The sequence below is a fragment of the Streptopelia decaocto genome (genome assembly GCF_964273445.1).
Source record: "Streptopelia decaocto genome assembly, chromosome: 7".
Lineage (NCBI taxonomy): Eukaryota > Metazoa > Chordata > Aves > Columbiformes > Columbidae > Streptopelia > Streptopelia decaocto.
This window is the reverse complement of record NC_138661.1, coordinates 2014901-2086989: the sequence shown is the minus strand read 5'-3', so window position 1 is coordinate 2086989 and position 72089 is coordinate 2014901.

Sequence of the window (72089 nt, the reverse complement as noted above, 5' to 3'; positions counted from 1 at the left end):
AAATTCATAAGCTCATAAAAGAGTGAAATCAGATTTGTCTGACATGACTTAGCTTTCATGAAACACTGTTGACTGGAATTAATTATATCCCTATCTTTTAATCCTTATTGATTTCCATATCAGCCTCCTCATTATTTTGCCTGGGAACAAGGGCAGATTAATCAGCCTGTAAGTTACTTGTTTCATCACAACTGCTTTTTCTGAATGTTAAGACCACATTCAGGTTTTTCCAGTCTTCTGGAACTTCTTATTGCTCCTTGTCCCATGTAGGGCTGAACCCCTCAGGCACCACTGGCAATTCCCTCATCGCTTTCTTTTCCTTTCCTTTGTGTTGCAATAGGGCTGTGCCATCCGTAATAAGGGGATTGTGTGAGTGGGTGGGGGAATCTTACTCAGATGACTTAATAAATAGTCATTATTGATAATAATACATTATTAGTTGTTAATTTTAGGGCTTTGTCTCTCTGCATTTGTAGGGTTCCAACACTGGCAACTTTCTGCCTTGTCTAAGTAGGTCATTCCATTTCTAATTCCTACTATGTAATTAGAGGAGGAACATAAAAATAGATATAAATTTAGTAAAGGTGACATTTTACTTTTATTCTTTGGAATTCGTGCTTTGATAAATTTGCAACTTGTAATGTTTACATGTCATTGAATACAATGGCAGTGACCTACTATTGTAGTTGAAAGTTCATTAGTTCTGGTAGATTAGACAGTATTAATTAACTAAGATTAAACATTCTTTTAAGCCATCATAAACTGCCATCTCACTGTGGCAGCTTATTAAAGAACATTTTCTGGTTGTTTGTTAAACCAGACTGAAGTGACAATGTAATTATATTTATTCCATCAAACAGAAAGGTCAGTTGACAAGGCTGATGTTTTCTCGTTAATTACAAGTGGATGATTTCATTGATTAAAAATATGAGCTTGTTAAACTTGCGCATAAAGCTAAGAGATACATAGGAACCCAGGGGAGGCAGGAAAGGGGATGGGATGAAGATGATTTGAAATGTTATTTCCACTCCCCCCTGTTCACAGGCCTGGCATAAGCAGAAAATCATTCAAGCACGGATAATTCACCTACCTGTGAGGTCCCTGCTTTTGGGGGTCCAGCTTTGTGTTAGAGCGCGGGCTGATCTCCCATAGCCCACCCCAAGCACTGATGCGTCATTTCCATAGGGACAAGTGTGTCAAAGCAAAAGGCAGGACCATTAAAAGTCTCGGCTGTGCCTGGGGGCGCAGGGCTCTGCACAGATGTGCTGTGGGAGTGGGGTCAGAGTGACAAATGGGGGCTGTATCAGTCATAGAATCTTATAATCATTTAGGTTAGAAAAGACCTTTAAGATCATTGAGTCCAACCATTAACTCAACACTGTCACCAACCCATGTCCCTGAGAACCTCATCATCTGTCCAACCCCTCCAGGGATGGTGACTCCACCACTGCCCTGGGCAGCCTGTTCCAGTGCCCAACAGCCCTTTCCACAGAGAAATTTTTCCTAATATCCATTACTTAAACTTGTTTTAGGCCACATTCATTAGGATCAGGATTTCTGCTGAGCTAGACTGCTGTGGTCATTGAGAGCACAGATCAAGGGTCTAAGGTGAGGGCACAAAGGTTTATTTTCCTCTCCTCTCCTCTCCTCTCCTCTCCTCTCCTCTCCTCTCCTCTCCTCTCCTCTCCTCTCCTCTCCTCTCCTCTCCTCTCCTCTCCTCTCCTCTCCTCTCCTCTCCTCTCCTCTCCTCTCCTCTAAAGCTTGCTGAAAATAGACTTGCAGAAAACAACATCACGGATCCTTGTTTGACCTGGAGAAGATCCATGTGATGTGCCCCTGGCTCTCTAGCCATCCGTATGGAGACACCAGGCTGGAAGGGACAGAGGGTTACTTTGGCAGATGGCAAGAAGGACTTTCATCCCTTTTGTTCCCTCTCCTGCACACAGTATTTTGCAGGATAAAATTTTGCTAATTGAGGGGCAAGACAGGCAGGATAAACAAACACGAGCAATGAGAAGTGAGTGGAGGTGTTCCAAGAATTCTTGGCAACCAGAGAAATAAAGATGTTCCCTCTCCCTTCCTAAACCCCAGACCCTCTCAGGTTAGAGATGCTGCTTAGAGCAAGCAACAGTGACTCTTACAAATTCACTCTGAAAACTTGAAAGGCACCATGTGGTGACAATGTCAAAATGAGCCGTGCCTTGTGCAGGGCAAGCCAACTGTGAAAACATGAGCCACGTTCCAGGCGGAGAAGGCATGGGGCCACAGGAATGATAGGAAGGGTGCCAAGGCCTCAGGAAACAAAAGCTCCTGTTAGCAACAAGCTCCAACACTGCATAAGGAAGAAACATCACAGACACCTTAATATCTTCAAGCCTTGGCGGCCAGCATCCCTCTTAGAAAGGCCATTTCTCCTCAGATTTTGAGGTTGTGAGACATCACACTCAAAACTAGAAGACTGTCCTGCCAAAGGCTGCTCTTTGACTTGTCTTGGGTGCTTGCTGAATTAGACATTTCCTTGTAAGAGATCAAGTAAAAAAAAGCATCCCAATGACTTCTAGCATTGATCAGCTTTCAAAGGAGAGGGCATTTAAAGAGGCAGTTTTTTACAGGAAGAAAGAAAATCAGTGCGGGAATGGATGGAGGGGTATTGGGTATTGACTCTCAGGGATTTCTGCCTTCAGTGTGACACTGCCTGCCTCAGCCGTTTGTCATAGTGAGGCTCCAACCTTTCTCCCTTGTTTTAAAGGTTCCTATTTTGTTAACTACCACCTAAGATCAGCCTGGGGATACAAGTGACACAACCCTGATTGCATGATTGTACTGTGCAATCCCTGGGCTGCCTATTTCTCTCTCCCCCTATGGTACCCTTCCTGCTACAGAGAGGTTTCCTAATCTCTCACTGCCCTCCCAGTTAGACAGTTCCCCTTTATCTCATCTCAAATTAATTTCCTGCAAAAGCCACTGAGATGAGTGGTGAATTGCAATAATATCCCCATCACAAATAATAAAAGGGGGTACGGGGCTTACAAAGGATGTTCACGTCAAGCTCACACTGCCTACAGGACACATTTTGCTGTTATTGTAGAGGTTTATGGTTAACTCTAAAGGGAGTTACACAATTAAATGATCCACCACTTATCCAAAATTCACTCCTGGAAGCATCTCACACTCATTCATCTGGCTGGTGACATTAAGGAATGGGATCAACATAGCGGGAACTTTCTCTATAGCAGCTTGTGAACTGTTCCTGGCAGAATCAAGACAACCCAGCATAAGGACCCGTATGGAAGGATCAGTGTACGGCCACAGCACATAGGCTGGATGAAGATCTCAGTTCTTTCCTCAGCAGGGTAAGGATATGAGCTGAAACCCAACCCAAGTCAGGAGAAGGTGATTTAATAATAAAAAAAAATAGTAAGTGATAAATGATAAATAATAAATGCATGATAACTATTGCCACTGGAGGGCTACTTGGGGACTCATGGCATTAGCAGATCATCTGCATTCATTTCCTCATGTGGGATTTTTTTTTAGTTCCCCTTTGGTGTCGTCATTGAATCACACTAAGAAAAAAGAAGCAGAGAGGTGAGAGAGCAAAGAAAGACCTGCCTGCTCCTGGTAACATCTCAAGGACTGAGGAACTGATGCTCTTGCAGCTTTGCATAAAGGGCTTGAGTTTCTGACTGCTGCTCTGGCATCTTCCCCAAACCTTCTCTTGAAATAGGTAACTAAAAACATGGAAGAGCTTGTTCTTTTTCTCTGGGAGACCTGGTAAGAATATGTGAGGCAAGGTAAGGAGAAAACACACAGCAGAACACAGAGGTATTTCTAAATCATGTTGCAATGGGATGAGATCTTTCAGGAGAGGTTCCCAGAGGCCACTATGCAGCTTATGTGGCATTTTACTTCACGCGACCCGCTTGCGGCTGTTGTGTTAGTCCCGCTTGCTGACACCGAGGGTTGGCTCATAGAATGCATGAACACCTTAAAAAATACCTTGATGTGGAAAAGTGGAGGCTTAAACTCTTTTTGAGAAATGCTTGTTGCCTCTGAAGTTCCAGGCAGACTTTTCTGTGTCACTGTCATAAAATAAAGAGGCAAGGGAGAAATTCTATTATACATTAAACGCCCCAGTGAAAGCAATATTTATTGACCTGTGTTTTAGGACACTAAAATGCATGAAAAAGAGAAGATTTACGGAGTTTGCTATGCTGGCCTTTCCTTACAGACGCTCATTAAACATCTCTCCCTCCCAGGGCGTGATCTCCCGCCATGTCTCAAACCTTTCATTCCTCCTTCTTTTCTAAATCCCAGAATATATGTCTCTAATGCACTACAAACCCTCAAATCCTCTGGGTCTCAGGGCTTTTCTTCCCACACATTTGTGGACTTTCATTGAAGAGCTGCAGTTCAGCTCAAGGAGACCTGGTTCTACAGCACCAGACCTCCCACTTCCCTTTAGTCACTGGTCCAGTGCCGTTGCCCAGGACTTCTGCACAGGTGACAATCCACAGCTCTCTGTCACTTCATCTTTTGGCAAGTTTGTGCCTCAAAAACCCAGCTCTAGCCCTATGGGGCTGTCACTGTTTTATTGCCCAACATTTCTGCTATGTATGAAATTCAGAGAAGATGTTGCAAGCTACCGCTGGCCTCGAGATTTGAAATTAAAATAAAACCCAACGAGGTCAGAAGACAGGCTGCAATGTAAATGTGATTCTCATCTTGCTGTTCCTCCCATAGTTTTAGATATATTTGACCGAGCCTTAGGGCACAAAGATAGAACAGACAACCTCCCCAAATCATCCCAGCCAGTCCTCTTTTTCTCTGTTATTCCTCTAACACATACCTAATTCCTGTAGCATTCACATATTGGGGCTTGATTAGCATTTCTACGTACCTAATATAGAGATTTGCATCTGCTCGTACAGACACATAAGGGAACTGTCTTTTCTTATGTGATGTTTCCATGTATTTTCAGCCTGGATGACAGAATTTCTTTATTTTTCTTTTTTTTTTTTTCAACTAAATGTTTAATAAAGGATTACATTTGATTAGTCCATGACACCTTCTGAACAAGATCTCCCCCCACTCCCTTTGTTCCATCTGATGCCGTCACTTTGATTTACATAGCAAATGAAAAAGTAATAAATCCCAGCTGCTGTTAGTCTGAGATTTGACATTTGAGCAGAATGACAATTATATTACTGGAAATTCTGCTCTCCCCCACCTCCCTGTTTCAACTTCGAGACATTCCCAAGGTATCTCCTACTTTTGTGTGGTCATGTAATATTTTCAAATATGTATAAAGATCAAGGTTTGTCTTTTAGTCTTTGCTCAACTAATTAGTCTGGCATTATCAAACTATACTCCCCAGGTGTTTGCAAAAACACTGAGGTAATGCAAGTGACTGATGGGGTGACATGACAAAGGCATATGCTGGATTTCACCTGCCAGCATGAGAATAAACAGTTTTGAAATACAAGAGGTGCCCTGGCAAAGACGTGTGGAGTGGGAAGGCAAAAACACCTTCAGAAATGAGTGCAGAGGCTTGTGAACTTAGTCCATTTAGTCACACAAGCCTTGTAATATTTATCACAGAATCCCAGAATGTGAGGGGTTGGAAGGGCCCTGGAAAGCTCATCCAGTGCAATCCCCCCATGGAGCAGGAACACCCAGATGAGGTTACACAGGAAGGTGTCCAGGCGGGTTGGAATGTCTGCACAGAAGGAGACTCCACAACCCCCCTGGGCAGCCTGGGCCAGGCTCTGCCACCCTCACCACAAACAAGTTTCTTCTCATATTTAAGTGGAACCTTTTGTGTTCCAGTTTGCACCAATTGCCCCTTGTCCTATCGCTGGTTGTCACCCAGAAGAGCCTGGCTCCATCCTCCTGATGCTCCCCCTTTCCATATTGATCCCCAGGAATGAGTCCCCCCTCGGTCTCCTCTTGTCCAGCTCCAGAGCCCCAGCTCCCTCAGCCTTTCCTCACACGGGAGATGCTCCACTCCCTTCAGCATCTTGGTGGCCGCGCTGGACTCTCTCCAGCAGTTCCCTGTCCTGCTGGAACTGTGCCTGTTTTTCTTCAAGTCCCAGGTCTTGGCATCAAATGAGCATAGAAGAATTTCAGAGCCATTGGGGATTTTTTTTCCCCTATTTTTCTCTTCCCCTTTCTATTTTTTAAGTATTTTTGAGTATTTTCTGCTGCTAGATGCAGTGTGCTGCTGGCTTGTGCATTAAGTGCAGCAGGATCAGGACAGACGTGCCGGTCAGAGAAGCTGGTAGCCAGATGGACAAAGTGCATTAAATGCAATAAAGAGCACAAGAAGCTTTTCTGTCAAGCAGGAGAGATGGCAAAACCAGCTTTGATGTGCACCAGCCAACGCTGCCCATGGGCAAAGCCACCGAGACAGCACAGAAGTGACAAGTTAACAGGTTCGTTCCTCACCAGGCTTGAGCAGCTGTCAATAAATTTAATACCAAAGAAGAAACATAAATACTCCAGGTCCTGTTTCTTTGTTTTTTGTGTGTGTTTTGGTTTTGGTTTTTATTTCCTCCAGTTTTTTCTTCACATCCTCAACAGAGGTTGTCATACTTCCCAGTACTAGCAACTGATTTGTATTCAGTCAGAAAGTTTGGCAGATATATTAATTTGGAAGTTTCTTGCAAAGATGACCCAGTATTTACTCTGGTATGACTGAAAAGGCTCCAAATGGAACTATAATCCATAAAATAGGTCTTGACTGGCGTTATTATAAATTCAAATTATGCCCTGAAATGCCAGGCTACAAATGAAGACTTAAAGGGAGGCGAAACGTAAGGCTGGTGTTAGTATGCAGTGCACTGGGTTTTGTTTGTCACACAGTAATCACAGGGATTTTCATGAAATAACCAAAGAAAGCGGTTTCTAAAGGGAACGTATTTGCAATGGAGATACCCTGACCCATGCAGAGCAGAGCAATGACCCGCTGCCCACAGAGAATAAGTCACGCTAATGAATCCTTCTATTAAATACCTTCCTGCCTCTCATATTTACATAGTGCTGGGATATATATCACACATGTAATGAACTCCAGCAGACAGCCCCATTGGACGGGAGGGGGTTTGCATCCCCTAATGAAGCTGTGCGAGTCTGTAGACCAGAGAGATCTGGAGGACTGATCAGAGACACAATCAATACACCAAAGCAAGTCCTTGCTCCCAGACACCTCCCTTGGTGACCCTCACATGGGACTGTGGGCAGGAATTGGCCAAGAAAGCAGATCTGGGTCAAACTTTCCCTCTCACTGATGACTCTCTGCTTTTTGCAATTTACTTCCTACACTGAGCATGATGGATGGGAGGACTGGTGCTCAGAGAAGTACCTATGAATGCTGGTAACAGTTGTGTGGCATGTTCAAGTCAGGACGATCTGGTAAATCAAACATCTTGCCTAAATAATATAGATCACTAAGAGTCTTTAAATGGGATCCAGGCAATTGAGTTCCCCCCTAAAACTCTGGGCATAGTTCAATACTAAGAAGGTCACAGACAGGAGAGCTGTGTAAAGTCATAGCAAGCTGAGGACTGTAAAATTCAATGGATGCAGGAATCGAAACAGAAGAACTGGAGAAAATGCAGAGCCCAGAAAGGCCAAAAAGACAGGACGGTGTCTCATCCGAGAAACAGTGACCAGTCTGCAAGTCCCCAAGCTCAGAGATCAGTTTCTCTACCACGGCTGATGCATGGAGTACCTACCACAGCAGACCCTGGGCTGGATCCGTTCTAGCGAGGCTCATCCAAGCATCATCTGCTGTGGAGATGGGCTGAGCACATCGCCCGGGGCTGCCGGAATCCAGCCAGGCAGAGGTGGCTGCTCCCCAACTTCGGGTTGCTGCGCATCGCCTGTTCGTACTAAACCTCCCCCAGCTAGCGCGGCGTCTTTCTCTCCACTGTTCCGCATGCATAACTAAAAAGGCAGTCAGATTATATTTCAGCTGGGAAAGAAACAGAATCTCTGGGTGCGTGTTTGCTGGCGCTCAAATCCCCCACATCCAGCGTGCCGGCACCGAACCGCCGTTAACTCATGGCATTTGGTTTCAGAGTAATTGGCAATGAATGTGACTACTAGCAAAAAGCAGGCAGTTGTTTTACAAGCAAGTGCACTTGTGTATATTTAGTCAGCTGCCCTGTGATCATGTGGGCAAATGCACATGTAAATAAGCTGAAAAAATATCATTTGAAAATTCCAGGCATCCACCACCAAGTCCAAAGTGCAGGAGAATGTCAGCTGAATCCTGCATTCAGTGTGTTGCAATGAAGCATCTAAAGATCATCCTCAACAAAGAATTGGAAATTCACTGACTTTAGCCTTGTTTAGGAATTCCTTTGGGTTCCTGAGTTAACGCTGAGTGTTATTTTAACAAAATACAATTGTTGGATCTGTGGGCCTTAGTTACACAGGGATATATAAGGGAAAGACACACAACAGCTAACTGGGGTTGTGTTGGCTTGCAGAAACCTTTGTTAATCCCACATTAAGTTAATGAAGGCAGTTCTTTGGCTTTTGACAAGAGGCATCGAAGTGAAGTCATCATATAGATTTCGCAGTGGTCATTTGTTTTCTGCATTGCCATGACCGAAACTGCAATTCAGACACTGCATAAATAATAACTATAAAATTCCTGTGATGTGAACAAAACAAGATGGATTTCTCTTGCCTTGTAATGTCACCTCCCCCCAATACATGGTAATAACCCCTATTAATAAGTAATACATGCAACTGGTATGTCAGAGAGGGAGGAGGGTCTCTTGGAAGTTTTCTGGGGTAAGAAGCAGCAAAATAAGGTGCTGGGGATTTGAGCAGAAATGTCAGAAAGGGACAAACTTATAAACAGAGGAAATAATAGTAATAGAGCTGTGGGGGTAAGGGAGAACGGGGAGAAAAGGGATTAAGAAGAAGAAGAGGACAATTAAATCAGAGACTGGGAGTTTTGGCTGTAAAGGGGAATGGACTTCTCTCAACAGCACACAGAATAAAGGATGCTGCTTCTTTCTCGATTTCTGTCCATTTTTCCACATAGACATACATGGTTAACTAACCCCTAAACAATTCTATGAGCCGCATGATATGAGCCAGACCAAGCCAGACCATTTGCTCCCTGCATGTTCCCCTAATTCAAACGATGCAGTTAACAGAAAGGTGAGAACACAACAAAGAGCAGCTTTGTCTCCTAATTAAACCAAATTAGAATATCTTTGCTACTGGATAAGCCACCTGCTATTTCCTATTTCCTTAACGATTTCATCAAGTGCTAAATGCCCTCCCTTATTTTCCTACTCCTGGAAATCACTTGGTGCGGTGCCCGGAGTGAAGGGAGACTGGGAGCAGAGTCCCAGCCAGCAGACCAAGCGTGACCAGCGCTGCAGCACAAAGTGTCCCCTCGATGGTGGCACTTTGGGGCTGTACATCTGCCTCCTGTGCCACCACGTAACCCCATGTGGATGCGGTCAGCGAAGAGCGAACCTCTGCTCACACTCGGACCAGTTTCATACCTGACGTGGTTCTAACTCCTCGCACAACACACCCAAATCTGCAGCAGGGATATGAGAGTTCAGCTATTTTTGGTCTGCAAATCCCTCGGGACAGAGCTCTTACCAGATTGCTCTTCTAGAGTTCTGCTTGAGCATCTTCTTTTATTAGTACAAATATGAACTAAAACAGCCGTAAACCTGCAGCCTTTGTGTATTTGTGGTGCGTTAACACGATTTATTCTGCTTCTGATAAGACCACAGCAGGCTCCTCTTTGAGGTGTGGATCAATGAATTTTGCAGGCTTTGCAGAGCAGTCCTCAGGCTGGTTCTGTTCAAAGTCAGATCAATGTTATTTTTGGCAGAGGCACTTTTGATGGGGCTGCAATTCCACCAGCCAAACGTTGTGCTGAGTTCTGGTTTGCTCGAAGAATTTAGACATTTAGAAATTGTTTCCAATGCAAGATTTGGAGAACTGGTCTCCCTTGCTGCTGTTTGGAGAAATAAACAGGCAGAAGTTTTCCCTCTTCTTGCCTTTGTTTTCCATGAGGAGTGTGGGATGATTGTTCTGCTGTGCCATAGGGGTCACCAACACAACTGCACTGGCCAGCTCATTTGGAGACCTCCTTAAATGACAACTTAGCTGAACATGCTCATGCATTGTCCCCTCCTATTTAGTGCCTTTCAAAAATACATGTCCTGACACTAAAAAAAAAAAATCACTGAAATCACTGAAGTGACATTAGCATAAAATGGAATAAGAAAACAGAAAATTGGAGCAAGATGGCAGTTAATTCAAAGCCAAATCACACTCATTTTCTTCACTTTAATAATTTTGCAGTTTGATTCCATTGCAATGAATGTTTTCCATGTGAAGACATCAGTAATCACAAGAAACATTGAAAATATATTACAATTATAATTTCGAATGAAATTACGCTTCATTCTGACTTTAATGTTGGATTTGTGGGGATCTTAGAAGCTATCTAATTTCGAGATAAGATTTTAAGGTTCCCTTATCTCATCTTTAAAGCAAATCAAAATGAAACATCTCATTTGGTTCTTCCACTGAAGAATAGAAAAAAAAAATAGATGAAAGAACCTGAAAGTGAAGTTTACTCATAAACATGAAATGCTGCACCTGGATTTATTCCAAAGGCCTTTTATTTCCTATGTAACATAGAAAAGAGACACTTCCAGCACTATCTATGGCATGGTGTTTGAAATCCTGAAGGCCAGGTTGGGCAGTGAGCAGCTCACTGCTGGTGAGCAGTTCTCCAGGTCATGGTGCTCAGTGGAGCTGCTCTGGGGGATGCCCTAATCTGCCTGTGCTGGGCAAGGGGACAGCTGGACATTCACCATTTGAGTTTTAGACTCGTAGAATCATGTAATTGGTAAAGAGCTTTAAGATCATCAAGCCCAACTGTTAACCCAACACTGCCAAGTCCACCTCTGAACCGTGGCTCTAAGCGCAACATCTAAGTGTCTTTTAAACCCCTCCAGGGATGGTGACTCCACCTCTGCCCTTGGCAGCCTGTTCCAATGCCCAACAAGCCTTTCCATAAATAAATTGTTCCCAATATCCAACCTCAACCTCCCTTGGTGCAACTTGAGGCTGTTTCTTCTCGTCCTATTGCTTGTTACTTGGGAGAAGAGACCAACACCCTCCATGCTCCAGCCTCTTTTCAGGTAGGTGTAGAGAGCGAGAAGGTCTCCCCTCAACCTCCTGTTCTCCAGGCTGCACCTTGACACAGCTGAAGGAGTTAATGTGAGTTTTGACTGCTTATTTTGTGTTTGTCCTTACAATGATTGATATGAACATTAAACTGTAACACTTCTGTTAAAAGAAGGTTTTAGGGAGTGGGTTTATATGAAACTTTCTATGCGACTTTATTCCCTTGTTGACTTAATGAAAGGGGTAGACAACTGCAATGTGTTAAGAAGACTCATCTTCATAACTGAGTGTGCTCTGTGGTACCATCATGACTCTCTAGGCACCTGCAGCCAAATGAAGCAACACAGGTGTCCCTCCTGTCACCGTGGTGGTGTCACCACCACGATATGAAAAGCAAAGGGTGTTTTAATGTGCTGGTTGTGTCCCATCTCACATCGCCTCAGGGTTACTCAGGGACTAGATATCTTTGGAATGAAGTTACACTTGCCCTAAGCACAGATTATTAGGGTTAAAAGAAGGTGAAATTCAGCAGTTTATGTTATATTGGACAGCCACACAAACGATTCAGTGATCTTTTCTCAGCTCGAGCACTGTAATTCTGTGCGTCTGCTTCTACCCGTGACTCAGCTCACGCTGTATTTATCATCAGGGACAAAGGCCTCTCTCATCAGTGACTTCCTTTGCCTTGACTCCTTGACTTTATTGCCTTTACCCATTTCTGAGCTTGAACCCAGGATTCTCCTCTTTTATCTCCATGAACCCTGGTGACACAAATCAAGGCACACCATCTTTTTGTATTTCTTCCTAACTCTATGCCGTTCACTTGGGATGTCTGAATATATCAAATAGTGGCACCACCAGCGGAAACGCAGTGGTGGAAAGATCAATGGCCAGCGCGAGCAGCAGAAGGGGCAGCGGCGGCTTCATCAGGCGAGAAGGGAAGATGCCAGTGACAGATGATGACAGCCTGTGCGTGTCTTCAGCAGCATGACACAAGTGAAGTTTTGTTGTTCTCACTAGGATTTTAGTATGAAAACAGCTTTGCTTGAAGGAGACAAAACAAAAAAGGAAAGGAGGAAGAGGAAAAAAGGCTGGAGCTGTCAGTCAGAATTCATTTTGAGAAGTAACTACAACATTTTCTGGGCTTTCGTTTGCAGATCAGGTTCTTTCCTGAGCCATCTCACTTCCCTTCTGCTGTTTCTGTCACCATCCAAATTGAACACTGAACTATTTCCAGCATAAGTGGCATGTAGCTTTTCTGCTTTACATGCAACCAATTCCCACTTCAAGGCCATTTTACAATCATAAGAGGCTCCTTGGAGTCCTTCTTTGATATATCATGCTGTGTCCCCAATAAATCCTAACAAGAGTAGCTTTCCAGAAGCATCTCACTTTTTAGCACAAGGCTTCAGTGCATCATATTCAAATGCTTTTGCTGGCATTTGCCCAGCACTGAGGGTTTTGTTGCATATTTTTGTGATATTGTATCAACAGCAGATTTAGGACCATTTCATGTTGGAACAAATCAACCGCTTAATACAATTGTACTGCTAGAATTGTTCATGAGCTATGTTAATGTGAGCTCTTTCCAGCATCTCTGTCTCCCAGCTACTTTGCTGCATGTGTTTAAGTAGTTATAACATGTTATAAAAATAAACAAACAAGCCCCTGGTAAAACAGCTTAAAAAAATACCTATTTACACAGCTCAGAGTGGTAAATACTCCCCACTCCTAAGCACCAGCAAACAAGAAAGAGGAGGCACGATGAAGTGATTCCAGAAAGGTTACCCACTCCATTGGTTTAGTGGGGACATGCAGCAACACTTTTCTGAGGCAGATGGGTGACATTGGTGCTAATACAAATGGGATGCTCAGAAGAAGGTTGCAGAAGGTCCTAGTTAGCAGCAAGATAGTTGCTGTGCATGTTTCTCTGCCATTTCTTCACTAAATACAAGGAAATATTAAAAACCAACCAAACTTGTCTGAGATACACTATAATGCCAAAGAGAAAACTGATGGGATAAAGAGGAGGGATGTAGACTGAGCACACACAACGAGCTTTTGCGGTGGGATGCATTAAGCTGTGCACCAGCCTCCCAGAAGAAAAGGATGAACACATGCCATTGCTGGAAACATTGCCTTAGACTGAGCAAAACTTGAGCAAACATCTAGAAATCATCACAAGGCCCATGTGATTCTATCCATTAATGTGTTTTATGGCCATGTTTAATGACAAATTATACTTTCTAGTCATCCATATAACAGCATTGTCAGTAAATATTATACATAAAAAGACATGCTAGTGAGTAAAAATATCATAATCTTAGCTTTGGTGCAGAATACAACATATTCCCTGTTGGGCTGTGCACATTCAGTGGGCTGTAGTGCTTTCAAAACTTCCCAAACTGTTTATTTTTCCTGCTTCTGGAAAGAGTTATATGGGCTGTAGCATGGCCAGTGGAATCTCACTCCATTCCTTGTGAAAATCAAAGAGAAATCTGGCAAAAAAAAGGGGAATTAAAAAGACTTTCTGACATGCAACAGCCATGGCAACATGACAGCACCAGGACCAAATGTGACAACCTCCTTCCTGTCCATCCCTTCGCAAAAAGCGCCTCTGAAGGTGAAAACAAGCTGCAGGTTGTCATGGCCAGAGGGCTGTTAAATCAGGCCATCAGCTTCAGTTTTGTTAACACTCTAGTCAGAGGGAAAACAAACCCAGAACCACGACCTTGTTGCTTGTTCTCAACTTTTATCACCTGCAGGCAACGGGCCCAGACTCATCTCACTCTTTTGCTTCTCCATGCAAATAAACAAGATGAAACTCTGCAATGGCAGCAGTTGCTGCTGTAAAAGATCCAGACTGCAGAGCACCGAAGGCATTTGGTCCATGTAGCTATAAATATTTCAGACTCGCAATGCACACCACAGTACAACCTTAGACACCAACCAAACCAAAAACCCTCCATTAAAGTTTAATTATGGGAATAAATGAAAATTTTGGTGTATATCCAAAGAAGAACGACTTCATTTTTAGTGTCTTTTGTGCCAGCATCCCTGAGGCCATCACACTGGATAAAATTGATGGGCATTTATTGTTGTGTCAGCCCTAGAGTACTGAGTCTGCACAAGCTAATGTTTCAGTTGATTTTTTGCTATTTCCTCATTAAAGCCTTTGCTTGACACTTACAGGAGCTCTTCGTCTTACCACTGTTAAACAAACACTGATTTGGCTGCCACCAGCAAAATTTACAAAGGTACGAATTTTGCAGATATCACCTAAAACAAGCCAGGCACTTTCATTCCAATGACAGTGCTACAAGACCTACATTTAACCATCCCAAGCATGTAGAGAAGTCATTTGAACCTTTCTAGATACTTGGGTGTTATGAGACTGGATGGGAATAATGGGGAAATACAGCACAATCAGCTCAGAAAGTGGCTGCTTAGGTTTTTTTTTTCCTTCACAAAAACTTCAGAAGGCACTACATAAGAAGTAATGGCAATATGTTTTTCACAATAAAGCAGGCTAATAGCACACTGGGATGTATAATATAGGAGAACAATCTGTGCTGCGCAGCCAGTAAGTCTCTTGAAACAAATCAGCCATCTGAAACCCAGGCTGTCACATTTATTACCCTGGGTCCCAGGTTCTCCGTGGCCCAATTCTCTCAGGTGCCAAGCACCCACTCACTTTGGTAGAGATGCTCAGCCATTCTCATCATCAGATCATAGGCTCCTATTTGCTCTGTTGGCTTGTTATGGACCTCAGATACCATTTCATGAGTTTACGATATGACATTTCTGCACAAGACAGAAAATGTACAAGAATTTGATGTAGTGAAGTGTCAGGAAAGTGCAAAATTGGGGTTTTGTGTTGTTCCAAACTGGAATTTTTCATAAGGACTTCTAATAATCACTGAACAATCCGCAGGGTCATGGGCAACAGCCTCAGCAGTGGCTGGATTTCAGAGGGGTTGAACTGCACAAATCAACCGGTGAAAAACATCACTGGAGTTCAGTGGGATGCACTGGGGATTCCTTAGGAAAGAAGTTTTGTCTGGAGCATCTCCAGAGTGGTTCATTCCTCTTATCTCAGTGTTGGATGATCAGCTCCTGGAACTCTGTGCTAACTCTGCTGTACAGAGGGTTTTTATTAGAAGCTTGAATTTTATAGACTAAAAGCCAAGAAAGACTAATTCCATTGCATGAGGAGTAGATAAGGCACAAGTCAAGATGCCAGCCTTCTCTACTGTTACCAGATTTCATTATTTTTTTTCCTCAAAAGCTACTGACTGCTTCTGTCCTGCCAAATTCCACAGTCATGGGAGGAAATGTAGACATCACATACAGGTACTCTCAAAACTGAGAAACAGTTTTCAGAACTTGAAGATTTCTGCCATGGGATGACCAATGTAAGTCAGGTCTGGAATTAAATACATTAAAAACAACAACAAAAAAACCACCCCAAAACAGTGTGATACCTTCCACTCTATTCCTTGGACCTTGAATCAAGCCCTTGGGAAGAGATTATCATAAGAAAGTGGCAGCTGTGGGGGCTGAGCATGAGGTGCAGAGCATGGGATGAGTAAACCATGTCTTGCAATCCACTGGAGATAAAAATGACTGAAAACATCCTTCAATTATTAAAGGTTTTCAAGCTATTTCATCACCTCTGATTTTGCTGGTGACTGCTGTTGCAAACAACTTTTGCTCTCATACAGGAAGAGCAGACTTTCCGAAAGGATTTTCCCCTGAGAAGGGAGTTCTTGTTACAGGGCAGCTTCAATCTACATCATGTCATTGACACAGCTTTATAAGTTGTACCTCCAGTGTCCCTGGGGAAGTGACTTGAACTGACACCTCTCTGCTAATGCAAGAAGGGGGAAAGAGTAAGGACGTTCTAATAAACTCAAGGAATCTGCTCAGGGTCTGTGTTCTGTTTTGGCCAATGGAGCTTTTCCCACCAGAGCAGCCCACCCAGAGGGAGGACACGCTGCTGCCACTCACTGCGGTGATAGACACAACAGCAGGGCTTGTTTATGATCACCCGTGTCACACAGACACTTGCCCTTGTCCCTGAGCTATGAAAGGCTGGAAGAATAAAGGAGATTAATGGCAACACATTGCAGCTGCAAAATTTATTACCTTCCAGAAATGTGAAAACAAACTATTTTTCCCCTATCTGTTTGAAACCTAAAATCTTCAGCGCTGGATACCTGCAAGTAGGGGCTGGATTTTCAGGTTGCCATTCACAGACATGATAGCCAAGTTGTGTTTTTTCACTCTGAATGTCAGAGCTATGGACTCTGGTCACTATGTGCCCCTCTGGTTGCTGAAAAATCCTCCAGAGCTCTTACTGGTGTTAAGATGTCGGTAAACAACCAGTGTACTGGCACACGTGTTTCTATGCACTGGATCAATACAGCTATCTCTATGTTAGTTCATAAAATTGGTGACACGTTTCATCTTGCCTATTGGACACTGTCCCTGCCCTGTGTTGTTGGCCAAGCTGTGTCAAAGCACCTTTTGGGAGAGCCTTGTTTGAAGCAGACCAAAGGAAACTGACTTCCAATTAAGTATCATAGATGATTACGTTCCACAGCTTGACTTCGTGTTTACATGCTGTTTTATTTACTGGGACAGATGTAGCCAACAGTGCGGAGTTATGACAGTCATCCTTCGTTTTGTTCCTCTTAAACCATGCATTGGTTGGTTTTGACTGCTTCCTTTTCTTAAAACCATCATGATTTTTTATTTTAAGCAAGGAAGATACCGTGTACCAGTCATCCTAGTACGGCATGATCCAGGCAAACCAGTGCAATCTCAGCCTCACACTAAAACAGCAAACATGATGAATGGAGCACTCACCAGCAATTCTGTACGAAGGCCGTTATCAAAACCAGAGCTTCATCTGAGCAGATGTCTCATGCCTTGATTACATGAAGTGTTCTGGCTCACAGCTTTCACAGACCATTTCTGGATGAAAATGAGCAGCTTTGGCTGGCATCTGGCAGTATCAACATCTGGCTGACCAGAAATTCTGTTATCAGGCTTGCACAGGTGGAGATTTCATGCCCATAGTTCCAGCCCAGCCCTCACTTCACGCCCAGCAGCACACATTGCTGGGGTGCTCATGCGTTGAACCCATGCAGCAGTACCCACACACTTCGTCCTGGCTTGAAAACAGGGAAGGAAATGGGGCTGAATGGAGAACCAGTGGTGGGGAAGAGGCATCACAAGGATGGGAAGTTGTTATCCACAGCGGCTTAGTGATGCAAGAGTCATGGTGTGAACTGTGGGGTTGTCATATGCAGGGACAGGAGTTGGACTTGATGATCCTTGTGGGTCCCTTCCAACTCAGAACATTCTATGATTCTATAATTATGAGTCCTCTTCCTTCTTCTCTGTCTGAAATTTAATGGAAAACCTGTTCATGTCCTTCAAGAACATCCTTAGGATACAGTTTGGGGTTCTTGACTCAGGATTCTGAGCAGATGGAGATGCCTCCTCAGCCACACTTTTTTGGACAACAGGAAAGTTGCAGAGATGGGTTCAAACTGGAACACAAGAGGTTCTACTTAAATTTGAGAAGAAATCTCTTCTCAGTGAGCGTATCAGAACACTAGACCAGGCTGCCCAGGGAGGTTGTGGAGTTTCCTTCTCTGCAGACATTCCAACCCGCCTGGACACCTTCCTGTGTAACCTCATCTGGGTGTTCCTGCTCCATGGGGGGATTGCACTGGATGAGCTTTCCAGGTCCCTTCCAGCCCCTCACATTCTGTCATTCTGTGATTCACATGTACTCCTCTGCTTGGTCTTTCCTTGGGACTAACTATTCAACTTCCTCCCTCACGTGCAGAGGTTTTGGTGCTGCTACACACAGCAGAAGATCACAGCTTTGTTGTTTCACTGCAAGAGGCACACGTCTGTCTGCCTTGTGGGATTTGGCTCATAAGTCACATTTTCCATGAGCTTTGCGCTCCCCGATTTTGAGGTGCTTGCCCTGTGGCCCTGGTGGTAGCCTTGCTCAAGCGCTGAGCGTTCACAGCTGTGTATGGAGGCCTAGATACAGAATATGTTAATAATGCTAAGTGGGCTAAAAGTACTGTAATTGGTGTTTCAAAACTGATGCCCACAATTAGTGGAGGCTTTCAACCCTGAGCACTCTGTGCAGCTGCTCCCAGTCTGTAGCATCACTCCTCCTTCACAGAGAAAACAAAATGGGTAGGTAAATACATCCGATTGTGGAGCAGAGTTTGAAGAGCACACAATAAATAAGGACTTAGATGGCAGACTGAACAACGCTAAAAAGCAAAATATTGATTTTTCTCTTATTAAGGGAATGGCCTCTATTCTGTGTGCAAGGAATGAGGCAGAGAACCTAAGAATAAAAATAGCATATGACCATGAAATTAAAGATGGCAGAAACAGCTCTACTTGTAGGCTGAATCTGCATTTGCAGCTTTATAACTTTTCTTTCCTTAATTTTAATTGGTGATGTTATATCATTATCCATTTTACTTCTTTGTAAATAAGATCCACAGATGCTCACTAAATCAGCATGCACTTAATGTAGTCTTTTGTCATGACCATAGCATTCGTTAAGCTCTTGAAGGCAATGCCTAATGAACATAATCAGCTGAATGATTTCAATTAACAGGAGAAACAGGACCAGTCTTTTGTGGAAGGACATTTTCTCTCTAAAAAGCTTTTCTCTTTTACAAAAAGTGGATTGTACAAATGTAGCAAAGGCTCCCATCTCTAGGAGGTATAATTAAGACAGTCAAACCATCCAGCCCTTACTGACACAGACAATTATTTTTTTCCCTTTAACCTACTAATGCTTTCAGTGTTGAGCAGAGATGCCCATTTATTAGGGCAGGTCAAGATATCACTTCCACTAAGCCCTGTAAAAACCCTATTGGAAATAAAAATGCTTGCTTGACTTTGGCTGAAGTGTGCCGGTCCTCTGGAGCGGTGACAGGTGCTCAACACCACAGCCAAAATCAGGTCCGTAGATTAGAGAGGTTAAAACATATGGAGTCTAAAAACATATGGAGACTCAGACCTTTTTCCAACCCAGCGAGGTGTCCCAGATACCCCTATGATTCCTACAACCAGACAGAGAAAGCCAGAAAAGACAAAGGATACTCAGTGATGCAAAAACCACTTCCATACCGAGGTCACTTCATATTAGTGCAAATACTTGAGCTTTGGGGGAATGTCTGGGTTTGCATACCTGTATACCTGGCTCTTTTCTACAGTCTCTTCTTATCTCGATATAACATTGTATTAAGCATTTCAATACATCCTTTCAATTTCTCTTCCTAAACAATACGATATCAGCCTCTGAGGCATTGAGCATTAATTAAAACAACTTCTGTATGGAAATACAATCTCCCCATATAATTTTCATAGATTTAATCCATACAAAGGGGACAGAGAACGTTATCAGCAGCAGGAACATGACATCAGATTGCTACTGATAGCAGCCACATAGGAGAATAACAGTACAGATGTGAAAATGGACATGGAACACTGAAGCATTAAGAGCTGATAGACCAGCCTCATCCCATGTTGGCACATCCCAAAAAATCTAGATGCTTGGCTATTCATTTGTGGCAACTTCAACAGCAGTAAAGCACATGCTTTCCGACCCAAATAACATGAAAACAAGTTGTGCCTTATGTTTGAATGTCAATAAAGACGTGACCTAAAGGAACAGATGTTGTTGTCTTCAGTGAAATCTCATCTCTGCATTCTAATTTATGGAATACTTGAAATGGTCTCTGTTTAATACTTATGCTTTTATAGACATTCAGCCTGCATATAACCAGATGAAGCAATTCTTAATAGATACTCTGAACCAATAGATCTTAGTCCTCCTTGTGTGAAGTCTTGCTGACTTCAGCAAGGCCAGAGACTCATCTTTCTAGTGAGGGGTTCTTGTCTGGTCACCTGTAGAGCTCCTTCCAGTGTAGAGTCTTTTGTTGTGTCCAGTGCCACGTAAAACCCATAATCTCTCTCTTTTCAGTGGACTAACATCTTCAGTAAACACAAGTACATTGTTAGTAGATAGTGTCAGTGGAGGGAGCACACAAACTGGGTCAAATCAACACGAAATTATTATTTTCCCCCCAATGGAAGGTTTGGCAACAGGATCAAAAAACCCAACAAAAAAAACCCAAATTATTTTCTTAGATCTTCTGAGGAGATGAGGATTCATCCCTCACCCTTCTAGGCTACCTGTGTAACCTAGCAAATCCATTAGAGCCTGTCTTCAGATTTCCTAGTTGCTGTCACTTTTTAGCTGCTTTGTCTACTTGTAACATCTACCAGCAGGTTGGCCTCTTTCTGTGACTGTTAAATCCAATCATGACACACTGAAACCCATCCTTCCCACTGCAAACCATGTTTTGACTCCAATAAACTCACGTTTGCAGAAAGTGAACTTCCTTGATGTGCCCATTTATTCTGAGATTATGCTACGTGTACTTTTTGCTTTTGACAAATCCTCATCTGCTTCCAAGAGGACATTGAAAGATTAGACAACTTTAATGCAAATACAGTTTGAGCCAACCCAGGCACTTTTCAGTTTTCACTACTCAGAGTAGCTGAGCTAATTATGGAAAATGTATTTAATAAAGGTAAATAAGTGTTAGCCATGCCTTCTTCATAAATAAGCACAGCAAGGTAGACGTACAGTTATTACACGGCTGAACACTAGCTGCCGTTTGATTACAAAGCTGTAGCCAGAAATGTGTCATCTAAATAGCTTTGTAATCAGTTTTGCCTGATTAAAATTGCTGCATGAGTATCTATTATCTCATACTCTTCTTCCCCAAGGGAATTTTTAGAGACCACAGCAAAGGGGGGGTAGCTTTAAATGGCCAAAATTCACCCTCTGGGCTTGTTGCCCCCATGTTTGAAGGCACAAGTGCCACTGAATGCAAACTCAGACTGCAGAGGGATGGAGGAAGAACGAACAAGGTGAGCAGAGCTGGCTGGAACAAAGTCTCTAAGGCCATCGCAAGCCCTTATGTTCTTCAGTGCGTTTTGGCATGAAAACCAACCTTCCTTTGCAGTTCACAGGAAACCAATTTGTGTATTCGCTTACAGAATTTGGTCCTCCATGGAGCTCTGGGTCTGTGGGACAGAGGCCCCTTGAGTGGCATCTTCTGGGCATGGGTAAGCACTGTGCAGATTTTGGAAAGCAGAGATTTTGCAGCACATTTTTCAACTTCTGAATACAGAGAAATGACTGTCATATTTCTATGATCTTGACTTGCCCATCTCTAAAATAACTACAAGACTTTGCTGTAGTCCTGCTTTCCACCTAACTGATACTTGTCCATAAAGGTCATGTTGTGCATTATGAAAGCTCACAAGGCCTTAATTTGCTGCAATACGTCTATGTAAATAAAAGACAACTGCAGAATTACATCCAGATAATAACAATTACAGGGAACAGGCTGCAGAAGAGGCAATCTGCTCAAGGTGTTCAGCGAGTCTGAAAGTGCCTCAGTAATACCTGTAATAAATAACACCAAATCTGGCAATGGTTTTCTCTCTCATTTTAGCATCAAAGCTGTCGTTAGAAGCTTTCACACAAAGACAAAGAACACAGCCTAATGTTCTTTGTTTTTCAGAAGTGCTCTTTCACCAACACCATCTTGTGTCCAGATAAGGCAGCTCTCTCTCCTTCTGCCAGTTCTCCCAGGTCCTCAATTTTGATGAGAAATTGAGCAGCTGATTTATATTTTTTTAAACCAGTGCATCAACTAGCAGAGGGTTTACAGCTGCAACTTGTCAAAGCCAGCATGACACTTCTGACTGCCTTTGAGTGGCCAGGGTTTTTAAAAGAGATTCCAGTGTCACCAGCAGCTCAACCTGTAGCCTACTGGAGGATTCCAGTTTGGGAAGAAGTGGACAAGTTGACCCTATAGCTCCTGGCACTGGTTCAGGGCCACCAAACTGGGGACATTTTCAGTCTCTCATCTCTTGAGGCTCACGTAAAAGGACAGCCTTCACATGCTCTTAGGAGGTTTGGCTTCACCTCCTGCGTTTGCCATCAGAGCCTTGTGTCAATCCCACTGTCTGCAGCATGGGGTTCCATCCTGCCTGACACAGATGTCCTGCAAGATCATCCCGAGAGCCCCGGCAGCTCTTGCTGCAGAGCAGGAGAACCACGGCTCCGCTGTGCTGCAGTCTTGGATGAGCCATGAAAGCTGGAGCCATACCACGTAAGACTTATTTCCTAGCCTCAGCACAGAGCTGTCACCTTTCCCTGTCACATCAATGGCAATGCCAGACTTGTGCCCACCACCTGACATGACTTTGTTTGACATGTCAGATAAAAGGCGAGATGAGTGACAGTGATACCAGCCCTGGCAGAGTGGCTGGAGCTCCATCTTCCAACTTTGCCACCTCAGCAGCTCAAAGATTATGAAAGACCATTTTCCCTTCCTGAGACTTGCAGGTCACAGCTCCCAAGCTCCACTGTGTGCTGCTGGCTGGTGTGTCCCCATGTCATGCATGGCAACAGGGACAGTTGGTGTCAGGAGCAGGACCCTTCCCAGCAGGAGTTAGATGAGGGTGTAGCAACTTCATAGAATAATTTTGGTTGGAAGAGACCCTCAAGATTATCAAGTCCAACCATAGCCTAAATCTAGCACTAACCCATGTCCCTGAGAACCTCAGCTACACGTCTGTTCAACCCCTCCAGGGATGCTGACTCCACCGCTGCCCTGGGCAGCCTATTCCATTGCTTCACAACTCTTTCAGTGAAGGAATTTTTCCTAATGTCCCATCTGAACCTTCCCTAGTCCAACTTGAAGCTGTTTCCTCTCATCCTATCACTTGCTACTTGGGAGAAGAGACCAACTGGCATTCATTGGAGATTGAAGAAGTCCAAGCCTTGTTGTGATTGCACAAGACAGAGCTATTTGGGAGCTAAGTGGGCACCTGCTCTTCCAAAGCCTTCCCATCTTCCTCCCTGAGGCTGCCCTGGCCATGGGGCATTTCCCAGGGAAGGCAGAGCAGCTTTGACACAGAACACAGAGGAAAAAGCTTTCTGTGGTGGGACACCTTGTGCAAGAGGAAACATTTTTCCAGTACTACTAGATAAAAAAGGAGAGTGACTTTGGAATCACGCTGGTTCCAAGCTGGGATGGCTTTGTAGAACAGGGGCAGAAGAAAGCCATCTTGGAAGGTCTCAGTAGCCAAGATCTAAGCTTTGCACATCATATGGTTTGTTGGCAATTGGTTAGTGTATTTGAACATCTGGCTCCATCCCCACAGGTTAAGTAAAAGGTCATGGTGGCCTGTATGAATTATACAGAGAAGCAGCATTCCCAAAGCTTTTGGTGGTGAGTAGAGTTCCTTGTTGTTGTTTCACATAACATATACTTGCCAATTAGTTGGGCATTTTTAACTAAGTCACAACGCTAAGCATCTTATTATGGAAGCTCATGTCACCTCTTATTAGTGTTAACCTCAGAAAAATGAAAATTTATGGTCTTGAAAGAGAGGAGCATTTCAGCTTTCCAGATCTAAGACATCCACATGCTGCTCTCCCCATCTAATTTTCTTCCTAATGTAGTGGGGCTTATTTAAAAAATCCCGATGAATTGTATTCTACAACTCCTGTCGGCAGCCTCAGGTTGTATGCGGATTACACAAGTCATCAGAGCCCATTTCTATATGGGGGCCGATCCTCCTGGCTGTTCCAACATTTTTGCCAGGCTGGCTGAGTTTTGCCCAGGGGTCAGACAATATTGTTGTTCTCCATTCAAGCCTGACCACTAAAGGACTTCTCTAAATAGAAACTGAGGTTTCTGTAGCCCACATTCTTCTGTCCCTACTCAGGCTTTTACTGTTTCAAAGTCCAGAGAATTCACTATACTTCAGTGCTACTAATGTATGTGTTATGAGTACAGAGAATTTAAATGAAGTTGGAAGAACACCCCTCCCACCGTGGCGCTTTATTAGAACAGAATCTTCACCAAGCTTTCCTTTTTCTTTATTCCCTACTCAAATGAGTTAAAAAAGCTAATTAAATGCACACCTCCATTTCTCAGGTTGTCACAGAGGCACCCCAGAAGTCAATTTAAGCAGGCAACAAGCTCCAAGCAGACTTTATTCTAACCAGAACTGTTTAGCAGAAAACCAACTGCAAACAGGGTTTATACAACGTTATTCAGCACTCCAACAACATTATAAAACACAGGTTCAGATACCAGTTAGACGCTCAACTATTACACAACGTGTTCAAACTCAAGGGACCAGATCCCAAAACTCTGGGGTAAGGATTCAAAATGCACATCTTCCCACCTTTACAAAGTGACGACACTCAGGGGTACCCAGATGATCACTTACCAGGTTGGTGGGGTGTCTCCATCCCTGAACAAAGTTCCTTAGATGGCCACGGAGAAGAGTCTTCAACTGCAGACCTGCTGCTTTAAAGAGACTCACTCAAACAGAGATAAGAGGCCTCCAACAGCTTTATTTATACCCCAGTTGAATCAGCTGTGGTAATTTATGGTAGTGGTCCAGAAACGGCATTTAATTGGTTAAGGGCCCTGTCTGTCAACCAAGGGGCGTGTGCCTGACCATAGAGGTCCATCAGCTACCTTATAGGCATTTTCTCATTACTCCAAAGACAGGAATTAAAAGTTAAAAACCACAGAGAATGTCAGGAAATGAAACATAATGAAACAACTCAATTGATCCATGTGGCTCTTGAAATCTCTTTCTCTGGAAGTTGCTGCTGCTGAAACCAAGAGACAGAAAGTGAAACTGAGCTTTGATTTAAAAATCAAGTTTCAAGAAAAGGTTTTCCAAAGAAGAAGCTTGGAAGTGAGAAATTAAGTTTCTGAACTGAGAGTCAAATGAGAACTGGTGGTGTATTTTTTCAAAAGAAAAAAAGAATCTGAAGATAAATCAACTTTGTGATAATTTTTGAAAGTTTTGGGTTAATATTTGAAGACCTAATTTTAAGGATGATAAATAGATGTTATTTTTCATACAGCTCAACCTGAGCTAGAAGTAGTGGGAGTAATTTGCTTGAGCTATTCAGCTGAGTTTTTCAAGTTGTCTGAGAAGCTCTGGGTAACGATCTGAAGTCTGGGTACTTCTTTTCAGTGAAAGCTGTCTTTGAATCTCTAGTTCCCCGACAGCTAATGATCCAGCACTCTCAGAGCTGGCCTGGATCACAGCCTTTCAACACGGTTTTTCTACTTGCAGTTCACCGTCACACTTTTGTGGTTTTGATCCCACGGTGAACCGACTTTTCCAGGTGCTACAGCCAGTGCAAGGCACGATATCCCATGCACACCTTTGGTTCAGGGTTCCCAAGCTGGTGGTACATTTAGCAGGCATCTCCCTCTCAGCCTTTACAGCTCCTAAAACTCCCTCTGGCCCCGGTTCCGTCTCATTCTCTACAACTACCTGAAAGGAGGTTGTAGCATAGAGGGTGTTGGTCTCTGCTCCCAAGGAACAAGCAAGAGGACCACAGGAAACGGCCTCAAGTTGCGCCAGGGGAGGCTGAGGTTGGATCTGGGGAACAATTTCTTCCCCAAAGGGCTGTGGGGCATTGGAACAGGCTGCCCAGGGCAGTGCTGGAGTCACCATCCCTGAAGAGGTTGAACAGATGTGGAGATGATGTTCTCCATGATGTGGAGAACAGATGTTCTCAGGACATGGGGCAGTGCCAGGACTGGGTTATGGTTGGACTCAATGGTCTTGAGGGTCTCTTCTGACCAAAATGATTCTATGATTTCTGCTCCATGTGAGCTTCCAGACGTCATCTCCTCATGTCTTCCTTCCCTTGCTTGTTGGAGGTGTTATTTCTGCCTCTCGCCTTGCTCCCTTGCGTGACTGGCCATGTTGCAGTGGTGTCCCCAGCTGTCACCTCTTGCACGCCTCCCTGCTCTGAACTCCACAACCCAACATTATTCTCCTAATGGCCAAGGCCGCCCTGAAGCTTTACATAACAGAAAAGAAATGCCAAAGGGAATTTTAGTGGGCTCCTTTGTGCCTTTCATTGTTCTGGTGCAATCTTATTCAAATAGGCTTTTTGAAGAATTTCTGTGAGCTCTGTAGGATCAATTACAATGAAGAGATGATTAAAGAATAGATAAAGGTTTTTAATAAATCATAAACTTTCTGCAGAAGTGCTTTAATAAAATGAAGTTATGATGGTGGTGATATGATACTGTCTTATGATCATTTCCCATTTGTGAGTAGGAGATTACATAAAGATTAGTGAAACAATGGAGAAATAGGAAATATGAAGCTAAGGTTCGAATGCATAAGAATACTACAGTGACAATGGGAATCATGTTAAAGCCAGAAAATATGTAATTTGTATGCCACCCTGCCTTATTCCACAAAATTCTGTAAGATAGATCTTCATCAGCATGATATGTGCAAATGCTTAATATTAAAAATGCAAGCTGTGCCACTGGACACAGACGTCAGATCACGTAGCATGATTATGTTCTTTGACTACATAAATGTATATTTCAAAGTTGAGTTTCTGAGGGATTTGATACTGATGAATTCAGAATTTGTTTTCCAAATTGGTTGTCTCCAAGAAAACTCATTTCAGTAGAGTCGCTCCTCCTGGCTGGATGATAGGAAAGTTGCTCAAAGTGAGCTCATTGGATAAACAACAACAAAATAGAATTTATATTAGAAGAAGGTTTTCACCCACTTGTGTTAGGAATAGCATAAATTAGAAAACTGCCCCACAACAATTTTAGTGTTTAACAAATTTTACTTCTTTCACAAATCAGAAGGAAAAGTGGAAATATCCAAATTTGGTCCAACAAACAAATGAATCCAAAGCAATGAATTTTGGGGAAAATACTAATGTAATATTCAATATTAAGGAAGTGAAATCCATGCGACTTCTGAATTGCTCTCCCCAGCACATCACAAAACATCAAATACAACATGAATACGAAACATTAACTGCAGCCATAAGTAAATGCCAACAAACATAAAATAAAATGAGCCAGTACAAATGAAAAATTTTAATCAAAATTGTTTTGATCCCCTTTCCCCAGAGAAAAACAGTGAACTTTGCTCCCATGAAACACTGCAATTTCAAGAAAATGCATATTATCTACTGGAAGAATCCTGCCCCTACACGGGGTAGCTCCAGTATCCAGTAACTCAGATTCTTATCATCATCCTGCTGAAACACATCTGACCTTGTGCTTAATGATGCTGATTTTAATGAGACTCTTGAATGAGTAAACTACTTAAGATGAGCAGAGGGATCAAAATGTCACCCAGCATCATTTCAATAGAGTAAGTTGTTCAGAGCTGATCCTGGCTGACCTCCAGCTGAATAAATGACCTTGGGGAAAAAAAAATCATCACATTATTCATATTTCTCCATCTAAAAAAGGTGATGTAGGTCTGAGCCATCCTGCAACACACACCATTTGTTTTCAGGTCACTTTCTGACTTTTCTCAATACATGAACATGGGGTGAAAACCAGCAAGGTGTGTCTGAATAAACTTGGTGCCACTTCCATTCCTAGTAATACTATCAAATTCATTTACATTTCACGCCGATGGCATTTGATTTCTCAGATGTTCTATAAATATTTTTTACAGGAAACAGTGCCTCAGAATGTCATGTGCTAGTAAATCAGCACAGCTCGATTAAGCCCAGGGAAAGATGCTGATTTACTCTACCTGAGGCTTTCTCCCTGCGTATTTATTCTCAATGATCTGGGGATATACAGAGATTGAAAATGGCAAATGACTAATGCAACTTAGTGAATCTCCATCCATCTGCCCAATCATCCCTGGCTTATTATAACATCTTAGTCATGGGGAAGAAATAATATTTAACGATATTATTTCTCCCATTTATTTGCTAGTTGACTAATTTAGCCATACAGAAGTAGCGTAGCATCTCTGGTGGAGAAATGAAATGTAGGCCTTGAATGTTGCAGAAGAATATATATCTATATATCTTTTTCACATATTTGCAGCGAAGCCTTCCTTACATACAGCATGTTATTTACATACAAAATTTCATTTATGCCCTCTTTGTTACAAGTGTTACAATCACTGGACAGCAAAGTGAAAAGATTATGAATATAAGGCCTGTGGGTTTTATAAAGGAAAATAAAGCATTTGAGTGACTGCTATATAATTCTTGTATGGTTCTTTTTTAAAGTAAAGCCCCCTCACTTTAATAATAGAATTCCCTGGCAAAGGTGAGTCATATTCTTGAAACTAGATCGTGAGCTGCTTCTAATACTCATGACGTCTTGTTAATTTATGAATATTTTCAAAGGTGCCACATGTTGCTGTTTTGGAGAGGGCCAGTGAGCAGCGACTTGAAGAAATATTTACTTACTAAAAGAAATTCCTCCTATTACTGGCTAATGCTGTACCAAAGCGACCTGTTGGACATCTCACCTGTGGATTGGCATTTAAAAAAAAATTACAGGACCGCTTTGTACTGAGTTGTGAGTACTTGTGAGTTGTGTGAGTTGTGAATTGAGTGCACTATCAACAGGTTTGCTGATGACACCGAGCTGGGAGGAGTGGTGACACTGGAAGCTGTGCTGCCATCAGAGACCTGGACAGGCTGGAGAGCTGGGTGGGGAGAAATGTAATGAAATAGAACAAGGGCAAGTGTAGAGTCTTGAATCTGGGCAGGAACAACCCCAGGTTCCAGTATAAGTTGGGGAATGACCTATTAGAGAGCAGTGTAGGGGAAAGGGACCTGGGGGTCTTGGGGACAGCAGGGTGACCATGAACCAGCACTGCACCCTTGTGGTCAGGAAGGCCAATGGTACCTGGGGTGGGTTAGCAGGGGGTGGTCAGTAGGTCAGAGAGGTTCTCCTGCCCCTCTGCTCTGCCCTGGGGAGACCACACCTGGAATCTTGTGTCCAGTTGTGGCCCCTCAGTTCCAGCAGGACAGGGAACTGCTGCAGAGAGTCCAGCGCAGCCACCAAGATGCTGCAGGGAGTGGAGCATCTCCCGTGTGAGGAAAGGCTGAGGGAGCTGGGGCTCTGGAGCTGGACAAGAGGAGACTGAGGGGTGACCTCATTAATGTTTACAGATATATAAAGGGTGAGTGTCAGGAGGATGGAGCCAGGCTCTTCTCAGTAACAACCAACGGTAGGGCAAGGGGCAATGATAGAACACTGGCCCAGGCTGCCCAGGGGGTTGTGGAGTCTCCTTCTCTGCAGACATTCCAACCCACCTGGACACCTTCCTGTGTAACCTCATCTGGGTGTTCCTGCTCCATGGGGGGATTGCACTGGATGAGCTTTTCAGGTCCCTTCAATCCCTGACATTCTGGGATTCTGTGATTCTGTGAGTTGTGACCATGACTGAGCAGAAACTACATTTCAGGGTATAGATTATTTCAGCCTCTGGAATTGCAAAATAAATTATTTACCTGCAACGTGTTGCAGCATGATGCTGCACATGAACAGAAACATTAATCCATTTTTCCCCATGAGCTACCAGAAAACGAAACCCTAAAGAACAACACTTGTCAGAAACCTGGAGATATTGCTCAGCTGCATTTTTAAATTCAGGCGTATGACTTGTTGCATTAGTTTATAACCTACCAGTGATTTGTGCATGAAGATCAAAACTGGATGTCATTGGTGGAATTTGCTGCTGCTAGAAGGAATTGTAGTCATCATCTTTTGTTCTGATGTCAAGTTGTTATTGGAAAAGCTGAAACACCAATAAACCCAGATTTCCTAAAAACTATTCGGAGAACTATTAAAGCACTGGTTAACTTGTTGTTGTTGTTTGTTTCGTTTTGTTTTTGTGAAGGAATGGAAAAATACACTTCCACATCTTTATTTATTGGTATCACCTTGTTGAAAAAGCACAAGTACCTAAAGCAAACCTGAATTTTCGGGTCTGCGGGTGGTGTAGTTGCAATGGTGGAGTCAGTATTGATGTGATTTGTGACTGTCACAAGCGCTGAGCCGAAAAGCGATGAACTGCGCCCTGCCCCAATCAGCCATGATAATTGTTATCATATTCATCAGATTTTTGAGAAAGAAGCATCATATTTAAGCCAGTGCCTGAAACCAATAATTAAGATTTGAGTTTTAGGAGTATTAAATATAGACCAGGATGAAAAATGACATCTATGCCTCCATGTCCTCAAGATAAACTGATAAAACTGAAGAAGAGGAAGAATAATTAGGAATAATCTTCACATAAATCTGCATGTCATCTGCATAAAAACTGATCTCTTATCCATATCTTCAGATCATCTCAGTCAAAGGAAGCTTGTGGAGGCTGAATAAAGATGAGCCCAATAAGAAACCCTGTGGGGCATGAGAGGAACCAGGCTCAATGAAATTGGAGCAGATCAGCTAACCGGTGCAAATGTGATGGATACAAAGAGAAGGCAAAAAATGGGAGCCCAGCCAAAAGTCCAGCGCTGTTGTAGGTACAGACCTCATTTTTATTTGGGTTGAAGTTGCACAGCGGTCTTAGATCAACGTCTGTTGCAGATGGTGAAGTCTCCTGGGAATAACGTTGGACAGTGTCACTGGGGCAAGTCACACTTATTTGGTTATTATACAGGCCCCTTGCCATTTCCAAATGAAAAGTCAGATTTTCAGTGAAGGTTTCCTCTATAATGCAGATTTCTGGTGTTGGGTTGATCTCAGTGAGGAGATCACTGTTAGTCCTTGTCTTTGAGTTGCAGATGACGTCCCATTTCAGACTTTTAAACCCAACTACCTCCTCTGCAACTATTTAAGAAACAGTACTTGACTATTTTTTGCCTTCACACTCCAGAAATACATCAAAATCCTCACCGATAAGCTCAAAGTGACCCTGCTGTCTCCATAGCAGTGACAGAGGACCCTCCCATGGACTTCTTATCATCACCCACCACAGGGTGTGAGCAAGACTTAGTGGTTGGACACCAAAATATGGGAAGACATCTAAGTTGCTGTCCATGGAGAACAAAAAGTATGGCAAAAAAGTGAAAGAATGAAGTTTCCCTGGCTATAAATAACTCCTTTCTACATCACCTTTTCATTCCTGGAAATGATAGCAAGATGATGAACAGATGTCCTTGCAGGAATCCTTAGGTCAGTTGTGTAAGGACGTTGGCTTCTTTACATCTATCTAAGTAAGCATAACATTAAAATCAGGATTCAGCAAAGCACTTCAGTGTGTACATGCATTCCATTGCAGAAGGTCCATGTTTAAGTGTTTTGCCGATTCAGGGGCTAAGTTAATTGGTAGTGATTTTATTAACAATACCTCATATATCATTTCCACGTCGAGTTCTAAATATTGTTTTTGATTAATTCAAACAATTACACCATGCATCAACACCATTCATTACAATAAATTATTACCGGCCCACCTTTTATTAATGGTGCTAGCTCTGCCATACTTGTGGACTATGGACAGACTGCTTAGCTGGTGTAAATCAGCAATAAACCATCATCGCCGGTGGTAGGAAGTTAATTTAGACCTCTGAGAATCTGGCCCGGTGTGCTGAGACAAGTTTTTAGAAACCTGTAGTCCAGGTGGATCACAGCTGGTCTGATTAAAGTACAAGCAAAGTTGGCTGGATGGAATCCAGAATAAGCTGATTACCCAGTAGTGGCCTGAAAACACATAAATCATGTGTTCAAAGTATTGTGCTGTGGTTTCTAATAAGCTTATCTCCCAGCTCCAGCAAGCCAGTCTCTTATGGGAAAAGCCAATAAATAACTGCAAAATGAAATAGGAATCTCAGAAATTATTACTGTTATTTATAATTTATTAAGTGTGCTGCACTGGCATAGAGGAAAGGACTCTGTACAAAGGGGGATTATGCACTAACTCACACATCATACCCAATGGATAGACATGGAACATACAAGACCTGAGCTAACATAGACATCTGGCATTGCCCTCTCACCTCCCTTAATTTTTGGGTAACAGTATTTTATCATTTCATTCAAAAAACATATAAAACTTCATCTTCTAACTGCAAGCGCTTGGACTTCCTACAGACACTGATACTGCCCCAGGAAGTCAACTAAAGCATTTTCTAATTTCTAGCTGAGAACTTCTGGCCTGTTCAAACACCATTAGTTCCTGTCTCAGCATTTTTCTTTAACTTTAAAGAACTCAATTCCCTAATTCCCCCCACCCTTTTTTTTCTTTTTCCCCTTCTGGATATTTTTATTAAAAAATGCATTTTCCTTTCATTTTGTGCATGCAAATGACCTCAGGGCAGATGGATTTTCTATGAGTGGTCCGGTTCTAGAGAAGACTTTCAAGCATGCTTAGAGTATGAACCAGTTGGTTTAACAATGTAAATGATTTCTGGTCTAACTCTACTGAATGTTGGTTTAATTAAGACAATTAAAATAACCTGAGAATCCTACCACCCAACAGACTTTGCAAATCCTTGGTCACCTCTAGAGTGGCAACAATTTGTCATTTTTGGCAGTGAGTGGCCAGTAATGTAGAGACAAGCAGCAAGTTGAGAGTTCTCCAGCCTCATCACAGCAATGGACAAGAGTCCTCGCTCCATCTACTGGAGCACCTTGCATGGCACATCACCTAGACAACCCCCAAATTTCAGCAGTGTGGGGTTTTAGACAAGCCTAAGCTTTGGGTGTGGAGTTTAGGGCTGTGAACTAGATGCAGAGTGTTTGAAAGAAGCATCGGAGCTATTTTGGATGTTGGGCTCTGAATAGATTCATCTGGATGATGTGAGAAGCTGGGAAACGTAGCCTGTGGAGATGGGGTCTGGACAAGGATGCAGGCTCCTCAGACCTCGCCTTTGGCATAATATCCTCAAAGCTGCATGACCGTGAAGCATATGATTATATGAGACCTTGGCTTATAATGTTGACCAAAATTATCATAATATTTTTGCATGCTTCATTTACCTTTATTCTTCTGTTACTGCTCGGATTTTAATTCCTGTGTGGTGAAAGAATATCTCTTTGTTCTGTGTGTGTCTCTTGGTACTGGCGAGCACACAGTCCTGCTCCAATTTTTGCACTTCTGTGTGTTACTGTATCAAACAGTACATTCAAATAATGTATCCTAATAATGTCAAAAAGACAAAGGAAAGTATCTCATGAAAAGATCCTTAGAACAGGGTGGACAGATCTCTGCAGCCATCATATGGACAAGGTAAAAGAAAGGCACTATGGTTAGGGAAACCATTTTCTCCTTAGTGATTAAAATAACATCTGATAGGCTGAAGAAATCAAGTCTGTTATGAATATTCAATTTTTTTCCTCCCTTCAGAACAACACCCTGCAGAAGACCATGCGCTATTTGCAAGCTTTTACCTTTTCTTATTTCTTAAAAAGCTTTGAGAAAGTGGGATAGGTGAGGGCACAGGGAGTGGGACTTTATTTTGGTGAGCTTCATCTTAATGGGAGCGTTTGCACAGTGCAAATACTCCCACTGGGGTCTGTCTCCTGCTTCCTCTACAAGCTCACCAGGATTTCATATAAAATACAGATAAAGTTGCTGCTATGTGCTCATTTCGATGCAGTTCCGTATATTAAAAGTGCTCACAGCAACCCATGGACTGTGTTTCCTGGAAGTCGAAGTTCCCAGGCACCCACACCCACTGAGAGATGTGACCACTTTATTCTCCTCCAGAAGTACCTTACTCATGTTTCCAGTGGTGATGCTTTTCATAGAATCACAGAATAATGAAGACTGGAAGGGATATCTGCGGTTCTCTAGGTTAGATCAGGTATGCTCCTCTACAATTCTTGATGGAGTTACCTTTTCTAGTGGAATGCTGATGTGTTACAGTTTGGGTTTTATGAACACTGAATAATGGGGCATATTGACATATTTAAGTATACTGTTAGATCAAACCTTTAATTTTTTTTTCTTCCTCTTCTTCTTCTTTCCTTAATCTTGGTCTTGCTGTAGACTATTCTGCTTTTGTTATCATCTGTTATTATATTTCTTTTGTCTTAAAAGCCAAACCATCTTGGATCCCAAAGAAGTAAAGAGAACAACTCAAATTGTGTACAATTTGTGAGAAAGCAAGTTCTATAATAGGAACTTGTTATATATGAAGAGGACAGCATAAGTTTGTATTTTTTTTTTTCTGAGTGACAATATCGCCTTAAAAATGGCTCTAAATGTTGCATGTGCAGATATGAAGGGTTTGAACCTAAAATGTGCCCTGTGCTCATGAAGCCCGTGGGCTTCAGTGAGAGGTCAGTGCTCATTTTGAACGTGTTCTGAGCACAAGAAAATTCTTCCCAAAAAATGTAAAAAGATGACCTTTGGGTTACACTGGGCAAATGGAAGGGGCAGAGGAGTTTAATTGACTTGTGCCCTTCTGTGCTGCATCGGGATGCAACAAATGTGTGCACGGTCAGTGTTTCTGTCTCAGTTCCTCTATTTCTGTGGGCTTAAACTGAAATAAAAACTCTGTAATAAAATGCAGCAGCTCTATTCTTAAGGCAGTGGAATCCAAGCAATATTTTAGGATAGTGCTAGTATGCTACTCTGTTTCCCCCCAAATAAGACAGGATCTTATATTAACTTTTGCTCCAAAACTTATTACTTTTTTGCATGTATAGCTGCCTGTGCACTATTTAGATTGACTTTTTAAAATGAACTGTAACTAGGGCTTATTTTTGGAGTAGGGCTTATATTTTAAGCATCCTCAAAAATCCTGAAAAATCATGCTAGGGCTTATTTTTGGGGTAGGTCTTATTTTCGGAGAAAGACGGTATTTCCAAGTATTGCCTCTAAAACCAGGTAGGACCCTGTCTGGACTTTGGTGTGCTTCCTACAAACTGTTGGATCTTACGTCTGTGTATTTTTTGGCCCAAATTTTGGTAAATGTGATGAGTGAGAAATGCAGAGATCTGTACATAGGAGAGGTTGACCAAAAAGAGGCACTAATGGAGCTGTGAAAGAGAAGAAACATTTAATCATTCTGACCCAGCTGGGTAGAGTCATCTGTCTCAAATCTTAGCGTATTTGCCCAATAACTTCTTAGACATCTCGCAAGACTCTTGGCCTTTTAGGAATCCTCCTTTGCTCTGGCACAATGTGAGCTTAAATCTTTACCCAGTTATCTCAGACTTTGGGTAAAGACCTTAACTTCAACTCCCTTCAGGTAGGTCATGTCTTGATCACACATTCTTAGTCTCCTTTTTTTCCAATTACAAAACTAATAAAATTACACTTTTATGTGGATTATGGCTTTTCTTTGCCTGTCTTTACCTTTATCCTAGTGACATTTAGGACTTCAAAATAAACACCATTTCAGTGGCTAGAAAAAACAGAGACAAGTAGTGTGGAGTTCAAGGACGATAGACTTGTGGTAATAAATCTGTGTAACAGATTTCAGCCTACGGTCTGTATCACTCACCAAGGACAAAGGAGCGAGACAGATACTACTCTGGAAATTCTGGAAGCTGCAACCACTCATTAGAATTTGTCACTTGTTGGACTGCAGCACCACATAAATGTAGCAGAGCTATTTCGGTTGTGCTTACATTTTAAGGAGGTTTATGCCTCTATTTCTGAGGCCACCTCTGGTCAAAACAGATGTGTGCACATACATGAAAATCTCACCAGATCACTTGTGCTTTGTATTTTTTTGCTCTGTTTAAAGTTGGTTAGCTTCAGGAAATGGCGGTGGGTAGATGGTGGTGGTTGTCTTTCTGAAATGGTTAATGGAAAGCAGAAAAGGAGAAATTAAATCACAGCGATACTAATTCTGCCCATGCCCCTCAACGTGCGCTTCTCAACGCGTCCCTAAGCGACTCCCCACGAGTCGCTCCTTTATGAAGACTCGGCTTTGCAAACTAAGCAAGCAGGTTAAGTACTCCAGTTACAGAATTATTATCCGGGCCGTTCCCCGGAGCCTGGAGTGGAGTGGATAAGCCATAAAGGCTGCATAATAAACCGGCCTGGGAATTCTGCGGCACTTTGCAGGCAGGCGCGTTGTCATTGCGGGCGCTCCACGGGGAGCACTAATTGTAGCACTTGCTGCAGTCGCCTCCGGCGGACTGACAGAATGCCAATTTAAGGCAAGGACTAATTTATCAATGGCTGGAGTGGCTAAAGAGAATATATCTCCTGTCGTGTTCCAGGCTGCGGCTGCAGCGTTTCTAAAGCAGCTTTTGTTGCTCTTCACAAATAACGCGTGTTAGCAGCGTATTTCTGCAAGGAGCAAGAAGGTCCTCCAGGCTTCTAGTCATACTAGATAACAGTTGTTCTACATTAATCTGTTTTAATGAAGTTCCTGACCTTCTTCCTTGGTAGACCGATGAGTAATTTTCCAAATAAGTCTAGCCTCGCTTCTTAATCCTATTTTGCAAATAATCCCAATAACTCATGTATGAACACTTGCAACGTTAGGACTGTGGAAAAAAAAAAAAAGAGAGAGTAATATACACAGAAACTAATACTCTGGGTAATTACATTGTGTGGTACTTATGACAGTGATTGCCGGTTCTGATTCATGGGGACAACAGTACACAAGAAAAATGTGAAGTGGACTATTAAGTCCCATAAAAATTTATGCAAATGTCTTCAACAAACCTGTGCAATCGTAAAGTAACAAGGCAATGTGGAAGAAAGGTCTTATTTATGGTGCATTGCATTAGTCAAGAGATTTAGTAGGATCTTATAACAAAGTGAGAGTAATTAAATGCCTTAGAATCAGGAATTGGACACTGTAAATGAAAAATGTCTAGAGGAACAGTTAATAGACTATGTCAGTGTATGTTTCTAGAGAAGTTAATGGACATGATTTAATCTGTTTTTTATCTCTACCCATAAAGCATATTTGTTCTCGGGTGCTGAACTCTATGTCTGTGCATGGAGAGAAGCGAGAAAGAAGTGAATACTCATGTCTAGATGGCCAGCGTGGGACAGAAGAGTGGAACAAGGATGTATGAGGTGCTCTTAAGTTTACACCTTAGATTAGAGGGGGAAAAGAGGATGTGCAGCAAACAGAATTAAATATAATAGCAGCTTCCTATGGCTTCTGGCTCTGATGGATATACAGTGAGGGGCACTGAGGTCATGCTCATCTCTTCAAGAGTACAGAGCTCTGTGCATGTGTTTTTCCCTCCCATTTTGGTGGGTGAAACCACCCAAACCTACCGTTCCCAAACTAAATTTCAACCCTCTCATTTCCCACCAAGTTACATCCAGCAGCCTTATTTCCATTTTCTTCCATGAGTCCTGGCAGCTGTCAAGTGAAATGGCTTTAAAAGAAGCCTCTCAAAAACAAAGAATTAAATATACCAAGCCCAACATACACAAACCCTGGTATTTTATAATTTTTCTGGGTGCCTTCTTATAGGTTTTCATCAGCTTGGGATTTCTGTTTCTGGTTGAGAAGGACAACTATTAATAGACAACTGCAGTTGCCTCTTCGTGTGTCTTTGTTCAACCAATGCTCCTTTCACCCAAGCTTGGCCCGATGTTGGCAATCCTATATTTCGCTCTTCAAATATTTTATTTAATCCAGTGGCCTCTTGTGTCTTCTCAAGAGACTGTAATTCCAGCTGTCAGACCATGAACCTTCACCAGCACACCTGTGATGCACAAAATGAGGTTTTGCAGCAGGGTGGCAGCTGGTTTGTTGTCAGCACCACTAATGCCCATTGGTGTGATTTCACGGCTGCTTTCTCTGTCTCCCATGTACTCACCTGTCATCTGGAGAGCCAGGCAGAGAAAAATTTAATGAAATATAACAAGGGTGAGTGTAGAGTCTTGTATCTGGGCAGGAACAACCCCAGGTTCCAGTATAAGTTGGGGAATGACCTATTGGAGAGCAGTGTAGGGGAAAGGGACCTGGGGGTCCTGGGGACAGCAGGGTGACCATGAGCCAGCACTGGGCCCTTGTGGCTGGAGAGAGTCCAGCGCAGCCACCAAGATGCTGCAGGGAGTGGAGCATCTCCCGTGTGAGGAAAGGCTGAGGGAGCTGGGGCTCTGGAGCTGGACAAGAGGAGACTGAGGGGGGACTCATTCCTGGGGATCAATATGGAAAGGGGGAGTGTCAGGAGGATGGAGCCAGGCTCTTGTCGGTGACAACCAATGGTAGGACAAGGGGTAATGGGTGCAAACTGGAACACAAGAGGTTCCACTGAAAGATGAGAAGAAAGATGAGAAGGAACTCCTTCTCTGCAGACATTCCAACCCGCCTGGACACCTTCCTGTGTAACCTCATCTGGGTGTTCCTGCTCCATGGGGGGATTGCACTGGATGAGCTTTCCAGGGCCCTTCCAACCCCTGACATTCTGGGATTCTGTGATCCGCTCTACTGTGAACTGGAGCAAATGGTGTGCTCCTTTGCTGGGGGTTTGCAAGGAGTGAAGCGCAGAGGTGTTTGCTGTCAGTAATTATAATTAAATATATTAATATTATACAAGTTTGAAACACAGCTTTTCAGGTCTAACAGTCTCTCCCAAAATAGAAATTAAACAAGCAAATTGATCTTATTTCTGTTCAAAAACTCTCAAATTTGGTTGGTGATATAGCAAACAGCAGCACAAAAATCATATATGTACTTGCGTTTCCAAATATACAAAATTCAGTACTGGTGAGATGTGTCTGGAGTTGTTGGTCCAGTTCTGCTTTCCCCAGTACAAGAATGATAGGGAACTAGTGGATTGCAAAGGGTCATGAAGATGATGAAGCATCCAGTTTTGTTATTTATGAACGTATGTATGCCTAAGAGTATCTGGGAGCACATCGTACATTATGGTCCCTACAAACACAACGTATTTATCTTTAAGATAAACACAAAATCCAAAAAATAAGAGAGGTTGCTTGAAGTGGCCACAGAAGAAATGAATGGTGATTGACTGATGGAGCTGTTAAGGTCAGGCTTATAGAAAATCCAGCCTGAACCTGGGCATCTCCTGGGTCATAGATGCTCACCCCGTAACCTGCATCACATCTCTAACTCCTGCTTGAGCTAGAGCAGGGATTTGGGGAAGCAACACAGTTAGGATTTAAAGACAGATTCAAGGTCTCCTTGTAAATAGACTAAATGGATTCTGATCCTCTGAAAACGCGGAGAGCTGTCAAAAAACCAGCAAGTGTGGGGAGGTAAAAACAATATTTCTGAAGCGCAGCGACAATGGCAGTATGGGCTAGATGCACTCTTTGTTTTGAGATCCTTGTTAAAACCGTGACAGCTTAAAGCGCTTTGCGGAAATGAAACATGGGAACAAAATGCTGTGGGACTGCTGAGAGAGTTGTGATTTTTTTTGCGGCAGAGCTGAAAAGTGGAGGAACGCATTGACTGTATGCCCAGGAGAGAAAGCAAAAATAGATACGAACCAACGGTTGCAAAACACGGTGTTTCTGCAGCCGAGCGAGGGATCGCGCGGGTGTTTGGATCGAAGGTGCTCTGGCCGTGGCGGTGGCAAAGAGAACACGCGGTGGGTAATTACTTCAGCCTGGCTGACAGCGATACATTTATTAAGCCGTGATAAGTCACCGCTTTCACTTGTCCGTCCAGGCCTGAAGTACTTCTGTAGTGATAAAGTCCAGAAAGAGATTGTAAAGATTTCTACCTGCAGCAGCAAATTAAATTTCTGCCCCCACACTACCAAGCAGAGGATATAATTTATGTCAAAGAGGTGAGTTGCCTCCTGGCAGAGGTAGGGGAAGCGGAGGAGCCGAGTCTAGGGAAAAATACAGGGAGGCAGAAGTTTGATCCCTCTATAGAAGAGAAATTGCAGAAGCCAAAACAATGCATTCTCGTACAGAAACCTTGGAAAAATCTTTCTGTGTGTTTGCAGGAAGCAGAGAAACAGGTTGGCAGCCACAGCGATGCCATTTAAAAATTCAGATTCTGGACAGCAACCTGCTTTTCTTGTACAATTTTAGGTTTTCTGTGCCAAGCCTGGTGTTTTTCTCCAAACTCATTTTCATTCTCAGCACTGAATTAATATTTCTATTTTGCTTTGCAGTAAGCAGCAGTGCCACATTATAAACACAAAGTCATGCAAATATACGAACCCTCGCTGATTACAAACGCTGCTCCTGTAGGCTGGTTTTCAGCCAGCAGTTTTGAGGATAGAGTGTAATAGTGTCTGGATTTTGCCAGTTCACAGGCGTTAGTAAATGAATGCCTCATTAGAAAAAATATATACATATATTTATTTTCTCCTCTTTGAACTCATCATTCAAGGCTAAATCAATTTGTGGAGCTAAATGAGAATGACAGAAAGCAAAATAATGTGGAGATGGCTTATAGGCATACAATGGAAGTTGGCTTAGTTTTATTCTTTCTAGCCCAACATCTGTTATGGTTCTCAGGCCAGGGGCTCCATTGGAAAACGTTGGAAAACTCCGCAACTAGACATGGTTAGAGATAATCTATTTGACTAAAATAAAAACCGCAGTCCACTGGTAAAGAATATTTTATGTCAGATGGTGAGAGGAAAAGAAGTAGCAGCATGTGCTCTAATAACACTTTGCAAAACCTATATTATAATAAAAGAGGCTCGGAAAACTTTGTTGCAGGAAGCGGTGACCTGAAAAGTAGGTGGCAGAGAGTCAGATGGACAAGACCTCTCCGTGCAATGCTCCAGTCCAAAGGGATGATGGAATACTTGGGTACAAACACTATTCAGGAGGAGCAAAAGGTTTCTGTCACGTTGGTACTTAGTGCTGATGCAAGTGTAGCTGGATTACTGCGTTGTGTCCTTTGTCCGCAGCTCCAGGAGAAGGTTAATAGGTTAACCAAGGCTCATACTGGAACCAAACAAAGGTTAAAATGTGGGAAAGAATGCCCTGGTAGCAACAGACTGCAGGAGCACAATGTGGGTAATTGAGAAAAAGATTAAAAGATGACTTGATCATAAGGAGTAAGTACCAACGCAGGAAATAGAAATTAAGATAATGGCCTCTTGAGGCTTTCAGGCCCATATGTAACAACTTCTAGTGGCTGGAAGCTAAAACCAGACAAATTGAGAGTATAAATAAAATACATGCCTGATGATGAGAGTAAATTAACCAATGGGACCACCGGCTGGGCATTGGGAAACATATAAATACATATATCGCTAGAAAGATGTAAACCAGTGAGATACTTTAAAAAAACCCCATGCTGATTAGTTTATGAAGATGATCTGACTAGCATCACACAGATAACTTTCAGGATAGCAAGAATAAGCTCAGGTTAAATAACCTGTGGGTTCCTGACTGTCTCTGATGAGGATGTGAAGATACAGGAACAGTTCTAGCTCCCTCTGCTCTGGCCCGCTTGGACCCAGCCTTGTTCTTAAACCATGTGAAGGCTGCAGAGATTATCCCAAGTATTTGCCCCAAGTCCATTCCTCATATCACAGGAAGGCAGAAGAGGATGGATTGCTTTGCAATGACTCCTTGCACCCAAACACCATTCACCCAGGGTGCGTTGAGTAAGAGCGGAGTAAGATAAGAGAATAATTGTGCAGCCGTCACTGAAACATGAGGCATTTTATTCCCAGAGATTGGCAGAGGTTAATTAAAAGTGTGAATTTCAAATGATTCCATTAAACCGGTACCAATCCCATTCTGAACGCTCATTTTTCATTCTAAAACCACAGGCTCTTGGATTACTTGGACACTGTTCCATAAACTGAGAACTGTTTAAACCCAAAGTGCATCACTTCAGTGGTTTGAGCAGCCTCATGCGAAATGACGTGTATCTTAAACCTTGTTGTTTTGTGAAAGAGAAACATGCAATTAATTTTCTTACTTAGTGGGTCAATTTCCCCCTCCTCCTGTGTCTATCTTGCCCACGCAAATTCCATGCACTTCAAGCACATGTCAGTGCAAGAAGATTTCCCTGTTCTCCATGAGCTGGTTCTTCAGGTCATTGCAGGAAAGGCAACTATCCAGATAAAAGTTTTTGTCAACAACTTTTGAGATACCAACGTGCCTTTTAAATTGCACTGGAGTGTAAGCATTTCACAAGCTACTTTTGCCCCAAAAGTTATTTCAAGTCCTCAAACTCTGAAGCTTCTGCGTTGCTTAGGCTTCTGCACTTGAAGAGACCTTGAAGACCCCAAAGAGACCTCAAAACCCTTAACAAAAGCCTGAAAATGGTAACCCTTCAGAAAATCCTTGGCTTGCCATGGACTTGATTCCATTGAAGACTGGAGTGTTAAATGGGACTACTTTGTCTCCAGTTACTCATAACCCTTACTTGCTCAGTCTCTGCCCAGCAATAATGATTTCTGGAGGGAAAGTGGAGCTTTTTTTCCATTAGTCAAAGAAATTAAAGTGCTCAGCCTCTTATTTTGGGGAAAAAAAAAACAAAAAACAAAGCCGGACTTTAAGGGCTTTCTGTGGAATCAAACTTACACGGTGTTCTTGTTGCTCAAACAAGATGTTTCAAGGGTCATTTTCAGTACAGCTGGAGTGGCTTGTTAGGCACAATCCATGCTTAAAATCTCTTGCCTCAAATTGTTTCTAATGCTACATTTTCATATGGCAGCTTTTCAGCTGCTTCATTTGAAGGAAATATTTTCTTTGGGTGCAAGCGCAACGCAAATGGTCTATTACATCTTGTTTCTTTTCTAACCTGGTCTCAGGAACAGGGCAAATGGTACATTAGGGCAGCTCTTATGGTTCAGCTTTTATTCTAAAGTTGAAATTGAAAGATTTCTCTGTACTTTGAGATGCAAAAGCTAAATTGATCACTGGCTTGACAATAGGGAAACCTATTTCATCTCACTGGAGAGAGACTGAAAGGGGTGATTTTCATTTTATTCCATAGTGGCAAACATTTAATCCAGGAGAGTTGAGCCAGTCCTGTGTGTACTCATTGAACATAGTTTATGAGTTTTGATTTGTGGTTTATGAAATAACCTGTGGGTTGTTCTGCAGATGATCTCAGAAATACTGTTTGGAAATGTGTGTCACAGACTCTTCCTCCATGTATCACAGCTGTAGCTGACCATAGGAAATTTGGATAATTCAAGTTTCACTTCTGAGAAATACATTCAAAATTGTTCACCCCAACAAAAGTTTATAAACTTTTTTTTTTTTTGCAAAAGTCCCCTCATGCTTCCTATACTATGACAAGAGAGAAAGACCGATGGTACTTTGCCTTATCCAGTGCAATGTCATGATAATTAAAACAGGGAAGAACCAGCATTTAATTTATCAGGAAGCTGACATGTCCTATAATACTAGTTTTACTTTGAGGAATAAAACAGTGGTACCTTAATATAGTTAAATCTCTTGGGAGAAGGCAGGTTGTACTAACCACAAGGAGACCTGATTTCCATTCCAAATTCTGATACTGAGATCAACAGCGGAAATCATTTGGATTAAGGTGGAGGCACCTATTGTTGCCTCTCAGAAACACTGTACAGAAATATAAACCACATGAGCTGTACAACACACCCATGGTGGCTCCTACATGCCCTGCTCTGTGCATCTTGCTGCAAACGCTGCGCACAGATTTTCCCAGATATGCAATAAACCCCGGACTTGCTCTGCATAGAGACTGATCCAATAAACCCCGGACTTGCTCTGCATAGAGACTGATCCAATAAACCCCGGACTTGCTCTGCATAGAGACTGATCCAATAAACCCCGGACTTGCTCTGCATAGAGACTGATCCAATAAACCCCGGACTTGCTCTGCATAGAGACTGATCCAATAAACCCCGGACTTGCTCTGCATAGAGACTGATCCAACAGTGTGGACAGAGGGGAATTCTTGAACCTCTGGGCACAAAGCTCTCCCAGCAGACTGCTGGATAACTGCAAATCCTGACAAAGGAAAAGGACCTTCTTTCCCCCCGCCCCCGTCTCTTTCTCTTCTTTCTCTCTTTCTTTCCTTTTCCCTTTTCTCCTGCATGATTGTTCTGAGCAATAAAAGATATTTGAAAAGAGACAATCAGCAGGAAAACCCAGAAGACTGGTAGCTCTACTGAGGCTCTTTAGCTTCTTTTAAAATAATTCTCAGGTTTGCAAAGAGAGCTTTTTTTTTTGTGCATTTGTGTAGCATGTAATAAATGAAACCCCTGATCCACCTGGAGCCTCCAGGGCCCTTTTGTGTAGCCTGAGATCAACAAGTTCATTCAGTAGTGTAAATCGCAGAGATGTGAGAAGGAAGCTGAAATGCCTGAGTACATCAAAGCTCTGCACTGAGGGAAAACAGCCCTTTTTCCTGCTCTGCTCCCAGGGAATGCTGCTGATCTCATCTTCTTGCAAACATTCACCAGAGAGGACTCCTGAGTTCCCTGCTTTGTCGGCATTACAGTTAAAGATGTTTCCCTAAAAGCCAAATGAAATCTTGGAGGTGACAATTTAATTTCTTCCTGAACTGGTGGAGAAAAATTTATTCCCCTCACATTTATGACCCGTTTTACCTGTGTTATCATCCTCACCCTACCCATTCCCTAGATCTGTCCATATCCCTCCACCCATCTGAGCACATGCTTGCTGGATGGCTGAACACTTCTTTCTCTCCTGCAAATTCTTTGAATTTTCTTGCATCTTCCTTCTTTGAAGTAGAGTGCTCAGAACATGGGGTAGCAGCTCAGCGTCCAGTATCCTCCCTCCAGCTCTGTTATTGTTTTCCAGTAAGATCTACCATTTGACCAACACAAGCAGCACGTGGTTCACAGAATCCCAGCATGTCAGGGACTGGAAGGGACCTGGAAAGCTCATCCGGTGCAATCCCCCCATGGAGCAGGAACACCCAGATGAGGTTACACAGGAAGGTGTCCAGGTGGGTTGGAATGTCTGCACAGAAGGAGACTCCACAACCCCCCTGGGCAGCCTGGGCCAGGCTCTGCCACCCTCACCGAGAAGAAGTTTCTTCTCTTATTTAAATGGAACCTCCTGTGTTCCAGTTTGCACCCATTTCCCCTTGTCCTGTCACTGGATGTCACTGAGAAGAGCCTGGCTCCATCCTCCTCCAGTGCTGGCTCATGGTCACCCTGCTGTCCCCAGGACCCCAGGTCCCTTTCCCCTACACTGCTCTCCAACAGGTCATTCCCCAACTTACACTGGAACCTGGGGTTGTTCCTGCCCAGATTCAAGACTCTACACTTGCCCTTGTTATATTTCATTACATTTCTCCCTGCCCAGCTCTCCATCCTGTCCAGGTCTCTGATGGCAGCACAGCTTCCAGTGTCAGCCACTCCTCCCAGCTCGGTGTCACCAGCAAACTTGCTGACAGTCACTCTATTCCCTCATCCGAGTCAATGAATATATTGAATAATACAGGCCCCAGTACTGACCCTCTCATAGAGAGTTATAGGTTACTAATACCTGCAAAAAATTCCTGGGTATTAAATGCTCCTTTCAAACAGGGAACAAAACCTGACACTGAGACGATGCCAGAAGTGACAGCTACTAAAGATGCAAATATTCAGCTGGACAAACCTTTGTCTGATCATTCAGCTTTTTAGTTTGCTTGGAATATTTGCCACAGGTATGCAGCCTGCTACATGCCAATCAGCTGCATTTTTGTTGTTATTAATACTGAAGGTACTCAGATTTTCTCAGGCCCATCTCCCGTGGAGTCAATAAGCTGCAGCTGAACACAAATGCTATGAGCTCTTGAACTGTTATGACTGTACGCCTGAAACACTGTCAAATAAACTGCTGTAACTGGCATTTGACTCACTGGGTCACATTTCATTTAACTTAAGGAAATAAATAAGAAGATATGACAGTTCTGCTCATGCGGAAATAAAATTGTGCTGTCTCAGGAAGTGGGTGTTCACTCATGGTGCCAGTTTCTGTCGAATGTATGCAAAAATATATAGATCAGCGGAGCTGATTTGACATTAATTACATGTTTAATATTTCCTACAGTAAACTGCTTAGTGACTAAAAAACTCTAAAATGGGGGGAGTGAAATCACACTTCTGTTGCCTCTCAAATACATCAGAATTGAGTCTATGTTTGTATTCATGGAAATATGGCTGTATACACAAAAAGGTGGTTGGTGATGCTGCAGTGACATCCCTCACTTGTTCATCAGTGATATGGGTCCAAAATCAGCTTTTCCACGTATTTGGAGTATGAATTTGGAAAAAAACTGTTCAGCAGCATATTCCGCTATACATCAATGGACCTTAATCACTCTTTGCATTGCATCTGGAGCTGGAAATATGGCATTGTAACTCTTCCTTTCTGCCAGTGTTATTTAAAATCGGTGCTCCTTGGTGGCAAGGGTCAGCTGTGAGGACAGGCTGGGACAGAATCAGATTTACGGTGCTGTTAGGTGACTGCCATGCTCTTGTTTTATCTACTTAGATTTATCATAAACCAAAACCACAATGCTCCTGGAGGAAAGAGCAGCACAAAGCTTTCCAGGTTGCTGTTGGTATTGTATTCCATGCTCATCTGTGATCTGCCTATCCTGCCTGGAACCAGCCTGTGGAAGTCATTTGGGCACCTAAAGGTAGGTACCTACCCCTAGGTCTGGATAGGGACAGGGTACATGGCACTTAATCCTTTTTGTTGTCCATTCCCTAGATCCTAAATCCTCTGTCACACTTGTAGAGTCCTAAACATCTTGAAGATTTTGGGTCCTGGTGGAATTTTCAAGGCTTCTTAGTTGCCTTTGTACTGTTTGATCCTGTTTAGTTTCAAAAAATATATATCTCTAATGAATCACCTTAGAATCTAATTGTCCTTTCACTTAAAAATCTCCTGTAGAAAGTTTTAAAAATACAATATGAATCATTGAGCACATAAACATTTTAAATACTGGCGGGGGGGGACTGCTGAGATTTATCTGAGACTATTCATGGATTCAGTAGGATCAACATCAAAGTTTAGCACCTTCTCTCTGTGTGGAAGATAGGAGAGAGGCCAAAATACTTTTAAATATGAGAAATATTTAGAAATATGTAGAAAAGGGAAGCAAAACCATGGGTCAGATAATTTGCATTTCTGGACAAAGTAGAATAAGAGTGGAGAAACCAGAATGAGGAGGAACTTTGGAGAAACTGGAACAAATCTGACATCCCCAGTGATGCTGTGACATAGTGGAAGGTGGTTTGAGAGACACTTGGGTTCTGAACAAATTGGAGATATTTTTCATTTTAGAATAAGCAATTGCTTATATACAAGCTGGGGAGAGCTGGACAAAGGGTCTGCAAAGAATCAGAGGAGGAAACCTCGGACTGCTGTGTTAAAAAAATAATAACAATTAAAAAAGTCATTCTGGGACATAGATACAAGAGTAATGTATAATTAGTGTGCAATTATGGAGAGGTCTCAGCTGTCCAGATATGGGCCCCAGGAAGTAAGCAAGACATGAAATTAGTAGACATAGTCCTGGGAAAACAAACCAAACAGTAGGAATCTAGAAAAGATGAAGATTGAAAGAGCTGGGGTTGTTTAGTTTAGAGAACAGAAAGCAGAGAGATGATGTGTCAAACGTTTAAAATACTGCTGTAGAGAGGAAATAGCCATTTCCCATATCCAGAAGTTGAATTGCAGTAAGGGAGAGAGATTCCAGCCCATAAGGAAACCTCCAAAAATCTGCAGCTGGGCAAGAGGTGAGAGCATCTCCCTCCATCACAGTGGGGTCTGAACACGGGCCTGGGCAAGAACAGCCATAACAGTTTGAGAAGAGCTGAAACAGCCTTTGTGCACGGACATAGATGAGGTGACCTCTATCACGGCTGAAAAATTAGGCCCTTAGCTTCACTGTCACCCACATTTTCCTCTGTAAAATGGGGACAATTCATAGCAAGCCACGCTATTACCTTAAATCTGTCAAAGATTAGGAGTAGCTCAGATGCTTCAGGAGCAAAGGAAGGGAGGTGTATAAGCTCCTGAGGTTGATCAGCAGCCTCTTAAAATCATGATTTACACCACGCGGTGCTGTTGTGACATAACTCAGATGCTGCTGTACTGAGCTCCCTGCAGGCAAAGGGACATAATTATTTTCTTCCCAAGCATTATCAAATGCAGTGTCAGAGACAGTATTTGAGAAACCCACCGCAGAACAAGAGTTGTGATCTTTATTTTCCTGGGACAACATTTGCTATGAGGCCATTGGTCTGTATCCCTATGATGCTTGAAGAATCAGCCCTGCAAAAATCCCACTTTTGGCAGCTGAGTGTTCCCATTTCATACTGGGCTCCACCAGAACTGAGATCATGGCTGACTGGGTGAGGGAGCTTCAACTGGGCTCCATCTCAAAGCAGAATTTGGGCTGAAAACACATTTTCTGGATTGCAAGAATGCTGAGGCAGTGGCATGAAAACAACCATCTAAATTTGGTTGTCAAATGTTGTGTTTTCTTGAATACAAATTATTCTTTATGTAAAGTAATCGGAACTGTCCAGCAGCAATTGAGGGTCCAGCAAATAAGTCAGCCAAGGAAAACAATAACTAATTAATTTATTTGCTTTGAGACCATGTCTTCATGACTTAGGCATGTGAATGCAGCCATTGAGTTGTCATGGCTTAATAAGTTACAAGAAATGAACTGAATTGCAGGATAATTGTGGGCTGTAGCAAAGTGAGGGCTTAGGACAGGAAAAAGCTGAGATATCTGCAACCGAGACAAAGACCCAAGGCAAAACCTGTCACAGGATGCAGAGGGTCATCTTGTCAAAGCATTCTCCTCCACCTCTCTACCTTTTTTCTGAGTTCTGCAGTACTATTCACAGATGCTTTAATTCCAGTCCTAGCAGACCAGACCCCTTGGGAGTTATAAATCAGATAGAAACTAGAAGTTTAGCCAAGTGCAACACAGCAAGTTGTTGGAAAATTCAAAGAAAAATTCAGCTTTTCCTGCACCTGACCAAAATCTTCTACAAGAAGTGCCCTGAGCACTATTTTGAGCACTGCAGAGCTCATCTTGTTTGCAGAATGGAGCGATATATTTTCTGGGGGGACAAGTAACTCTTTTGGAGTTACAGATCTCAGAGGAAGCTGCTAGGACCCTATCTGATGTCCTCCCAAGCACTGATGGGTCAGATATCAGGATCCTGCCCTGTTACACAGCCCTTTGCACATGGGACTCTGGGTCAGACCTTCCTTCACTTGCTCTTATGCTGCCCCAAAGATAAACTTGGGCCTTTCCTCACTATAGGCCCAGACTGAAGATGAATGGATGCAGCTGCAGGAAAAGTCAGAGATCCTGGTGGTTCCCAGCAGGGGCAAAGATGGGGCTTGATCTCCGCAGCCCCCTCCACCCAGCAGCTGTCTGATACCTGCGCTTTTTCATGGCAGGGAGGGAAGAAGTACTTAGATTACTAAATTATGCATATCTATTCACTTTCTGCTGTGTCTGTGCTTGCATTTCTTTGATATTGCAGGTTCTTTACTGACCCAAAAGGAAAATGCATATTTTGGCAAGTCTTGCCAATAACTACAGGCACAGAGGGTATGGCGAAGCATGGAATGACCTGAAAAGACATGAAGTAGATCGCAGTTTAATGGGAAAACCACTGGTGGAAGAAATTGAGTAACAGTTTGCTGTTAAAACTGTAACAGCTAATTTTTTAGAGGCTAGAAGCTAGTAAAAGATTTTGCCCAGCACTTTTTTATCCTGCCTGCTGCCCAGCTTTATGATGCTTCACAGTTTTTGATTGGTTAACAGAAAACAAATCAATTTGTGTGCTTTCTTATTGAAAGTGGAATGTAATCATTCCTATAACAGATCATTATCTGTGAGGAACAAGATTACTTTGCAAGGGCTGTGATGGGTTAAGAGTAATTATTCAGTAACAACCATGCCTGAAATCTTGCACTGAGATGCATGGTTGTCTTTTTCTTTTCAAGAGAATTTAATTGAAACGCTGCTATTGTGCTACTGATGCCAAAAAAACAAAGCAGGAGATTCCTGAGAACACTGAACTTTGGGTGACCTCTCCAATGGTGATGTTAGCACTTAGCAGTACTTGGTAGAAAAAAAGCACACTGAGAACAGATCACAAGTCCAACCTTTACTGCTAAAGGCAATCCCACATAATAGGAATTGCACTCACCTTTGAACCACTCCACCGGATTTCAAAGAAGTTACAGCAGCGCAAAGCTGGAGTAAAGCAATGGCCCATTTGTCCAGTTGCCATTTCATCGACATTCGGTGCTCTTGCAAATGGAAGATGTGACAATTTTAGATTTCCCACGCTGCGGTTGGACACAGAAGGCCAAACACCTGGGACACAGCAAGGCTTCAGCAGAAGATTCTGGACCAGCTCTGAATGAAAGCAGTTGCAACCGACCCCACGGAGGGGTTTCTGTAAGGCCATACTTTGTGCACTTGCAAAACTAGGACTGAGGGCACCCAAGGCCAGTTCCTGCTCTCTCTGGTGGCCACATCATGCAGTCCTGACTACAGAGCCCTTTGGCATCTCTCCCCGAGGTGTTGCTCCATTTGGAGGAGGCACAAGAAGCACCAGGATCCAGACGAGTTGTGATGCAAAGCACAGCTGCAGCTAAAAACCAACAAAGTCGGAAGTAGCTTAAGCTGGAAGTGAGAGTTAATGGAGATGGGAGATGGAGAACACAACTCGGCATTTTCCAGCATGGGCAAGAGGTGACTAATGGATTAGAAATCAGATGCAGCCCTGCTGTGGATTTACCCAATCTTAAATAAAAAAAAACAAGAGAACTCCATTAGTGTAATACATCTTTCACACAGCTGTGACCAAGCTGCAGGCTCTGTGCATGGAGAGAACAACAATTTCCCCTGCTCTGAGCATTAGTACATTAGTGTCATCTTGGATGAAGTAGGAGAAAATGAGAAACTGAAAGCATAAGGCATCTTGTTTCTCTGAAGGAGCAGCCCACGGGACAGAGGTGAATCCTGCAGTCCCAGCCCTGTGGGGATGCTATTTAAGGACTGACAATATGTTTTCCTGGCCCAGTGTTTCCGCTGTTTGCTGTTGATGCCCTGCTCCACATCTGAAAGTCGCAGGATTGCTCCCCCTCCAGCATTGCAAACCAGGGAAAGAAGCCCTTTTGCTTTAAGAACGGAGCAGAGAAAACAGCACACAGAGAGCAGTCAAGAAAGTTAAGATGGACCCTGGCTTTACCCAGGCTGGCTCCTTGGGTTCAACATATAGAATCAGAACACAGAATGGTTTGGGTTGAAGGGAACCTAAAGATATCTAGTTCCCACCCCCACCGTGGGCAGGGACACTTTCCACTAGACCAGGTTGCTCAAAGTCCTGTGCTCTTTTGCAAAATACTTAAGTAGACTGGAAGAGAAAAAGAAACATGATCCAGGTTGGGATTGTCTTGTGTAGTGGTTGGAACCAACCTCTTAGTGATGAGGAGATGCTGATGGGAAGGACTACAAAGCCAGCACCACAAACATGGTCCTGCAATGTTGGAGTCCCCATGGGGACATATGCCCCAACTGCCCTCTTAAATGACTCATTTAAATACCTTAACACTGAGATGTGAATACTTCTCACAGTTGTTATTGCTCTAGACAGTGAAAGGTCATTGCTTTTATCAGGAGCAAGCTACTAATAAACAGAAACACAAGAAAAAAAGTTGACACGCTACAGAGGAGAGAGGAGAAAGTCAATACCATGAAGTCAGGGACTGATGAAGAAACGAAGAAAATAGGAACAGTTTCAGAACATTAAATTTGCAAATAAAGGAAAATGTGAGACCAACTATGATGAAAGCTCAGAATGGTGAAAACTGGTGTATTTCTGCAGAGATCAATAAAGCAGGCCCAGCTATTGAGGTTTTGAGTGATCAGCTGTGAAAAGAACCATCCAAATGGTTCCACCTCCTCAAAAGTGTGAGGACCCATCCCACCATGGGGGTTTGTCCCTGTAGTCCCACCTAGGGACCTCCTGCATTAGCTCCTCATCTTCAAGGAGAAGGTGAACTTGTTGAAACATTCACCCTTTGCAGCTCTGCTATGTGACCAGGAGCACGTGCGGGAGGTTTTCTGCAAATTATCCTGATTTTTTACTTGTTAAAATTCTGTCTCTCCAAAGGTCATGCCTTCCACCTGCTCCAGCACTCACCAGGGAAGACGTGGTGGGGAACAGGAGAGGAGGCTGACCAGGCTGAATAGTCAATATACACATAGGAGTAAAAGGGTCACCACAGTGCAACACCATGTATTTCTTTCCCCTGATTAATATTTGATCCCTGCAGTTAAGATACGCCACGCTCTGATTTAATGCCACGCTACATGCCACAGCATGATGCTGCTGACCCTGCCTGACATGGGAAGCCATAAAAGGACACTTTGATGGGATGATTATTTTCAAAAAGGTTTTAAAGTGTGATTACAGAAACTTCAGGTTTCAAAAGCTGGGAGCCTATCAAAGATATTCTCAGTATGTTCATACATATCTATAACTTCAAAGAAAGGTTGAAAGGACTCACATCCCTTCCTGCCTGAATGCTGACCAAAATTGCCTCGTTAACTTAAATTACCTCCTGGGAACGATCACGGCAGGGTTTTCCGCTTTTATCCACCAAGAGGTTCTTAACCAATTCTTACAAAGCTGGACCCAAGTTTCTCTCCGTGTGTGTCCTACAGATGGGTCACATTGTCACCAAGGGACTGTGAGGGAGGTCCGTGCAGTGCCTGCTTTACCTGCAAGGCTGCACATGTTGCTGTCAAAATTAAACCCCCAGCAAAGCCCAGGCCTGTGTTAGGAACTGAACAGGGCACAGAGATCCACCCCGTCATTATTTATTTAAAGAGCAAAGGACCCTAAGAAATGTAGATGGAAAAATCTAGTCCTCATAACGGAGACAAAAGACAACCATATTAAAAGAATGTACACTTGTCTTTTATAGAGGATTTTAGCCAGTTTTCCGTCATCCTTTTTGTCTTGACTAACTTGCCATGATGTGGGCAGCACGAATTCGTGGAAAATCTCATTGGTAATTTCTTTTTCATTTGTTCTCTCTCCTTCCCAGTCTCTCACACCTGCTTGCTCTCCCCTGATTTGCTCTGTCCCTCCATCTCCTCCCTTTCTGGGAAGGGAGAATTCAAGTGGGAAATTGCACTCAAGGTAGGACTTGAGAAATCTTGGCAGATATGTCAATAACAATGCAGCTTTTCACAAAGCCTTTCATCCTTCCTGCCAAATCAGTCACAAAAATCCCAATTTGTTATCAGTCGGGGTTTAAAAAGACACACATAATACCTTGACCTTCAGTGCATTTGTTTTCTGTGCCTGTCTTGTCCAAAAGGATTTTAGATTCCACCAGTCCAGAGACATCCAGTCTCTCCCATCATGTGGACGGGATGTTGTTCACTGCCCTGAGACTTTAAGCATAGCAAATACGGTTGGCTCTGTTTGGTTCCACTTCTTCCTAGTAAGTTACTGTCTTGACACTAAAAACCCCACCTCTGACAATGTGGTAAGTACCAAGGTCTTCTTGGATAACACAAGAGAAAACTGGAATTAACGTTAAACAATTGCTTTTTTTTTCCTCTGCTTTTGTCAGTTCTTTGTAATATCTCCAGTCTACCAAGGTGGCAAGCCTAGTCAAGAACTGCAATTTAAGTGTGAAATAACTTTATCATCTGAGAAGTTTCAAAGACTAATTAATGCTGGCATATCACCACCTGACTTAGTTGAAGAAGTCACTGCTCATATCAGTGGGGTTGGACTAGCTGACCTTTAAAGGTCTGTTCCCACCCAAACCATTCTATCATTCTATGAACCTTAACGTAACATGAGAAAAATGCTGTGATGCCCCAAATTTACTGAATAGTGACTGTATGGCCTTGGACCACTCTCATTCCCAGGGCCATAGGAGAAAGGCTCTCAGCAGAACCAAACTCACTGTTATGGAGACACCTCAAAAGTCAATTTAGGCAGGCAACAGGCTCCAAACAGACTTGATTCTAACCAGAGCTGTTTAGCAGAAAACTAGCTAGAAGTGGGGTTTATACAAAACCATTCAGCACTGTGACAACATTATAAAACGCAGGTTCAGATAACAGTTAGGAGTTCAGTTACTACCCAAACAACTCAAGCTCAAGAGATTAGATACCAAAACTCTAGAGTAAGGATTCAAAATATACATCTTCCAACTCTTTTTCAAAGTGAAGACTCTCAAGGGTATCCAAATGAACACTTACCAGTTTGGTGAGGAATCTCAATCCCCAGGAATGTTGCTTAGATGATCATTCCAAGGAGGAGAATCTTCCACTGCAGACCTGCTCCTCCAAGGAGACCAAATCAAGAAAGGTCTCTGGCAGCTTCATTTATACCCTAATTGAATCAGCTGTGGTCATTTATGGTAGTTTTCCAGAAACTTATCTCAATCAAGGTATCTCATTGGTCAAAGACCCTGTCTGTCAACTAAGGGGTGTGTGCATGACCATAGAGGTCCATCAGCCTAGAAGGTTCTGTTGCTTTCAGGGATGGGGAGAGTGCATCTGCCAAACTCACCCTGCTCAAACAATCCCCATAGAACAGTGCTGATCTGGGCCAGACGTGAGGCTGTTTTAGGGGACAGAAAAACCCACCGACCAGCCACCCACCCAACCCCACTGGGGCCAAAGAGGTTCATCACATTTACTCATCAAGCGTGGTTTGGTCAGCAAGTGGGTGTAAAGAGCCAGAAAGCAGACCTAAGTAACGCTGCATGTTGGCCACGGCAGCAGGAGTGTTTGTATTTTAAAAATAATGATGCTAGTTCAAAGCTGGTCCAGATCCATGTCCCCTTGCTGCAACCAAAAATTAGAAATGATTGAGCTGATAATACACTTCTGATTGTGGAGAGCAGAGCTTCACCTTACCCCACAGCAGCATTGCTGACACTTGTGTTACTGATTTCTTCCACCCTTTTGCAAGAAGAGATAAAACGTACAATAATTACAGTCTCCAGGTCTGTAATTGGGAAGACTGAAAGGAGAAATTGGAGCAAATTAAATGAAAAGGCTCATTTTTCTTAGACACAAAAAGAAATAATAGGTATGTGAGTACCTGTTTTTCATTAAAAAATGTCATTTACAGCTCTTTTCAGAAAGAATGTGTGTGAGCAAGACACACGGGTATATAATAAAGACAAATTTAACTCCCCTGAGTCAATGGTGGCTCTGCCTGGCATTGCAATATGAAGGAGAAATACCTGGAGACACACTTGATTAGACCCTGTGTGTAGAAGCCATACCACTTGAAGTCTCATAGGTTTGAGCACCTAATTCTTTCAAACTCCTTCCAAAATCACAGCCTAGATGAGAGGACAGGTTTCTTTCACTGCCCGTTTGACCAGATTCAGGTCGTGTTTCCTCACTGGGCACATTCAGCAGCTGCAGAGACCCAGAATATCCCTTTGGTCTGTCATTGTTCATGTTGCTAACAATTAAGTATATTTACTCATTTGTGGCTGTTTCAGTTGTAGACATTCAGCTGTGCAACCACAAGAAAAACAGTAAATTGGAGACACAGGTGCATACACAAATCCTTCATTATAGATATTGAACGTGTTGAGTGTTGCGTTTAATCAAGGAGGAAGAACACAGGTATCAACAGTCCTGAGAGGATCAGTGATCCCGTGACACTCAAATGTCTATAGCATGGACTGAAATCCACCATATGAATCACAGAGAAGATCAGTGGTAGAAGAGTGTCCTGTCAAAACCTTATACAAGGGATGCAGTGCGGAGAGGAATGGACCAGGGGGACAGAGCAGGATGTTCCACGTATAGTGAAACAAAACACCAAATTCTTTCTCTGGAAGAAAACTTTCACAAGGGTTTATGCAAGGTAACATCCCTGCGAAGAGGAAGAGGCAACATTCAAATTAAAGAAATGGGATAATACAGTGCTACCCGCCCCCCGAAAAAACCATCAAGCCTACATCAAGGAGGCACAGGACTCCACATCAGAGTTGGCTTTGCTTTCACTAGACTGCACTCTGTAAATTTGCCATGAGAGATTATCTGCCATTTATTTTAACAGGGATGTCGGGGCTATTTTTGACTTTGCAGTTTTAAAGGTTCTTGTCACTTAGCTCCAAGCAGGCCTTAAAACGTGTACCTAGGGATCTTAAGCAAAGAAATAACAGGGTCTTTTCTGCTAGTCATGCTGCCTGCATTATAGACCCATCACGTTTTATGTGTCAATCAGGCATTTAGGATCTGCTTTCCCCATCAACCACACATACTGCTGGTATAAAAGTCAAGTGTAAGTTGAAGCCAGGATTGTAAGCTATATATTATAGTTATGAAACAGACTCTGCACTCCCCTTGCTAAATGTTTATCAAACATTCTAGTTCCTCTAATACAGAATATGGATTTTTCTTCTGGAGCTTTGGGTCATTAGTGCAATGGAAAGGAAACTTGTAGAATTCAGAACCTATTTTTGACATTTTAATCACATTGGAATAGCTTCAAGATCTGTAGTGGGGCCTCTGATATTTCAGCCAAAGCTGCTGAATGGGTGTCCGGAGGATGGACCAGACTCTGTTCAGTGGTGCCCAACGCCAGGGTGAGGGGCAACGGGCACAGACTGAAACACAGGAGGGTCCATCTGAACATGAGGAGAAACTTGTTTGCTGGGAGGTGCCAGAGCCTGGCCCAGGCTGCCCAGAGCGGGTGTGGAGTCTCCTGCTCTGAGACATTCAAACCCCCTGGACCCACCTGTGTGATCTGCTCTGGTGACTCTGTGGTAGCAGGTGGGTTGGACTGGGGGATCTCCAGAGGCCCCTTCAACCCCAACTGCTCTGTGATTCTGTGAATTCACTGCGAAGGTTCACATTTGTGTTTGCTGGCCCTCCATATGCAGTTATAGAAGTGATACAATCACACAAACAGCGAACACCCTATCAACACCCCCATCTTCACTTTCCTTCTTCAGATCTTTGGATGGGAACCACAGAAACACAACAGTTCCTACTGTTTCACGGTATCACGGTATCACGGTATGTTTGGGATTGGAAGGGACCTCAAAAGATCATCTAGTCCAATCCCCCTACTGGAGCAGGAACACCTAGGTGAGGTCGCACAGGAACATGTCCAGGCGGGTTTTGAATGTCTCCAGAGAAGGAGACTCCACAACTTCCCTGGGCAGCCTGTTCCAGTGTCTGTCACCCTCACTGAGAAGAAGTTTCTTCTCAAATTTAAGTGGAACCTCTTGTGTTCCAGCTTGATCCCATTACCCCTTGTCCTATCATTGTTTGCCACCGAGAAGAGCCTGGCTCCATCCCCATGGCACTCACCCTTTATATATTTATAAACATTAATAAGGTCCCCCCTTAGTCTCCTCTTCTCCAAACTAAAGAGACCCAGCTCCCTCAGCCTTTCTTCATAAGGGAGATGCTCCACTCCCTTAATCATCTTCGTTGCCCTACACTGGACCCTCTCCAGCAGTTCCCTGTCCTTCTTGAACTGAGGGGCCCAGAACTGGACACAATATTCCAGATGTGGTCTCACCAGGGTGGAGTAGAGGGGAAAGAGGACCTCTCTCGATCTACTAACCACCCCCCTTCTAATACACCCCAGGATGCCATTGGCCTTCCTGGCCACAAGGGCACAGTGCTGGCTCATGGTCATCCTGTTGTCCACCAGGACCCCCAGGTCCCTTTCCCCTACACTGCTCTCTAATATGTAATCTCCCAACCTATACTGGAACCTGGGGTTGTTCCTGCCCAGATGCAGGACTCTACACTTGCCCTTGTTAAATTTCATTAGGTTATTCCCTGCCCAACTCTCCAGCCTGTCCAGGTCCCGCTGGATGGCAGCACAGCCCTCCGGCGTGTCAGCCACTCCTCCCAGCTTAGTGTCATCAGCAAACTTGCTGATAGTGCACTCAATTCCCTTGTCCAAGTCGTTAATGAATATATTGAATAATATTGGCCCCAGCACTGACCCCTGGGGCACTCCACTAGATACTGGCCTCCAACTGGACTCCGCACCATTGACTACCACTCTCTGGCTTCTCTCCCTAAGCCAGTTTGCAACCCACCGCACTACTCTATTGTCTAGACCACATCTCCTCAACTTAGCTGTGAGGATGCTGTTTCGTTACAGCTTAGTCATCGCAAGCCTGCCAGTGGCATCATGGAGCCAAATGATCCTCGCATTGCAAACCTGCCTGTGTGTTTCAGCAGGAAAAGCCTCACTGGGCCAGGTGCTCTGTTTGCTGAGATGCCAAAGGAGTCTGAGATGATGTAGGAAATGTTTGCAGCTGGGAACATCACCGCAGACCAGGGCAGAAGAGAGAGTAGGCTGCTGGAGTTCGTCATGGCTGGGGATGAGATGAACCACAGAGCCAAGAGTGGCCAAGCTGAGATTGAAATCAAAATAAAAAGAGAGCAGCCAAAACTCTTTGGAAAAGGAGTTTGGACAAACTCCACTTTGAATAAGACTTCAGTGTGGGAGCGCAGCTGAAATCAGGATATTTTAAATTTTTCTCTTTTATAATATATTTGGCTTACTTTTTTTGTGCTCGGTCTCTTCAGAGTCAAAGACTTTTTTGACTTGTAGCCAGGAAGACAATAATTCTGCACTGCTTTCAAAATTCTCTTAAAAACCAGGCTCTGTAACTGATCTCAGACTAAGAGAGCAGCATGATTAAGTGTCCTTTCTCCTATCACCGGACATGGAAGAGCATTTGGAGGACAGAGACCACTGCTGATCTCCATGTGAACACCTGTGGGAAGAGTGTGAGAGTTTGATTATTTGAGAATAAGGAGGAAATTTTATGTTAATTTAATTTGGAAGAGTTTCTAATGTGAACAGGTTAAGATTTGCTAAGAAAAATTAGAGCTGATTAAATAAAATCCGATAAGAGGAAATTCAGTGCCAGGAATCTACTAAATTATGACTCTTTTACCTCTGCACCACCTTTCTTAACCACCTGAAAAGAAAATGGAGTAAACAACTTCCATTCATTCAGTGGGATGAGGACATTGGCAAGTGCATTTCCCGTTTACAATAATTACTCGTTTCATTTAGTGAATTCAGCGTGATGGTGTTGATGTGTTGGTGGCAATCGGTGTTGTTAGCATTCCTGTTTTTGCCAGAGGATGCTTTTCTTGTCCCATGGGATGGTGGGGAGGGAGTGGCAGAGCAGAAGCATCCCAGAGCAGTGCTTAATTTCTGTGGCAGGAGGGCTAGACCGAAGGGATACAGAATCACAGAAGGGTTGGGCTTGGAAGGGACCTCTGGAGAAGATCTAGTGCAACGCCAGGCTCTCTGTAGACTCTTACATCTGGGCAGGAACAAGTCCAGGTTCCAGTATAAGTTGGGGAAAGTCCTGTTAGAGAGCAGTGTAGGGGAAAGGGACCTGGGGGTCCTGGGGACAGCAGGGTGACCATGAGCCAGCACTGGGCCCTTGTGGCCAGGAAGCCAATGGTACCTGGGGTGGGTTAGAAGGGGGTGGTCAGTGGGTCAGAGAGGTTCTCCTGCCCCTCTGCTCTGCCCTGGGGAGACCACACCTGGAATCTTGTGTCCAGTTGTGGCCCCTCAGTTCCAGCAGGACAGGGAACTGCTGCAGAGAGTCCAGCGCAGCCACCAAGATGCTGCAGGGAGTGGAGCATCTCCCGTGTGAGGAAAGGCTGAGGGAGCTGGGGCTCTGGAGCTGGACAAGAGGACACTGAGGGGGGACTCATTCATGTTTACAGATATACTAAGGGGGAGTGTCAGGAGGATGGAGCCAGGCTCTTCTCGGTGACAACCAGTGGTAGGACAAGGTGCAATGGGTTCAAACTGGAACACAGGAGGTTCCACTTAAATTTGAGAAGAAACTTCTTCATGGTGAGAGTGCCAGAGCCTGGCCCAGGCTGCCCAGGGGGTTGTGGAGTCTCCTTCTGTGCAGACATTCCAACCCGCCTGGACACCTTCCTGTGTAACCTCATCTGGGTGTTCCTGCTCCATGGGGGGATTGCACTGGATGAGCTTTCCAGGTCCCTTCTAAACCCTCACATTCTGGGATTCTGTGATTCAGTGATCTTGTCACAGAGATTTTAGGTCCCCTTTGAATCCTCTTTGCCAGGTGAAAGTTGTGAGTAATTTAGAACGGGTTGGAAATATCAACATATCAATCTTCTCCACTGGTTGCAGGGAGGAGAAACAGCATGCACGCTGGTGCAAAGTCTCTCAAGACCTGCATTGCTGCTGTATCCAGGACTGGTGTGGGACACCCCAGGCCAAAGCCTTGTCACTCTTTAAAACTCACCAAAATCATCGCTGTGATGATTCCACCTTAGTTTATGGTTTTAGTAGAGGAGCCGGGGGGGCATCAGAGTTTCCTCAGTGCTGCTGCTCTCATGTGAGTTGTGGTCCAATTTCTCTCTCACGTTGACATAAGTCTAGCTTGGCATTTCAGCCTTTCCACAGGTGAACACATAAAATCAGCCTTTGGCAGCTGGATTTTCACAGAATATCCAAATGCCACACTGGCATGAGTGCAAAGGGGGTTAAAGTCAAGCCTCCCCTGACTCAGCTCAGACTAACTGTGAGAAGCATCCATCTCAGAACTGATACTTAGATCCTCCTACAATTTTGCTCTCAGGCAGGAAAAGAAAATGTTAAGATGATGGATGTGTTGGTGTTTTTCCATGGTGGCACTTCTCAAAGGTGGTGATTTGCAAGAGGCTGCCTTCCCATGAGGGGGCACATCTGTTCGGGGAGCGAAACCGGTGAGGAGACACGTCTGGCCTCATCTCCACAGCCACCCGACGATGCAGTTAAAGTGCCACAGTAATTATATTTACAAACTGCATCTGTTTAAAAAGGATGATGTGGCTGGGCTCCGTCACCTGGGAGATTCAGAACACAGCTGTATTTTAGAAGTATTTCTCCAAGAATTACGGATGAGGCATTTACTATGATTTAAAAACAGAAGCTTTGTTTAAAAAGAGAAAATACAATTCCATTATTCTCCAGCTGCGCTCAGGATTTTTCCCCTCTGCCTTCCAGCACCAGGGGCCTTACTTGCAAATGGTTTGACTTTGCTCCCTTTGCAAAGTTAACTTTGCTCGAGTCCTACTTAGCTTAATGCTTCCTCTGCTCTTTTTATAGCCTTGATTTACTCACACATCTCAAACATCCTTTTCTTAGGGCCTCCAGACCAAACAGCTCTGTGCTCTGATTGTTCACGTTGCTTGTGTTGCTGCAGATAAGTGCGCTAGCAAATTGCCAATAAATTCCAAATTACTGATTGTTTCTATTTTCTTTGTTGTTTTTTTTTTTTTTTTCTTTTTTAATTTCTGAACCACAGAGAACAGCTGGATATGGATTTTTGTTTCTGAGGTTCTCCTAGCATGAAACACAACTCAGAATCCATCCACGCTAGAGAATAAAATTGTTTGTTTTGCCTCGGGTGGAAATCAAAAGCAGTATTTGTTAAATCTCGGAGATATTTATATGGACTAACTTCAAAGCTCTGGATACGCAGAGCAATTAGACAGAAAACTATCTGTGTGTTATATAATCACTGCTCCGCTATAATATCAAATTAAAAAAATATCACTTATGTTTGCTAAACAAAAACAAAACCAAAAAGACTTCCAATAAACATCTCTTTCATCTTCACTATAGGAAGCTTCCAGGTAACAAAGCACAAGGAGTTTCACATGGTGCCTCATTAGTACTGAGCAGACAAATAGAAAAGGGTTTGATGAGCACGAGTAGATAAAACCCATTGCCATTTCAGTTTTAAAGTTGCCGCGTGCCTCCTGGTTTCTGAACGAGTGCTGGGAGTCTGCTGGCAATCCAGCCTGACAAAGGGATTGGATTTTGCCAGCGGTTTTAATAATCCTAATTCAATAATTTTAACAATGCAAAATGAGTTTCTGATAATCTCTTTAACTGCTTAATTATCCTATTTGTTCAGTTTTGCTTAAGACCATATTAGTTTTGTTTTAATTCAATAACCAACGTGAACTGATGTATAATGATAAATTACTCCCAGACTACGGAATTGATTTCTGATAGATTATCCTGTGCATCACTGGAGCGTTTTCCTGTCCTTGGCATAAGCTGCGTGGGTAGGAAGGTGATGGAGTATGTGTGTGTGTATATATATATATGCAATACACACATTGCATGACCTGCAGTAACAGAAACCAGCTGTGAGCTTTTCAGGGACAGCATTTTTTTGCTATGGCAACACCAAAAAGCAAAGAGTATCCCCCCTCCTCATTTTTTAAATTGCTAAAACCCAATTAACTTGGAAGCCTTTGTGATCACTGCGCAATATTTAACTCTTTCCTTGAGCTCCTTTATCATCAACCAAACCGTGTTATGCTCTGGTGGAGGATTTCAGGGAGCACGGTCATAGTGGGTGGAAAATGGAGTTTATCCTTCAAGGACTTTTTTTTTTCCCCCACAGATTTGTGATTTCTTAACTTTGTTTATAGGAGCAAAAGGATAGGAGACATTCTTGTGAAAACAGACACTGGAAAGTGGTTGCTTTCCAAAGCTTCTTGTTTTCTCAAACTGACTTGAAATAATCATACGACTATACCCATTAACTTTTTAGTGCTGTGGTTTGGGTTGGTTCAGAATTTCAGGTGAAGACCCACTTAGAAATAAGAGAAATCCCCAATCCCTTGAGTTGAAGTGAGTGTGTAAGAGCAGGTAACATAGGAAAGCTATCGGTGCTTCTCAATTGTCAAATCCTGGTAAAAACAAAAAGGAAAATCAGCTATTTGAAATCACGGCTCCTTTTGCTGCTTCTCAGCTGTGGTGGGGAGAATTATAAGGCACCATTTCAGGAATCTGGAATCCCACAAAGAAGGAAAAGATGAAGTTACAGTTGTATGTACAGATGAAGCGAAGGCAATATTTTGTCCTTCTTCGATGATTTACGTGCATGTAAATCACAATTCCACTTCTCATGCTGCATTGCCAGAAATCACAATTATGGAACTGCCTCAAGTAGAAACAATAATTAAAGACAAATGTGTTTTAATGTTTTTTTTTCCTTATGTTTCCTTGAAACATATGGCACATGAATCATAATCGGGTACCTATTGCTGTTGGAAGTAGTTAAAATTTGTGTACGCAGTATGCAGTCGTCACTATAAATATTTATCTGAAAACTTGAAACCAAAATAGGGTATGAAAACGTTTAGCTGAAACTGCAAGACTTGTTGTTATTCAGTGTCAGAATTATGAAAACAAGGGATTTTCCCATTTGTTTGGCTGTATCACTGTTCAGTATTTTGAGTGTACTGACTGATTGAATTTTTTTTAATTATTGTATTAAAATCCCTCTTTAAAACCATTCCAAATTACATATCTAATTATCTGCTGTATCTCAACCCAGGCTAACGCTTCCTTCTGATTGAGAGCAAACGTTAATGTTTCTAGCATGCAAATGGAAAAACAATTTCCAAACGGAAATACTAGAAAAGCAGAAAAATCGAAACATTTCATTTAGTTTGTCAAAACAGAATCTCTCTTTCACAGTGCAGACTTATTTTCAGACTTCATCTGGCACGAGAAACTCGACGAAATGTTACAAATTGGCAAAATACCATTGCCATCTACATGCATCGCTGAAAAATATTGAATTTAAAAATGATACCAGCATTAATTATAATTTCCTGGTGGAATTATTTTCCATGTGTCCCTTTCTCAGCAGTACTCAATGCAAAACTTGTGAGCTTGCCAGGCTGGCGTTTGTCCTGCGAGTACTTGACAAAAAGTGTCACTTTGTGAGTGATTTTGAGTGCAAATCCACTTGGTCCTATGGGAGGAAATCTATGCACTTGTTTCTGTTGAAATACTCACATATTTATTTGATTTTCCGCAGCGTATAATTGGGTGGGGCTTGTCCCTGTCACACTAGTCAGACGAAAGCATATTAGTCCTGGCATGCTGTTAAACTCGGTTTGAAGACTAAACCAGGGCTGTGATCTAAAATATGCAGGGGAGTTTTGCATCTGAATCCATAGGACAAGGTGCATTATGTTCAAGTTTTACATGAGATTTAGCCCACTGGATTTTTAATCCCTACTGCTTAAATCCAAACCTGCATTAAAAATCAATGATAAGTTATGGAATCACAGGATCCCAGAATGTCAGGGGTTGGAGGGCCCTGGAAAGCTCATCCAGTGCAATCCCCCCATGGAGCAGGAACACCCAGATGAGGTTACACAGGAAGGTGTCCAGGGGGTTGGAATGTCTGCACAGAAGGAGACTCCACAACCCCCCTGGGCAGCCTGGGCCAGGCTCTGCCACCCTCACCAGGAAGAAGTTTCTTCTCAAATTTTAGTGGAACCTCCTGTGTTCCAGTTTGCACCCATTGCACCTTGTCCTGTCATTGGTTGTCACCCAGAAGAGCCTGGCTCCATCCTCCTGACACTCCCCCTTTCCATATTGATCCCCAGGAATGAGTCCCCCCTCAGTGTCCTCTTGTCCAGCTCCAGAGCCCCAGCTCCCTCAGCCTTTCCTCACACGGGAGATGCTCCACTCCCTGCAGCATCTTGGTGGCTGCGCTGGACTCTCTGCAGCAGTTCCCTGTCCTGCTGGAACTGAGGGGCCACCACTGGACACAAGATTCCAGGTGTGGTCTCCCCAGGGCAGAGCAGAGGGGCAGGAGAACCTCTCTGACCTACTGACCACCCCCTTCTAACCCACCCCAGGTCCCATTGGCTTCCTGGCCACAAGGGTGCAGTGCTGGCTCATGGTCACCCTGCTGTCCCCAGGACCCTCAGGTCCCTTTCCCCTACACTGCTCTCTGATAGGGGTTTTATGTGTGTGTGGTTTTTTATTGTTTTGTTTGTGGTTTGTTCCTTTTTCCTGTTGTTTTTTGCTGTTGCTGTTGTTGTTTTTGTTGTTGGTTTGGGGTTCTTTTTTTTTTTTTTTTGTCTTTTTCAATCTAAGACGTGACTGAAACCTCATGTGCTCATAGGCAGAAGCAGCAGAAGAAAAGTAGTACCAACAGCGTATGATGTCTGATACCTCTCAACATTGGCCTGAAGAAAGCAGAGCCCAGGAGCTATAATCAGCTCTCCGGCTCTGCAAAGGAGAGTTGTTTGCCAAAGAAACTCTTCCGTAGAGTTTTTTATTTCATGTTGCAAGAGCACTCCTAGAAACCCTGGGCAGGTTTTTCATGAGATTCAGCTCTCCCATGCTGGCTAAAGACGCACATTTCATAAGAAACAAAGAAGTCACGGGGAGCACTGCCTGCCTTCCTTTTTGTCTTAAAACTTCTCCTTATTGAGAAAGCAAATAGAAAGCATAAAGGCTATTTCCCCTGAGCGAACTGCAATCACTGCAGCCTTGTGCAAACCCCGCTAACCAGGCAGGAGTAGCTGTCGTTCGCAGGACGGTGGTTTTAATCATTCACTGTGCGATAGATGCAGATACATTTGGAAAGAGAATTTTTGCGGAAAATCAGCAACCTGCCTTGTGCCTCTGGGATATCTAAATATAAATAGAGCAGCACAGGCTTCACTTAATTTTCTCCGCACATGCATGTGCTTAAAGGGTGCTCGTTATAGAAACTGATTACAGAAATAAAGGTCAACGTGACCCTCTGGCTTGGAAGAGCGAAGTCACCAGAAAAAGCAAAACACATTCTTGTGTTTGGGGCAGGGGAAATGACATGTGGCAGGGGTGAACTGGTATATATTTCTCAAGTGAATTTTGGGTTACTTTCTGCCTTTTTTTGCGTTGTCCTGAAGCCAGAATAGCAAGTGTCTGCTGCCCGTTACTTCAGGAGGGAGTTATGGGTTCTCCAGACTTAAAAACAAGTGTTAACTACTTTCTTAGTCTGTACAATTCTTGGTCCTTTTCCATTTTTCTTTTCCTACTGCAGGAACACTGGAGGCCACAGGGACCAAATCCAAGGCCCGTTAATACCAACACAAAAACTGCCAGAGGGATTTAGATCAGAAACCCTGTTTCCAAGGATTATCTCATTTGGTAGCCAAGCCATCTAGATGAAATCACCCTAGATACAGCCTAGCTGCTTCTAACATTTGACCAACTCTGGAGTCCTTCACATACTAAAGAGTAGGTCAGAATTTGCATCAAAATCCCCTTTTAAGGTCAGCAAATACATGGAACAATTTAAATTACTTGAATTCATACAGAAGGGCCAGAATCCATGGAAGATTTGTGAGCATCATGTGTCTTTGTTTAGGGGCCAACCCTCCTGCATTATCCCCAAAATCAAAGTCAGAAAGTAACCTCTTAGAATGTTTAATTTGGGCCACAATGGTCAGTGTAATGTTGATGATCAATGTGGGCTTTGAGTTGTTTTAATCAGAAAGTGCTTAATAAAAGAGAGTGGAAAATTCCTCTAGTTGCTGAGTTTCACCAGATAAGGTTACATATAGTATAATTTTCTTTGCTGTTCTCTGCTTTATCATCTTCCCATTTTCTTCCTCTTCTATTACCTCTATAAAGTGTTATTAGAATTGGCTTCTTCTCGCAGTTCTGCTCTGCCACAATTGTGGAGACAAAAATGACCTTACACTTTCTCTGAAAAGAAGAGGGACATGAGATTAATGCTGCTTTCCTGTGCTCAGTATGGAAACAGCATCAGAGTCTCACTGTATCAAAGATTATAAAAAAACTACATACAATACTGAAAAGTGGTGTAAAATACCTTGTATAGCATAATGAGAGGCTCAAACTCTCTTATTTTTTCAGATGCTGGATTTAATTTTGTTTTGAGAAATAATCTATTTCCTCTTCTTTGATAACTTAATGAGTGTTGACTCAGAACCAAAGATTTATCGCAGTGTGGGACCAGCAGAAGGGTAAGATGCACACCTGAATATTCACTACAACGGTGCAAATCTACTTTACTCTGGATTTACACCTGATTTATGCTGGTGTAGGAATCAAGCTACCACTATATTCTAGAGAACCTACAGAGATATCTCTAGCCGTGGTGGGTTGATACAATTACACGATGCAAACTGAGTGAAGGTGAATTATAATAGTTGCACGGTGCTCTAAAGTGTATCTTGAGCATGTCAAATGATGAAGGTCTTAGTTCTTTACTTCTCTTTTGTATTCGTATCAGGAGCCAGAGAAACCATCTCGTTGTTCCTAAAAATTTGTTTCTGTTACATGCCTTAGAAATGTTATAGATGGAAATGAAATGCTTATTTCTATCTGGATAGGCACAGACATTGGTAAGATGAGGGACATGATAATACATTAAGACAGAGTGATCTCCTGTAGAGGTACTTCAGCTGTGTACCAGTAAACCCCAGACTAGAATAGCTGGTTTGGAATAGCAAGATTTTATTGCACATGTGTGATAAACGCCACAGCTATCAGGTGTGGGAAGTTGCATGTCACTTGTATGGTTTACAGGCTAAGTCAAGATGATATATCACTGTGGTTCAGCTGCATTGAGTGGTGTATATGAAGGTATAAAATGTAATGGCGTAGCCCACAGTACATTCAGTCACTTGGGGATCCTTAGCTATAATAAGCAGGCACGATGAAGACCAGAGTTGATTACAGAAGCCTTCAGCACACTCAAGACTGAGCTGAAGTATTTCTTACTCCACATTAGAGACTCCTGGCAAGACTTCTGTAGGAAAAGCCTTGAGCATCTACATGTATCCGCATTTGTTTTGACATCCACAGCACAATTATTTTGGCAGCTGATGCAGGTGGGAGATGCTGAATCCTATTTCAGAGCCAGGAAGGGATCTATCAGGATACAAAAGATTTTTGCTACTGCCTTCCTATTATAGCAGGAGATTAGAGGGAGGAAAGGTGTTTTGTTCCTTTCCTTTCCTTTCCTTTCCTTTCCTTTCCTTTCCTTTCCTTTCCTTTCCTTTCCTTTCCTTTCCTTTCCTTTCCTTTCCTTTCCTTTCCTTTCCTTTCCTTTCCTTTCCTTTCCTTTCCTTTCCTTTCCTTTCCTTTCCTTTCCTTTCGCAGTCTGGCTACTCCACCTGCTCCCAGATCAATCCAGAGGAGCTGCTTCACATCAGACTTTTGCAGTTGCCCCAGAAAGGGTGTGCAGAGTAAGACAGAGGGGGGAAAGGACCCCCAGACCTCAAAAGGTAGACATCATACCACTTCAATAATGCTTCAGAATGGTTATCTGGTTTCTCTGTAACAGATGGAGAGAGGTCCGTTGCCTCCTAAGGTGCAGACCATGCCCTGGAGGTCCCTCTCTCTCCACTGAGAAGCGTAGGTGGCCACTTGGACAACGCAGTGAGTTTAACAGAATGCCAGTCAGCTGCATCGACCCACGTTGCACATCCCTTCTCCTCACTGGTGAGTGAAAATCCATATGCAGCTGTCATTCCTGTTTATAGCGTTTGTGGAGAATTGTCAGCTGCCCTGTGAGGATGATTTTCCACCTGCCTTGCTGATCTCATGCAGAACAAACTGGGTATAATCAAAGCCTAGAATTCAATAAAAATATATACTGACACTCTGCAAGATCCACTGACTCAACATTCTGCAGATACGACCTTTGGAAAGTTAATGCAAGACTGCTTTAGATGGGAAGGTCAGCCTGAAGATTAAACAAAAACAACTTGTGCATGAAAGACTTGGCAGCGTAAAATGATAGTCTCCCTATAAAGACTCAGCTGCAGATTTGGAAATTGGATACATATACAAATGCTGTTGACAATGTGACAGAGAAGTCTGAAAAACATGGTTTTGCCTCTGTGATCTTGAAAGATGCTGAGCTCAAAATGCTGCAGAGTTGACGCCTCTGCCATCGTCTGCCTGGTGTGGTCAAGCACCCGCAGTTCTGAAATTTTAATAGTTGAATTTTTCCCTGTCTCAGATACAGAAACTACACCTATATTTAGTAGTATAAATAGCACAGTGCACCAAACTATCCTCAAAATGTGATACATCCTTGGTTACTCAAAGCTGGCACAGAACTGCCATGTTTTCCCATCAGGAGATACTATACACAGCCTCGTCTGCAGCGACTGTTCTGCCATGAGCTCGTGAAGGAGACCTAAACCAGCCCATTTATTTTGCATTTGCCACGGGCTAATGGGTACACGTAGAAAATTATCACAGCTCAGCTGATGCGTGGTGAGTTTTTACCCACAGGTCACTCCACAAATGTAAAGAGGCATAGCTTGTCTGGGGGAAAAGAAAAAAAGGAACATCAGCCACAAGAATTCATGCTCATCAGTCAAGTAGTCTGAAGGCTGTATAATGAGTGTGCAAGCTCAGTGTGGTTGTCAGTCGTTCACTGAGGTTTGCTCAACGGTGGTAGCTGGTCATGCCTAAGGTCTTTGCTGGCCACAGTAGGACAGCATCCACCTTCCTCAAGGTAGAAGGACGACATTTGGCATCCCAGGTGGGATGCTGAAGACAGCACAGGTGGCTAGTTAATGGCACTCAGCTGGTGGAAGGTGATGAGCTAAGGAGCCACAATCCAAGACAATTCAGGTTTTCTTACCTCCCACCCATCTCCACCCTTGTCCACTCCTGGATTTGCTATTTTCAGGGCAGGTTTACAGCCCAGTGACCACAACGGCTTTGGCCCTTTAGTTACACTTCACCATATGATAACTCCTTGCTGGCACGCTGGCTGTCTTCAGGCATTTCCAACCCACCACAGCACAAAGATGAAGCTGCATGGAGGATGAGGAAGGGAGGAGGAGATGCCCTGCTGACCCACACAGTCCACAGCAGAGACACAGCAGATCTGTTGATTATTGATGCCGAAAGATAGGACCTTTGTAATTTAAGATCATATATGGAGCTAGTTCTCAGTGCCAAAGGCATTTATGATGAGATTTGGAATGGATTTACTTACAAGTGGGATGACTAATTTCCATCTGTAAAGGATGGCTTCTCTTGATATGCTTTGAATGGGACATGGATGTGTCAAATACTTTTAAGATATTTTGGCAGCTCTTGGCCATTGGTTGGTCAATTCAATGCTGACCCAGCTCTTTCTGAGGATGGTGTCAGCAGTGCCTAGTCCTGCAGAGGGACAGGGAAACCATGGGGACACACAAACCTGCTAGAGGAGACCCTGTGTCTGTGTTGTCTGGGCCCCCTCTGCCTCACTGTCCTGTGGGACCTGGTCACTGTTCTGCCCTCTTATTGAAACCAACAGAAATTCATATGCTGCAAATGAATGTGTCTACGTGAGCTGAATGCAGGACCACAGTTTCAGATAAAACAATTACCATAATCTTGTCTGGTGTCTTACATGACCTGGGCAAGTTCTCCTACTGATTCTTTTAACAGATCATTTAGAAGGACAATCAATCTCATATTAGAGTTAGGTAGATAAGTAGTTTCACTCCTTTCACCACATTTATCTTGGAAGTTAAACATTAAAGCGATCTTCCAGACAAATGGAATAAGACGTGTCCCTTTCTTACTAAGATGAGCTGAACTCTGGGAGATGTCATCTCCATCTGTTAACTGTGCATGGACAGTGAACGACTAAAGTAGACTTGATCTCAGCCTTTCAGAGGACTGAAGTTGCATTCAGAGATCCCTTTTCCATGACTCTTGTCTTTTTATTTAAGACGATAGTACGTTCCTTTCAGGTTATTTTCTTGCTTCCAACATTTTCAGCTCCCAGATGGAACTTTGGGGGTGTCCCACGCCCTCAATCAAAGACAAAGAGAACATTTTGGAAAATCCACTCTTTCTTTTTCTCCTTTATTTAAAGCTGGTCAATGTTTTAAAATTATTTTTGTTCAGATTCATATTCCATACTTTTGCATTAATGAAACTAATTTTCTCTGGATTAAAGAAAGATTCAGTACTAGTCAAGAAAAACCCTTGTACTTAAGGGAGGTCCTTGCTTACTGGCACTAGTCAGGCCTTAAACCAATGATCAATGGGTGAAAAGGCATTTTTCCCCTTAATGAAAGAGTTCCATTTCACTGAAAAATAGCCTGACTTGTAACAGGAATTGTAGTCTAGAGAAATTTAACTCCACAATAAGTTAAATTATGTAAGTGAGAAATGTGTAGTTTGAAAATCAGTAATAGAACAATAATGAAGGTGAATATATTCCTAGTTAATAGGAAAACCACAAACCTCATTTTCTTCACATAAATTATATACATATATTTATTTCTAAACATATACACAGGGTTGTATGTCTGTTAATTTATGCCTCATAAATGATGGAAACTAAACCACACAGATGGGGTTTCTGAGACAACCAGTAATTTTTCACTTAATATTTCAATGCTGTGAATCTTCTTAGGACTGTATTTTACACTTTTCGCTAGTAAACAGAGGTTTTTGTGGGAGAAAGCATTCCATTTTCCCCAGCTTCTTAAAGGAATGCTTCCCTTTTCACTCCCGGAGAGTGGAAGTCTCCGTTTTGATGCTCCCCTTTGCATTTTCATCAAAAATTGAACGCCACTTTCAACGGGCTGAGATCTTTTCTCCCAGGCTTTCACTGCTGCTCGATGAAAAGGGATTGCAGCTTGCTGAGGAAAACAAACTGCCGGCTCCTTTTAACAGAAATGAAAGTGTCTGAGCAACATGAAGCTGCTGCTTCCACTCTTTAGTTTTGCTTGAAAAGAAAATGTAAAAGCCCTTTGTACTGCTCATTGCTAAAAATCCAGCCTGCTTCATGTTTCAAGAAATATCAGATTGTTTAAAGAGAGAAACACCACACGTTTAAAGACTGAAATAGTTATATTAGCGTGTTAACCTGTAGAAGTGTTACAGCCTCTGCTCTGCTTTTCTCTCTGCCATTCTGCTCTAAGGAAAGTCTCATTTGATTCAGGTAAAGGGATGCCTAATGGGATATATCTAACACTGGAGAATTTAAAATTAACTCCCAGAAAACAAGGAGTAATGGCCACTGTTACGAATTTAGTGGAGTATGATCTGCAAACTGTAAAGAAATAGTGCAGCTGTTTGAAAAAACAAAACCTCTGGTTTTAGGAAACTGTTGATTCCTGAATTATTCCAGTTCAAAGCATGTGGGATACTGCTGGAATTAGCACCCTCTAGAACAAAACCACACTCCTACTGTGAACGTGCTCACAAACCTTCTTCCCACCTTCGAAAGCTGGAGTGCAGCAAAGTAAGATAAGA